This window comes from Rissa tridactyla, chromosome 15, assembly GCF_028500815.1.
Source record: "Rissa tridactyla isolate bRisTri1 chromosome 15, bRisTri1.patW.cur.20221130, whole genome shotgun sequence".
NCBI lineage: Eukaryota > Metazoa > Chordata > Aves > Charadriiformes > Laridae > Rissa > Rissa tridactyla.
The window spans coordinates 3,696,271-3,761,847 of NC_071480.1; the positions used below are offsets into that span (position 1 = coordinate 3,696,271).

The window sequence follows — 65,577 nt, forward strand, 5'->3', positions numbered from 1 at the left end:
GGTCATCCAGGAGAAACTGTGACGCCGCCTGTCCTGGGACCCTGCAGGGACAGGTTGGTGTCTCCCTGCTCCCAACAAAATTCCCTTTGCAGAAACCAGCTAGGAAATAAGAAGCAGGTACAGCCTGAAGGCTCGGATAGTGAGGATCCCCTGTTTATTTTTACACTGAACTGATGATTATTTGAACGCTTGTGGTTAGCGAGACCACCCTGGCAAGAGTGAGTCCTGGATACCCCATGCCTGAGCCTCCTCTGAGCTCTCCTGCTGTTGTGGTGGCCACCAGCCAGGAGCTATTGAAAGCCTTCTGCTGCTTGGCCACCCATGAACCATGGACCCTGTCTCCCTGACTGAGACTTGTGGGCTGTACGTGGCTCCCAGGATGGGACCCCGCAATGGGAACCTGAGCTTCGTCTGGCCAAGCCGGCTTCGACCTGTCCCAGACTCTCAGCTGATGGTCAAGATCTCCAGCCAGGAACATCTCATGCTCTGGTGAGATTGTTGGCCGCCTCCTGGCCAGGCTTCAGCAGGCTATTGCAGAGCAGACATTTCTCAGCAGTCTGACGGTCCCACTGTGGCTGTCAATGCTTCTCTCTCCCTCCCATGCTGTTCCCCACCTTGGTGGCTCGACATTCCCCGCCTTGGTTTACAGCCATGAGGGGTCGTCTTCTTCCCAAGAACCACAGTTTGCAGCCAAGTCTGAAATGTGAATCACTCGTCAGACAAGCCACGGGTGACTGAGCAGGGCTGATTTCATTTGCAGGCCTTGAAACAGGCTCTTGAGCTTTCCCAGCTCTGGCAGCCAGGAGTCCGAGTCACCGGGATCGCGTAGGGCGAGGACAGCAGAGGAGAGTGGTTTGCTCCAGCATCCCTAAGATCCGACCTCTGCAGCTGCCCACGTGCTCTGGAAGATGCCTGCTTGATGGACATCCACAGAGGGGAAGCCAGGATCCCTGGATGGGGGTATCTTCACCTGGATGTGGTTATTTTCACCTTCCCTTCTTTGCCCTGTTACTCACCATGGGCATGTACCCTCCGGTTGTGCTGTGTCTCCAATTTCCAGAGCAAAGCAAAAGCTTTTCCACTGGAAATAGTTTTGACCTTTTTTTTTTCCCTTTGGTTCCTTTTACAGAAAATGTTGTGGGTTTCAGATTTTTGTAAAAAACCCACCAAGAAGTGAAATAATCCCTCTGGTTGAAACAGAAACCCTCCTGAGCTACTCAGCTTCTGGCTCAGGTCTCCCATGCCTCTGTGTGCATCCTGCACCAGGCCTTTGAGAGCGTCCTCGTTCAGCATCGGGAGGTGTTTGGTGTGCCACTGGCCTCCTGCACCTCCTGCTAACCCCAGGGACACCCAGTGGCTCAGTGGGGGGACCCTGCAAAGAGCTGGAAGAGCATCTAGTGCCATCAGCATAAGAGCGACAAGTTAGAACAGGAAAGGGAGGCTGAGTTCCTGCATCTTGGTGCGGTATTGGGTGCAAGAGAAACAGCCTTGTGGGAATGAGAGCAGGGAGGCGGTCTTTTGCTGAAACTGGGGACGTTTGCCCTCATTTTCTGCTGAATGGGAAATAAAAGACAGATTAAAACTTGGTTTCATGGCTGTGTTTGCTTGTCCTGTGGCTGTCAGGCAGTGCAGGGGAAGCTCTGCAAACTCAAGGGTCGCATCATCCCTTCTCCACCTTTGCCGTCCCAAATCACTTTGCTCTTTTCCTCGCAGGGGGTGGGGATGAGTGGGTCCCACTTCCCGGCTGTGATGGCTGCAGGGGGCTGATTGTGTCCAGATGTGCATTTTTTTGCTATAATACGTTACAGGTCACAGCGCTGCCTCTTGAGTAGCCCCTCTAAAGATTAAAGGGGGAAGGAGTGGTTTTCATGGGTGGTTCCCGTTAGCCATGGTCACACACCAGCAAACGAAGCAAATAAGTTAGGGATGAAAGAGTCCACACCCAACACTCATGGGGCATATTGGCTCACGCTTGGGGACCCACTTTGGTGGACCTGCACTGCAGCAACCACCCAGCTGGAAGTCCCTGCCGCCACGCAGGAGGTTCTCAGAGCAGGACACAGTGGTTTGCTCCACCACCATGAGGGTGCTCTATGCCAAGCCCTTCATGGTCTAGCAGAGAAGTGGAGAGCCTCCAAAGCAGGGTACGTTTGGTGGCACCCACCTGGCAGGGGACGCTGCTGCTGGTGCCTGATCTGGTCTCCTTGCTCACCCACCTCCTTGGAAGACACATGCAGGTTGGGCAGGTTTTTTGGACATGATCTTGCTGTGTGTTTAGTTGAGAGAAGGCAGGTCCAAGATGTTTGGTTTAGACCAAATGTGTGGTTTGCCCATCTCTTCTCTCCAGCAGTGGCCCAGCTCCTCTAGAGTCTCTTGCTGAGGTTTTGGCAGCTCTTCTCACCTCTTTATATACACTTTCCCCATTGGAGGTCCCACCATACTGTGGGACCATCTTCTTTGATGGCCAAGCTGGCCATCCCTACAGGCAGGAGAACTGGGCTCAGGAGGGCAATCCCACTGACTGTGCAGCCTGTTTCCACCCCTCTCCCATCACATCTCCAGAGAGAGCCTTGGAGAGTGCTAGGTACTGTGGGGGCTGCTTGGCTTGGGGTCCCCCCACCCTGGGTCCCCAGTTTAAGTGTTTTGGTCATTTGACTTCTCGCTTTCTTTGTCATCCCGCATAATCGCATGATTTTCTCTTTCTGAAAGGGAAAGAGGAGAATTTCTCTTTCTTTAGGGAAGAGAGGAGGATTTCATGGTTGTTGGAGGGACTGACACCTAGCCCTTGGGAGAAATCCAATAAAAACAGTGGCCGTAAGTGACCGGGGAAGAGTGAGATTAGGATAAGCAGGTACAGTTTGTCCCCTAGATACTTTCCCAGCCTCCAACTTCTTTTGGCATGCAAGATTTTCTGAGCCTGATGTGGTTTGTTGGTTTAGCAAATCTCAACGGATCTCTTTTTCAAGCACTCATTCAGTGTCTCCTTGAATCCATGAAAACCTTCTGCAGCCACATCTTCCTTTGGCAAGGAGTTCTCTAGATCCAACAGGGCTTATGGGATGAACCACACCTTCATTTGACTTCTGTTTGGCTTCTGCTCGCTCCATCTGATGGCCCTTGGCTTTTGTTGTGGAGGAGGTGGTGAACAGCAGATCCTCTCCATTTTTAGGGGGATCTCTGAGTTCTCCAGACCCCTGAGCCATCTCCAGTCCAGGTTGAAGGGTTGCAGTGGCATTGTTCGTATTGCAGAAATCAGCTCAGAGAAGCTGAAGGAGCAAATAACTAAAGCCAAGTCATCATCCACCAAAACAGGAAGAGGTCTTCTAGCCAAGTGGTGCTTGAGCAGGCCCTGCAAGTAATGCCATCTATACCAACACATACAGGGTCTGTATGTGTCCCTCAGTCCTTGTCCAGCATGTAGGGGATTCCTGCTGTTCCTCATCCTGCAGCCCTACAAGCCAAACTCATTCCTCCATCACCTTTGAGACCCTGGAGTAACCACCATCTCAGGCAGTGGCAGCTCTCAGATGGAGAAACCTTGACTTTCTGTGTCTCCAGGAGCTGCAGCCAGCTCTGCTGGGGCTGTGACTGAGGGGTGACATGCTGTCCTCCTTGCCTGTAGCCGTTGCCTTCGAAAGTGACTTTTGGGTGTGCAAATGGAGGCACCTGGAAGGAGCTTGACGAGAGCTTCCTAAACCTGCCCATTGCCTTGCTCCCACCCCAGCCTAACCGGGGTGAGTGGTGCTACCTGACTGGTTTCTATCCAGCTTGGCTGGTTTGGCTGTTGCCTTGCTGGTTGCTGGCGAGACAACTGTATTTTCTGGTTTTACTTGCAGCAGCTTTAATGTGGGATGAGACTGCTGGCTGGTCTGCTTGTACGTTGTAGCTCCAACCCATCCTGGGACTGGGGGAGCTCCCGTGCACACACAGATCTGTGGTTGCACAGCCAGAGAGGACCAAGACCTTCTCAGCAGTAACAACCACTGCTTGGGCACTGGGAATGTCCTGGTCCAGGTGGCCATATATCCACAGTGTCCTCTACGTGTGGTAGCCCTGGAAGATCTCCAGTGGCTCAACATGCTTCCCATGGCTGGACATGGGATGCTCAACTGAAAGGCATCTGCACTGGACGTGGGGACTCAGCAGCAGGTCTCCTCAGGCAGCCAAGGGTTCTCTGTGCTGCCATGGCCAACATCTACTTGCCCTAATGCCAGGAAGGCAGAGCATTGGCCCCACCCCTGATAAGAGACATCACTCCAATCCTGGAAATGCTGCTGTGAGGGTTCAGGTTTAAGCAGGCGCCTTACTTGAAGTCACCCAGGGAATCTGCGACAAAGCCAGGAGCTAGATGCAGATCCCTAAATCTCATTTGATATCTTCACCACCAGGCCTGCCGCCTTCTGCCAAGTCATGTCTGGGGTCAGTGGCAGAGCTGAAGAGCAAGAAACCGAACCCAAGCATCCCGACTCCGCCTCCCCTCCGTTTGTTTCCACCCAGGTTGGCTCCTTATAAATAAAGGATTAATGGAGGCTGTTACAGTTAACTTGAAAGGACCCTGCAGCATAAATTCATGATCCTAAACATAACCAGTTCCAGGTTAGTAATTAGTGCATTTCACTGTGCAATTGCAGGTGCATCCTGGGAGCTCTGAAACAAGTAAAGGATCAGCAAGAAAAATATCTGGAAGCGATGGCAGGGATTTCAGATAACTCTCTGGCTTGAAAACCGAATTGGATTATTGCTGTTTGCCTTGTTAGAACTACTCCGTTACTGGAAAGCCTTTGGGAATTGTGGCAAAATCCTCAAATTTCATCCCATACCTCAGAAGTGAGGGCCCCCCATAATTCCCGTATTGCAGGGCTGGCTGGACCCATTCCAGCATGAGCATGGACAAGTCACTTCATCGTCCCGTGACTCATTTTCTCCTTCTCTAAAAGGGCAGCGGTGTTTCCGTGCCTTGGAGGGGTGATGAATATTTGCACAGAGCTTTGGTGTTCTTGGATGAAGGGATAAAATCCCCATGAAATGCTGTGGTCCTCCCCCTGCATGGTGAGTCACGCTCAGGTCAGCGACCATGGGGGAAAGGAGCATTTTTAGTGTCGTTTGGAGCCAGGACTTGACAGGGGATGGGAATCAGGCCCGGGGAAGTGCTACATGCAGAACGTGATAAATCACAGCTTTCGCTGAATCCCCCCAGGGGGAAACTTGAAGCTGCTTTGTCCAAGCTTGTTAAGTTGTAATACATTAAGAAGGCGCCGACTCATGTCTTCCAGGAGCTGAAACTCTTCCTTGAACAAAGAGACACCATGGGATATGATGGTCTTTCCTGGGCGCTAGGAGCTGGTGGCCTTTGGGCAGAGCTGGGGTCTGAAGGCTGTGCCGGGGTGAGATTAGCAACACTATTTTGGTGGGGAAGGTGGGTTCCTGGAAGCATTTTACTCTTTATCTCTGGGCTTTGCCCAGTGCTGTCTTTGTCCCTCTGCTCTCAGCCCCCTCTCACCTCTCCAGCATCCTGGCGGAGAGCATCCTGGCCAGGTCAGCCTTGGAGATGGACACTGGGGCTGAGCCTTTGCTGGTCAAACCCAACATCCTTCTGCTGCTGCTGTGACAATGGCCACAGGGTGCAGTGACCCCAGCTGTGTGAGGAGTCCCTGTGCTGCTGGGAGCAGTGCCAAGGCAGGCGTCACCTTGCCCTGGACCTTGCCAGGAGGGGATGCCCACGTAGTGGTGGACCAAATCTTATACCTCCTTTGCCCTCATTCTCCTCTCTTTCTCCCAGTCATCTTCCTGTGGTCTGTGATTTTCCAGCCATCCTCACCTGTGATTTCCCAGGAATTCCTCTCTCATTCCCCATCCTGCCCCTCCCCATCCCTTGACAACCTCCTGTTTCAGGTATGTTCAAAATTAGGCAAAGCAGGTTCTGCCTGTGGCCCTCAAAGTCCCTGCCTGGGAGGTGAATCTGGCACCTGCTGACCAGACACACGTGCTTATTTGATGGCCCAGGAGGCCGGGGCAGTGAGGACAGGTTTGGTTTCAGTGACTGCATCCTCCCAGCAGCGGGGGACGTGCATGGGAAGACGTGTTTATTTTCCCAGCTCCTTCCCCTGCAGCCCACGGCAGATGTCTGGCCGGCGGTGGGAGCACCGCTGCGCGCCTTTTGATGGGTGATTTCATCGCCAGGCGGGAAGGGTTTAGTCTGGGAATCTGGGCTGAGTCCCAGACAGATCCCGGTGTGGGGCATTTCTGGGAGCAAAGGCTGCTGGCGGGGGCAGCCCCGCTGGTGGCCGTGCTGCAGCCAAGGGGCAGAGATACTGCTGGGGAAGGTCCAGCCGACCTGCCGTGCTCCTGAGAGGTGCAGAGCAAGGTCTGGCCGTGCCGCGGACACCCGTTGCTCTGCGGCACTGGGCACGGGACACGGAGGTGTCAGGTCCAAGCCAGGTGACTGTATGAGAAAACCACAGTGTTGTGGGGTATCCAGGAGCTTTTGGATGAGCCATCTTGGCCCTGATGTTATGCCGTAGAGATGTCTGCATTGGTGACCACTTTCTCCAGGCAAGGCTTGATGGGGTGCCGCTCACAACAGGTCTGGGGTCTCACCCAGCCCCAGGCCAGCAGACCTGAGCCCCAGGGTGCTACCAGGCTGCTCCTGCTGTGGTTGTGGTGGAGAGGTGTCCACACGCTGCCCCCCTCCTCACCCGGGACTGCATGGTGGAGAAACAGTGTCCAGGAGCTGGAGAGGCTCTACATCAGACTGATGCATCAGGGCAGAGCCATCGGACCAAAACAGGTCTCCACCACAGCCCTGGGCTCTGAAGATGCTGAGCATCCCAAGGGATCAGAAGAAACTGAGCTAAGAAAATACACAGAGTGGAAGAGCAGAGCAGTTAAAGCTCTGGAGGAGAAACTCCGTGAGTGTGGAGAGAGGGTTTAACCACTCCCTCTCTCTGCGTATGGAGGTTATGGAGGCTAACAGGAAGGGAGAGGTGGAGGCAGCCTGATTTCAGCACTTAACACCCTTAATGGCTTTTGTGTAACACCATGAAAGCCAACAACAAAGCTGCTGGAGAAGTCTCTGGTATCCTGCACTCAGCAGGCAAATGAGACCGGAGAAGGTGCTTTTAAAGTGGAAGATGCAAGGAGGTGAAGACCAGACTGGCGCTGAGAGCCAGTCATGCGTGGTAAGGAGACAAACTGAGTCCCCAGCACAAAACCAAACTGCAACAGAGACCAGGGGCAAAAATCCCAGAGCCCCAGAGCTGGCCTTGGGCAAGCACACCTACCCGCTTCACACCAAACCCTCCGGATGGACGGGGCTGTGCCAGCCCGGGAGTGAGTGCGAACCCAAGGACTACAGGGAAGGAGACTCAAGGCAGAAAGCTCCACCATCTCTGACTTTGGGCTGCCCGGGACACCAGAAATGAAACTGGTGCAAATAACTAGGAGTTACTCTGGACCGTTTTGCTTTTCGGGGCTGTGTCAGCACAGGCAGCGGTTCCTTTAGCTCAGGAAATCCTTCATAGGGCTGAGGTCAGCGATCTCCTCCACACTGAGGAGTTGAGTAATCTGAGCATAAAGGTAGATACAAACAGAAAAATATACAATTAAGAGTATTGTAAGGGTGAACAGTACCTGTAAGCAGGCAAAAAGGACTAAGAGCAAAGATTTCATAGCAGCACGTTTGCTAGCTGGAGGGACAGAGCTGTAGAGGAGGAGTCTGAAGACACCTTTCCTCTACCAGAGAAACACCCAGCTCTGTGCAGAGGTAGAAGAGCCCAGTGGTGCCCCAGTCCGTCCCCGTAGGAAGGGCTGGGAGAAGAGCCAGGAGGCACATCGCCCTGGACGCCCACGCGAGGGTGGAGGTGTGCGGTGATCACCGCGGGAAAGCAGCTGACACAACCCTCCGCTCACACCCAGACCCAACGTACTACGTGTGTAGGAGGAACATTTCCACTGCTTTCCAGGGGAAAAAATCTGGGGGAGGTGACTCATGCCAAATATTTTTACGTTGTGTGCATTAGCAGGGCTCTGGCAGGTAGGCTTGGAAAAACAGGAGCAATCTCATGTGCAATGGGATTTAGGATACGTTGACCTCACTGCTGTTTGGGTGGTAGGCAGCACTGGGGGGTAGCACACAAAAAGAAAACCATTTATACTGGTGTTTTGGGCATTTCATATTAAACAGGTGATGTTTTGAGTTGGAAAGAGTAGAGGAACGTGATTCACAGGTCTGAGCCGCTCTTTAGCAGCCAGAGCTGATGGACTAAGGCTCAGTCAAAAAAACGAAGGCAACTGAATAAATCTTCTGTAATGGAAATCATGTGCCTAAGAAGTTATTGCAACAAGGTCTGAAAGATAAGGATGAGGGTATGGCAGCAGCCCCCTCCCATGACAGAGGAACACAACAAACCTTTGAGTGTGAGCGGCGATGGGAACCACGTCCCCAGTCTCGCAGCTCGAGTCACACGGACGTGCAACAGGCGTGAGGTTCGACCTGCCCACAAGGTGCATTAAGCGTGTCTCATCCCCCAGGAGGTACGAGACAAGGATAAAACTACAAAGGAATACAGACCGGGGTGGTGGGGGCACCTCCTGGGCCATGGAGACCTACTGAGCGTGAGAGAGCCTCTCTGTCCCGATAGCTGGGACCCCATTTAACTTTCCAGTGGGAATTTCTCCATGGCCAGTTCATCCCCTTTTGTTCTCCTGCAAGGGGGGCCTAAAGCCTCCAGGAGCCGTCAGTGATTGAGACCCCAGGAGGATGCCGAGACCCATCTTTGCAACAGCTCGGTTGAACCCAGAGACCAACTTGGTGCTGAGGCACCGAAATCCCCAGAGAAGGAGAAACCAACATGAGTATTTCATGTCTTTATTTACAGGAAGCCGATATTAGTGAAACCTGCTTGACAAACTGCCCTCGCAAGACTGCAGAAATACCTTTTCCATCCGCAAATGGGCTGCTAACGGGGGAAGATTTAGTGGTTTCAAATGCACTTCAAGAGCATTTGATAAAAGCGCGTGGGAGCAAAGTCCAGAGCTTGAACTAATACTTCACTGCTGGATCAAAAACGCTCGTCTAGACTCCGGCAGGATGCAGACCGAGTGCCAGAACTGCTGCCGGAGAGGAGAGGAGGCTGCAGGGAGTTGCTACGTTATTCCCCCGGCACTGTTTGTTGTTTAGCAGGAGCTCTTTATACCCAGTAGGATCTTGTTTAAAGGTTGGTGATTCATAAGACAAAAATAAGGCCTATATAGTATCGCTACAGCACTGGAAAATCTAAGATAAAGGCCAGAAATATTTTAAACTGGACTCCAGTGAACATAGAGATAGGGAAGGATGTTAGGGCTTATTCCATGTGCCAAAAATAGAGTACATCAAGGAAAATAGCCTCTAACAATGGTGCAGGAAAAGCTTATCTGCAGGAGCAAAGTAGAACGGGTTTCTTTATACTGCCTGGAAAAAAAACCAAACCAAAACAAAACAAAAAGATGACCTTGGTCTAGATCCTTATTCTCAGATGTCTAAAACAGCCTGCCCAGATCCACCACAGCTGCGAAGGATGCAAATGAAGCATGTCGCTGGCGGATGTGGCTCACCTGGCCGAGCCGGGGCTGGGCCACACGTCAGCGCTCGCACATTTAAGCAAATTGCAGTGAAAGGTGGAAGTAGAAACACAGCATCTAATCGTCATGAACGGATACAAAATGAGGAGCCAGGCTGCAGTTTGCACGGTGAAATCACACACTGGTGCCAGGGCTGGCAGCTCCCGTCTGCTGACGAAGGTTGTCAGAACCCGATGCTGCCTGGAGCATGGAGGTGCGTGAACTGTCAACGAAAGCAAACCAAGATAGATCTCGGTCTGATCTCAGTCGGGATTTGCCACTGGTTCATGAAAACATCTCTGGTCATATCTACCTGTGGCAATGGTGTCTGTCTGGAGGGTGTTGCAGGAGGCAGCCCATGTTCACTTCTCTGGAGAGAAGACCCAGAAGAGATGACCAAGCCCTTCTGCAGATCTGAAAGGAAGGGGCCACCGGATCAGGCATTTCATCCAGGAAGGTCTTTGGCAGCAAACACAACCAGGGGGAGTAGCTGAATGTTTGTGGAGGACAAGGTGGAGTGGACAGATAGCCGTTGGGTATGGTGGGGTATGTTGAGATGGACCATTGAGCCAGGCATTGGGCATGGCGGGATGAAGCAGGATGGACAGAAAGTTGCTGGACCGCAGGGGGGCTGGTGGCCTGTAAGGGCCAAGCAGGTCCCCTCGGGCATTACCCAATAGTCCAGGGTTGGTGTGACTTGTGTTCATCTGCTTGATGAGTGGTGTTCATGAGCGGGGACGCGGGGAGCGCTGCCTGTCAGCATCTCTGGCCGAGATATCACTCTTTTCATCACTCTCATCTCGCAGCGTGAACAAAGGTGGAAGAAACGCCCGTGCGCCTGCCCAAGGGATGCTGCAATGCGAAACTCCAACACCCAGCCAGCCGGCTGCCGGCTGCCAGGTGTCCGCACACCCTGCACAAGATGGGCAGGGGCTCAGCGGGGTAAGGGAGACTCAGGCGTCGGGATGCGCCAAAGCAGAGCCGCAGATGTCATGGGCAGCTCGGCCCCGTGCTGCCCGCGCTGGGATGGACAGACCACAGGCAGGGTTCGTCTGAGACGCTCTCTCCTGGCCGGTGCTGTGCAGAACTGCAGGTTTTAACGTGCTTTGCTTTTAATTGCTCCAGCCCAGCCAGATGAGCGAGTGAACACACTCCCCAGCCCCGCTCCCGCGGATGTGCGAGGCTTTCGGCTGCTTGACAGACGCGGCTCCTCGCGGCCGGTAGCGCAGGGTGGGATGGGGACAGGGAGCCCAGGAGAGCATCACGGGGGCAATGTGAGGTGCCCGTGGGCACTGGGGCTGCAGCGGCCAGCCCGGGATTTCCTCCTCCGAGCTGGGGCGATGCTCGAGGGGGACCTGCTGCAATCAGGGCACCGCAAAAAACCCTGGCGAGTGCAGTATCGTGGGGATTGTGTAAATATTTTGATTAGCTTCTCCTTGAATCTAGATGAAGGGGAGATTTTTATCGCATTTACTGACAAAATAGTGCTTTTTTTTTTTTTTTTTCTTTTCTTCTCCGGGCGGGAGGAGGAGGCTGACTAAACTGCTAGAGGAGGATTCCTGGAGTGATTTAATACCAGATGAAAGCAGCCAGATAGGAGCTGCTGCTCCCCAGGAGCAAGTGGACAGCCACCAACGGCAAGCGCGTGGAACGTGGACAAGCTTATGATTCCCGTTGGTTGGGACATATTTGATATACCCGCCTGTCCGCTCAGAGCTGACACACGGAGATGGGGCAGCACAAGGTGTCCTGCGCCACGGGCAGCTCGTGGGCTTGGCAGCCCTGCGGGGAGGGCCGGCTCCCTCCTCCCTCCGCGGCACTTCGCGCGGCCCATTTGAAGGGCTTTGGTTTAATCCCCGTGCGTTGGCTGGCGTGGTGTCCCTTGTGTTAACACAGCCTGTAAATAACTCTGCACTGGCCCGTGCCGGGGGCAGATGGGCTTTGCAGCGCGGTTCACACCAATGCAACTGCCCCGTGGGGAGGTGGTTCCTCTGCTGCGGTCTGGACACGTCCCAGCGCGAGCCCTCCACAGCCGCGGCCGGACGGGAGGACATCCTCTCCTTGCCAGATGTCCCTGGGGAAGTTCAGCCGAGCCTGCGAACAGCAGGTGCCCAAATCAGCAGAGAAAGGCTGTGACTAATGAAGATGGGATGGGTGGCATTTCCATCAGCGGAGTTTGCCCGAGTGAAAGCCAAGCGCAGGGAACCTCTGTGGAGGTGGAGGAGGCTGAAAATGGAGACGTTCACCCGCTGTCAGGGAGCAGGTCCAGAGCTGAGGCATCACCAGGGCCTGGATTGCTCCAGGGGTGTGGGAGGAGAGACAACCACAATGTTTCACACCTCTTCTGCATCCCCAGTTCTGGAGATTGCTAAATATTGCCTGGAGGGGGCTGCCGACAGCTCCTCACTCTGCAGTTAGCCACCTCCGCAGACAGTAGGGATGGGGCTGGGATGGCACCAGGTGTGCAAAGACCTGGGTGGGTGTCCTCCATCAGTCCACCCTGCCTCCATCCAGCTGCGTCCAGGGTGTTTCTGCCAGGTCTCAGCAGAGTGTGACACCCTATGAAACCGTGGGCACCTTCTGTAGCATCTCTTTCCTGTTACAAAATGCGCCATGGTCTTCCTCAGTTCATCTGACAGAGGCTTGTTGGTGCAGAGCACAGCACTAAGCACAACCAGGGACGGCTTTTGCTTCAAGGCTACAAAGAATTTTGTTCCCCACAAACAACTGACCCCCGCGGGCTCCTCGGTCATGGGGATTGTCCCAGCCCATGGGGCTGCTCAGGGGGAATTGCGCCTCCATGAAAAATCTCCTCTGATAGTTTAAACATCTGTGAATGCCGCACATAAAAGATTTTCAACATACCTTTTGCTTCGAATAGAATAATGGAAATGATGAAAATATGGTTCAGGGCATGAAAAGGTGTCGAGGGCAAAAATGTAAAAGATTTGGTAAGGGCCAAATAAAAAAGTTAATCCATTTCCCCCAAAGAGGCATTTTAAGGGGAAATTCACTTCCACCTCAATCCAACAAAACCACAGAGGCATCTTTTGGTGCATTTCATATGCAAAGGTGGAGCGGGGTGGTGGGGTGTGTGTGAGATGGGACCAGTGGTGGCTGGCTGGTGGGGGAGCTGGAGGCAGTCAGGGGTCGACTGTCCTCCAAGCAGCACGTGGTGTCTGCATCAGGGCAGCGGTGGCCTTATCTCTGCTGGAAGAATGCCCCAGAAAGTGATATCGGCACATGGAGTAGGTGGTGCATGGCCTACAGCCTTGCTGGTAAATTAAAAGGCTCCTGGGAAAGATCCTGGCCCACAAAATAGCCCCCAGCGCTGCTCTGGGGATCCTCTACCTGCCCTGCGGTGGGGTCCCTTCACGCTGCAACCCTCTGAGACACAGCACAGAGCTGAAAGGTGTCACAGAGAGGAAGGCACCTTGATGGCACCTGGTGGCACACGCAAAGCCCGCCTTGACCCTGCTGCTGCTGCAGGTCTGGAAAGTCACCGTGCAGTAGCTGGGCTGCCGTAAACACCGCGACAACAGTTTGCACAGGGCTATTATAGCCTCATGATGTGAAGTCCTGATTTATTACGCGAGCCTATGTTGTCAACAGATTGGTTATGATAGAGGGCAGCTAACAAGCTATTTTGCATGCTGATTAGACTTGCTTGTCAGTGAATGCCTGCACGATCACTATCACGAGAAGTGCGTCATGGCTGGGATTGCTTCTCATGTCTTTGAGTCCACAGCTCCCCCCGCAAACCCACAAAATGCAGAGCTGTGGCAAGAAAACAAATAGCATCGTGCTGGGGCAATCTGCAAAGCCATCGTTCACGTCAGGGGATGGGCACGGTGCCCCACCACCATGTGTTTTCCCCTCGACCTGGGAAAACATGGAAGGAGGGCGCAAATGAGATGTTAAAATAGCCCTGTCCAGTGAGGGACTTTAAATGGCACTGAGAAGTCCAGATCTTCTCCATACAACCCGCTATGCTGGAGGGAGGCCTGTTTTGTCCTCTGGGGTTGGCCCCTTGTAGTGTTCGCATGTTGGGCAGTGCTAATGGTGTTGCTTCATGTGAACAAATGTGGATTCCCACGCTGTACCGCTGCTCCACAGCCAGGCTCTCTTCCTGAATCGCCTCCGGTCAACAGGGGACCGTCGAATCATACAATGGTTCGGGTTGGAAGGGGCCTTAAAGCCCATCCAGTGCCACCCCCTGCCCTGGGCAGGGACACCTCCCACCAGCCCAGGTTGCTCCAAGCCCCGTCCAACCTGCCCTTGAACCCCTCCAGGGATGGGGCAGCCACAGCTTCTCTGGGCAGCCTGGGCCAGGGGCTCACCGCCCTCACAGCCAAGAATTTCTTCACAATATCTCACCTAGATCTCCCCTCTTTCAGTTTGAAACCATTACCCCTTGTCCTGTTGCTCCATTCCCTCATAAAAACTCCCTCCCCATCTCTCCTGTAGGCCCCCTTTAGGTACTGAAAGGCCGCTATAAAATCTCCCAGGAGCCTTCTCTTCTCCAGGTTGACCTTTTTCAGCTCCAGCCAGTACAGCCCCCTTATCCCAGTTCCAACTGACAAAGCACAGGAGTTGTTGAGAGATGGAGATGCTGATGATGCTGGGGTGGCTGGCTGATGGTCAGGTGCTCTCTGCTCTCTCATGCTCTGGATCCCTCCTTCACTCCTTGTCCCAGAGGGTCTCCAGCTCCATCAGCTCAGCAATCTCATGCCCCATGTGTTTGACAGTGCTCCAGAAAGCAGGGAGGGAAGGACAAGCTTCAGAGGGCTGCCCTGGCTCTCTGCTCTCCTGCCTGGGCCAGAGCGAGAGTTCCTCCCTCTGCACCGTGTCCTCAGGGTGCTGACAGCCCTGGGCTGGGGGCAGGTGGTTAGGATGGGACTTGGCTCCTGCTGCCAAGTGTCCTGAGGTCCTTTGCCACTCATTAGGGCTTCAGGACATGGCTGAAGGTAACCTGGGTCAGTGTGGGTTTGCTGCGGGATCAGCTGGTGGTATTTCAGGAGTTCAGAGCAAGACTTGCAGTAGGATGGGACTTCCTGAAGCCTGGATTGCCCAGGGGCCTTGGGCACCTCATTCCCATTAAAATTAATAATTCCTAACTATCCTGGAGGTCTGGACTGCAGTCACAGAGGTGCTTTGGAAAGCCCGTCATCCACAGTTCAAGCTCAGGTATATTTTAGGAGGTAATCAGTTTTGGCTGGCGTTTTCTCTCTGTTATATTGCATTTGCCTCTGGCTTGGCAGCCGACTCAAGAGTGAGGAGCTTGTTATCATTTTATACAGCAAGTTAATTTAGTGTAGTAATTTCTGCGAGAAAAACGTGCTTGGCTGTTGCCGTAAAGGTCAAATGCACTGCCAGGAGGGCTTGTGCTAATGTCTCTTGTGTTGTCCTTCAGGAGATCCCAACTCATGACCTGGGAGCATCCCCCAGCATGGAAATGCTCCCAGAGCCGCCACATGTGGGAAGCCTCTGCATAGAATCACGGAATAGTTTGGGTTGGAAGGGACCTTTAAAGCCCATCTAGTCCAACCTTCTCTGCCATAAGCAGGGACACCTTCAACTAGACCAGGTTGCTCTAAGCCCTATCCAACCTGGCCTGGAATGTTTCCAGGGATGAGGCATCTCCCACCTCTCTGGGCAACCTGGGCGAGGGTTTCACCACCCTCATCATAAAATAATTCTTCCTTATCTCTAGTCTGAATCTTCCCTCTTTTAGTTTAAAGCCCCTTGTCCTATCGCTACAGGCCCTACTGAAAAGTTTGTCCCCATCTTTTCTGTAGGCCCCCTTTATGTACTGAAAGGCTGCTCTAAGGTCTTCTTGGAGCCTTCTCTTCTCCAGGCTGAACCCCCCTAACTCTCTCAGCCTGTCCTTGCAGCAGAGGGGCTCCAGCCCTCTGATCATCTCCGTGGCCTCCTCTGGCCCCGCTCCAACAGGTCCGTGTCTCTCCTGTGCTGAGGGCTCCAGAGCTGGACACAGTGCTCCAGGTGGGGTCTCACCAGAGCGGAGCAGAGGGGCAGAATCACCTCCCTTGACCTGCTTGACCATGCTAGCCATGAGGATGATGCATCTTCATCCCACAGGTCCATCATCCTGTCCCACCAGCCCACCCCGGGGACACGGCGCTGGTGATGTGCTCGTGAGGGAAGGCGTACCATGAACCCGGGGGTGTGCAGATGAGTCCAGCGCTCGGCCGTGCTCCAGCCCTCTCCCTGCATGCCGCCAAGCCCCGGGCGCTTGCCCCGCTTCACCGCCTGCTCCGCAGCTCCTTCCCAGACCCACAGCCTTCGCTCTCCTCCCCCAGCCGCATCGTCCCGCGGGCGTCTTTCCTGTGGCTGCCCTGTCCCCTGCACCCCCCGAGAAAAGAATGCAGCTTTGCAAAAGCAAGGCAGGAACAAAGCAGAAAAGAGCAGTTTTGTATTATTTTCTTTTCTGGGCCATTTTGAATTAATTAAGGAATGTGATCTAAACTATAAATACCCTCCTTCACGTATGATTTATGGCCTGTTTGTTCTGGATTGGTATGTGCTTAATCTCTAATTGTAAGCCCACCATCTGTTTTTATTGATCTCTTTGCCAGGAGAGTTATTGCTCTCCTTGGCCTTATATGGGAAAATTAGGTATGTGGTGAGCAAGCCAGCTCCGGGGCTGCTCTTACGTCAGCCTTGGAGCTGCTCGGGAGCGCGCTCCCCAGCTCCGCTCCGGCCTCGTGCTTCTGCCAGCCTCTATTTACCGTGTGAAACTTCAACTTCTGGGTCCCACAAAGCCCCCCTTATTTGCAGGAGCATCTGCCCCTCTCAGCCTCCCTCTGTATCGATCCCCCTTCAGCCCCGAGAATGGTTTTTCTCTTAAAACAAAACAAAACAAAAAAAAAAACAAAAAAACCAAGGGGAGAAGAAGAGGGTGGCATGGCCTTGGTGTTTTTTGGCTATAAATCAGGCTGCTGCCAACTCAGCCTGGGTGCTTTCAATGGTGGGAGTGTCTCCATGAGAAAACAGGCCGGATTTATTCATTAAACCTAGGGGGATTCGGCTGCATTATTAACTGGCGAGATAATAGCGCCCGAGCCCAGCCTGCGTGTTCTGCACGGCCGGAGCAGAGAGGGAAGGATGAAAGCTCCCAGGAACATTTGGAAGCTTAAAGGAAGCCTGTGGATTTGAAGAAAAGAGCGCATTTTATTTGCAGAGCTGGGCAGCAGAGAAAGGCAGCCATGGTGCTGCGGGAGAGCCCCCCCACAAAGGGAAGGGGGTCTCTGTCCCCCACCACCAGCTGATCCCAGCTGGGCCAGATGATCCCTCCGGATCCCAGACCCTGCTGGACCATGGGGTGGGAGCCCCCCATGAAGGGTGGGATGAGTCACCCTCCCTTTGGAGGGCATTTTGGGCTTAAGGAAGGGTAAAAAGGGAAAAGTGGGACGGAGAGAGTGATTGAGGGATCTGGGGATGCATGGCTGCTGAGGAAGGGAGGTATTCACTTGGCTTGTTGGATAAAAAAGCAGAGCTTAATTTGGGGAAAGCAGGCCTGTCTTGGTGGCAAGGGCTTTGCTGGGGAAGGTGTGGCACAGGGAGATGGATTTGGGGAGATGATGGCTGCTGCGCTTTCTCATTTTCCTCGCAGCACTGGTGCTGGCTGCATGAGTTGAGGGCCAGGCTGGGTCCAGCCACTGGTTCACTACCTGGGCCACTGGGGGCACAAATAAACTTAACTCTGACCCCCTGCCCTGGGCACTGCCTGGGGGACCAGTGCTCTCCACACCGTTCTGGGGGACTTCGCTGCCCAGTGGACTTTGGAAACTGTGTCCCACCGAAAGAAAACCAACTTCCCTGGGGTGTCAGCTGCTTGTGACAGGGGGGTCTCAGTGGGTTGTAGCTCTGTCAGCACCCAACAGCACCCCTGTCTTTTACAGTCCAGGGATGTGCTGGCACACTTTGGGTTTTGCAGCTCCAAGCCTATGCGGGGCCACAGCCCCTTCCCTGGCTGTTCCTGGGCACCTCACATAGCTGCGATGCTGCTGTGTCCCATCACCATCCATGCCCTGCCCATCTCCCCCGCGCCCGGTGCTGCGTAATGTCTACGAGGGGAGGGAAGTGTTAGGGCCAGGCTCATCCCAGCCCCAGCGCACAGCTGCCAGGCAGGGTGCCCACCAGGGCATGCTGCGGCGGTGAGGGCTTGCCTCTGCTTCTGCCTTGCACCCCTGGGACCACCAAGCACCCAGGGGTGCACCACTGGGGGTCTCTCCCTGGTGTACCACAGGCACACAGAGCCGCTGTGCCACAGAGGAGGCCACAAAGATGCTCAGAGGGCTGGAGCCCCTCTGCTGTGAGGACAGGCTGAGAGAGCTGGGGGGGTTCAGCCTGGAGAAGAGAAGGCTCCGGGGAGACCTTAGAGCAGCTGTCCAGTATCTGAAGAGGGCCTACAGGAAAGCTGGGGAGGGACTTTTTCAAGGGCATGTAGTGATAGGACAAGGGGTAATGGCTTCAAACTGAAAGAGGGGAGATTTAGGTGAGATATTGTGAAGAAATTCTTTGCTGTGGGGGTGGTGAGCCCCTGGCCCAGGTTGCCCAGAGAAGCTGTGGCTGCCCCATCCCTGGAGGGGTTCAAGGGCAGGTTGGACGGGGCTTGGAGCAACCTGGGCTGGTGGGAGGTGTCCCTGCCCAGGGCAGGGGGTGGCACTGGGTAGGCTTTAAGGGTCCTTCTAACCCGAACCATTCTGTGATTCTAAGTGGCAGGAATGTGGTGATATCCAGGATCCAGACCGCAGTCCCCTGCCCTGTTTCTGCAAGCAGACTCAATGGGCTGGAAGGGGTTAGTTAGACACCTCGCCGGGCCAGTGCCACTGGGACAGGGGCAGCGCAGGGGCCACTTTGCCCAGAGTCATCCCTCCCCATCCCACGGCGAGCGTGGGCTGAGCCCCTTCCTCCCCATGGGGAACCCACTGAGACAGGAGTTGCACCAAGCCTCTGGCTCTACATCTATATGTCAACCATGAAATGCCCCCTAAAATACTTTTGCAGTTGGGAAGGAACTCTTGTAATTTGCTCAGTCTCCTGCATCCTCCCGTGGTTATTATTTTAAGCCATTCCCCCGATTTCAGGGCCCTGGTCTGGAGATCCCCATTCCCAGACTGACTGATGCGTGCGATGACAGAATTTCTGCTGTTGGGCAAATTAATTTCCCATGGGATTGTGGCCTAATATATAAATATAAAACTGACACATTTTTACTCAGCTGAAAATAAAATAGCTCCAGCTCAAGTTTGCATGAGATAATGCTTCCAGGAGATAAGGCGGCAGCGGGAGTGCGAGTTGCCATGTGGATCCCATTTTTCCCACAGATCCCCAGCAATGTTTGTTGGCCGGGCTGTGCAACAGCAGCTTTTGATTAGCGCCAGGCGGCATTAACGCGATGTTTGTGTTCTGCTTCGTCTCACCCCACACCTGCTTCTTCCCGGGCAGAGCAAATGTCCGGGCAAGCGAGAGCAGGGAGTCTCTCTGCTCGGTGCACTCAGGATTTGCCGAGGGGATGCGCCCGGAGCTGCCGTGGTGCTGGGGGAGGGTGGTTCAGACCCCAACCCCAATGCCTCCAAGCTGGGATTGCAGGAGCCTGGTCTGGAGGAGGGCAGTGAGAGTCCTTCACGTGGGGGAGGTGATGGATACCTACTCCTCAACGAATGGCCAAGGCCCAACTAGGTTGAAAGGATGGTGGATCTCCTTTCCCCTCCCTCCGGGAAAGGAACCATCGAGAAAATTTGGGGAATGGGATTTCCATCCCCGCAGGCAGGATCGTGCCGGTGCTGAGAACAGGGCAGCTGGGGCCGAGGTCCTGGCTCCTGTCCCACTGCCCTGTGAGCTGGTCTAATCCTGCGCTGTCTCTAAGGCCTCTTTGTGTACGAGCCCTGGCAAGCAGGCCATGGTGAGCCCAGGCTGGCAGGGTGGCTCGGTGCCGCCGGGGACCAGGCTGTATTTGGAAGTTGATCTCAGGGCCCTGGAGCCCTGGATCCATTAGCGCATGCAGCAGACATGAGTGTGTTCGATCCAGAGATCCTGACCTCAGCCCTTATAAATAACCCAACCGGGGCCATGCAGAGTGCCTAAAGCAGCTTGGCTCCTCTGCTCCCATAGCAGTCATCTTCTCTTCTTCCCTTCCCTTCCCTTCCCTTCCCTTCCCTTCCCTTCCCTTCCCTTCCCTTCCCTTCCCTTCCCTTCCCTTCCCTTCCCTTCCCTCCTCCCTCCTCCCTCCTCCCTCCTCCTTCTCTTCCCTCTTCCCTATTCCCTCTCCCCTCTCCTCTCCTCTCCTCCCCTCCCCTCCCCTTCACTGCCCTGGGAACCTGCCCCCTCCCCCCCCCTCAGGATGATTAAACCCTGAAGAATGTGCTTGGGGCTCTGCAGGAGGAGACGGCTGATGGGGCACACATGGTGTGAGGGTTCGGAAGAGCGCGCATACCAGTGGGGGCTTATCTCCAGGCTGAGTAACCCAGGCACCACCGGAGCCCCTTGGCTTGTTCCTGTGTCCGGGCTGAGCCCATCCCATCCTGTCCCATCCCTGCACTCACTGTGGCACCAGGAGCATGGGCTGCATCCCCTACCTGGTGGCAGTGGAGACAGGCAGGGACACTGGCCCTGGAGCTGTGGGGTGTTGGGGGTTACCCCCTTCCAAGCTTTCCTCCATGTCTGGAGAGAAATCTGCTTCGGTGGAGCCTGGCAATGCCCACAGCCTCCCGAGCCCTGTGGGGAATCAAACGGGACATAAGCCCTTTGGTGCCCCAGGAACCAAAGCTTTACTGACCCTGTTTCCAGCCCCTCTGCTCTCCTGGCCAGGTCTAAGCTGTCATCTGCAAGGAGCCAAGGACCTTCACAGCCCTGGTCCCTCCAGTGATATTGTCAGAGCAGGAGCCCACACTGGAAAGCAGGGACCTGGACCAGGTAGACACACGAAGCAGATGAGATCCTGATGGATCAGGCATTGGTGACCTTCAGAAAGAGAGACTGGGACCAGCGGTGAAGAGGGAGAAGTATGTCATGGAGCTGCCTGCCTTTGGGAGAGCCCAGGGAGCCCTGGGGAGACAAGAGGTCTCATGGACATCTAAGCTGGCAGGACGCTTGGGGTCAATATCTTTGGATAATCCCAGGGCAAATTGCCTTGTATTTGTAGCTGAAGGTGTCCAGACAAGAGCAGGGTGTCTCAGGTGCCTGGGTGAGGTGCCACTCCAACCAGAAATGCAGGTGAGAGAGCCTGGGGCGAAGTAAGAGAAAGAGCCTGCTCAGGAGCGATTCACACTGGAAGGATGGAGCCGGTGGGTCTCCAGCACGGTGCAAATCTGCTGTGGGAAGAATTCACCCGAGATTCACCTCTGGGTCTCTCTGTTGTATCAGTCGAGGTGGCGCAAGCTCCTGAGTCACCGGGTGTCATCAGGCAGACACCCACCTGCCTGGGTCTCGCCCGTCCCGGCTGGATGCTCCTCATACCTCCAGCTGGGCCGGACCCGTGGTGGCCCGAGGAGGATGAAGGGCTGGGGGCAGTACCCAGAGGTACTGGGTATTGATGATGAGCTTTAATACTTGGGGCAGGTCTTTTCCCCAGGTCACAGGGCAGCAGGGCCCTAGAGAAGGGCACCCCTTGGAGAAATGGGCTGAGTTGAAGCCCCAGTAGAAAGGGGACACGGGGTTTGGGTGGCTAAAGTGAGGCACAGCCAGCTGGAGGAAGGACAGATGCTCCATCTCCTGGTGTCCCCGCCTCTGAATACCTTGCTGAGGGTGTGATTTAGACATTAGAGGAGCTGCAAGCTCAATACAGGACCAAAATAATTATATAAAGAGGTCAAAGAAAGGGATTTATTGGCTTTTCCTGGTCCTAAACTCCCTGAATAAGAAACACGCTCTGCCCCAAGGAGCTTAGAGTCTAAATCAATAATAAATCCATATTTATTGTCATAAAGGGCCCAAATTATTATTTTTTTTATGGTATAAAGATACAAGATCCAGGAAAAACTTGAGTAAGGGAGAATTACTTGTAGGTGGCTGCAAAAGACATTTTTATCACAGAGGCTTAAACTATTCTGCTGCCTCTGTGTCTGCCTGTTTGCTGCCTCTAGTCATCTGGAATATGCTGACCACTTCCTACCGGCCTCAACAGAGACATTAAAATGTCAAAAATGTTTTATTCTTGCAAGAAAATCTGGGAAAGGAGAGAGAGAGAGAGACCCACACTTGGGCTGCCATCACGAGAAAGTCTTCAGTGTGAGCTCAGCCCCATTGCCAGACGTTGAAGAGCCATAAAAAAAAAATATATATATATAAAAAAATATCACGTATTGCGGGTTATTTGAGGTATGAGCACGGTCCTGAAATGCAGCACTGGAGGGCTCTTTGCAGGCATGAGGCCCTTGAGATCAGCAGGGCCGTGAGCGGTGCGGCTGGTGGGATGGCAGGAGTCGAAGTGCTCTGTACATGGGGGTGGGACATGCGGGTCCCCACGGCCCAGGAGAGAGGAGAAGGGATTCCAGCCCGGAGCAGCAGTCCCTGGCATAGAGAGGAGCCCCAAGCCCCGGGCCAGGCTCTAACACCACGGGGACATGGGGAAAGTATTGTTTTTGAGGGGAATTTCCTCGTGTGTGTGCATGCATAAACCCCTCAGCTGTGTCACCAGCAGGTCTCCACCAGTCTAGGATCCTCCCTAGGCTTAAGGCATGTCAAAACTGCAGGGAAAGATGTGCTGGGCCAAGTCTTGATCAAGACTTGACTTGCTCATTTCCAGTCCGGGAGCACTTCAGGGCAAAAGGAGGAGACCTGGAGGTCTGGGGCTATCAAAGCACAGGAGCTGAGATGTCTCTAGCGCTTCGTGAAGGATAACAGTAATTTTCAGACCGGGGTGCTCCGGTCTTCGTGGCTTCCCCATTGCATAGCCAAATCCCTTCTGGGTTCAGCTATTGTGAGCACCTGAGGTAGCACCAACCAAGGAGGTGAGTGCTGGGGAAGTGGTGTGACGGGCGAGCAACTCTTGAAAAGTCAATCTGAGCAAATAATGCCAAACCTAGAAGGATTTGTCCTTTTTCAGAGCCCTCTGCTTGCAGAGCACGTGCATACTTAGAAAGAGCTCTAGGGAGCATTGCAAAACCTACCACATTTGGTGTAGGGTTTGGACACTTCAATCCCACTTTAATGATACTGTCCAGGAAATGACAAAGCTTTTGCAAAACAGGCGGGCTGGATTCTGGCTTGGTCCATTTCAAATCGTTGCGCGGATTTTTTTCATGCGGCTTGCTGAATCACAGCGAAAACATACAACATCCTGCCACAGCTTTTCTTGTTTCTCTGACACTTCTGGCACGAAAATTGGACACTGCAGCAGATTCCAAGGCTCAATTACATCCAGGTTTGCCCCACGCTAGAGGAATCTGGTTTTGATGGCACTTCTTCCAAGTGACAGCCATTTTCACTGTGGGAAGCTTTGTCTAAATGCCTTAGCCCCATCCAGCACCCGCTGTTTATGGGGTACCCGGTAGGAATAGATGGGTTTCGGATACTCCGTATGCTCCATCTTGGGTGTAAGCACAAGGCAGGGACTTCTCAGAACTAAGCAAACTGCACTAGGGAAAAGAAAATAAAACAAAACATTGGTGTTCTTCCAGGGGTTAATGAGTAAATATTAATCTGTTTTGAATTTTTGGGTACAGGAGACGTTTTATGTGGTTATAGCTTTTCAAACAGAACATTGGGAGCCTTTCTGCTAAATCAAGGGCGTACACAAGAGGAGGTTACACTTGAAGAAAAGCCACATTAGATTTATTAGCATTTACTTTAGGCCATAGTGAGAAGGGAGGCCCGGGGAAAGAATCAGAGGCATCTCTAGAAATCCCTTGGTTCTAACCTGGGCCTGCAAACAGCAAAATGCAAGGTTTGGGATGATACGGCGTTTGTGTGAAAGCAAATCTTGCAGCTCCAGGACACGCAGGGAGCCACGCTGGCACCTGCATAGCATCGCGACCGCATGTTTGAGCCCAGAGCAAAATGCCAGGACTTGGGTCAGGGACAGGAGCCCTCCAGAGTTGAGGCACGTTTGGAGGTAGGATTCGGTTCAGAGGAGCTCTACCTCCAAGGGACGCAGAGGGAAACAGCGACGGCCTTCAGGGGGGCGGCACAGGGCCCCTGATGGGAAGCAGAGATAGCGCAGGCAGGGAAATGCAGCATGGGAGCAATGAACTGCAGAACCAAGCGGGGGAGGACGAGCCAAACATCTGGGCCAGCATCCGCTTAAGCTGCTCTGCAGCCTGCATGTGGATTTAGCCTACCCACAGAGCAACGCCAGGGCTGCATGGGCTTGTGAATTCCCCGAAACAAGGCGATGCTGTGGCACCAGCTCCTCGCAGGAAGGAGGAATGTCAGAGGTGGTTGCAGCCTGCGGATGTGATGTCCCACCTGGGAGGGCGGCAGGACAGCCTGGCATCCCCCAGCAATCCCAAACCATTGAGAGTCCCCTAATGTTTGCAAGTGCTTTGCATTCCTCTTGCTGGGGCACAGCAGAGGCACGGGGATGGGAACAAGGGCAATAGGTAGGAGCGTGTCTTCTGCAGGGCTGTCCATATAGAGCCAACAATGCCTGCTATGTCTCCATACCTTCGGGATCAAGGCTGCTGGTTTGTTTCAGTAACACAAACTTGGCTGGCTGGCGGAGGGGACAGAGACCACAGGGCAGAATGGTATGGGACGTCCTGGGGAAGCCAACCCACCTTAGCAGGAGCTAAGGGCCAAGAGCTGCTGGGGTGCAGCCAGCAAGGATCCCAGGAGGCTGAAGGATGGGCTGGAGAAGTCCCAGCCTCTGCTGCAGGGTCTCTGCTAGCTCTTTAGAAGTTAAAATGAGGGATCATAGAATCATAGAATGGTTTGGGTTGGAAGGGACCTTGAAGACCATCCAGTGCCACCCCCTGCCCTGGGCTGGGACACTAGGCCAGGTTGCTCCAAGCCCCGTCCAACCTGGCCTTGAACACCTCCAGGGATGGGGCAGCCACAGCTTCCCTGGAATGAGAAAAGCAGTGGCAGACGCTGCTGTGCCGTGGGGCAGGGAGCCAGCTCCGAGCCAGCCCATGACAGGGCCCACCAGGGGCTACCGTCCTCTTCCTTCAAAGTCCCTTGGAGGGTCACCGTACTGGGTCCTGTGGGGCTGGGTCCTCTCTGGAGTGCCTGACCCTCCCTAGATGTGCTCAGCACCGCAGCAGAGCCAGGGAGCCATTGCACATCTCTGGGGATACGCAGCTCCAACACTATTTCTTTGCTCTTTTCCTGGGGATTGGACATTAAAAGGTTGTTATGCTTTGTCCTTCCCCAACATCTGTTGAAAATGTCTGTCTTTCCTGTTCTCCTGAAAATCACTGGCACACCAGAAAAGCATTGGGCTCAGGAGCCTTCGTCTAAGCACTTGGGCTCATGAACCTGCGCGCAGAAAACTGGAGCCACAAATGTGGGAATTTCTCACTGGGAAGTGGCTGGGAGGTGTCTGCCAGTTCCTGTCAGCCATCAGCTGTCGGGGGCATGTGCAGTAGATACTGATTTCCTCCAGGACCTTCACACATCAGCCTGGGTGAAGCAGCTCATTAAAAGCAACTAATTGCTGCAGTCAGTTGTGACATGAATTTTTCAAGGTTAATTTAGTTTGGCACCGAGAGTCCTCCATGTATCTCCAACGAAGGTGAACCGCACGTGCCGCACAGGCGCTCCTCTGCTGCCCTGCTCCTCTGGGGACAGACTGCCCAAGCTCGGGAGTTTAGATTTGGAGCGTGTTCAGGGATTGCTAAAAGGGAATGCACTGAGCTGTGATGGGGAAACCCAGCCCAGAGGATGCAAAGCGTGGGTACCACGCTGCAGGGTGACCAACAGGCCAGCTCGGTTTATGCTTGATTCAGGCATCAGCTTTGCTTTGCCTTGAGATGAACATTTCCTGCAAAAGTCCTTTTAACCATTTACCTGAGCTTGCAGGAACGCTGAGGAAAGCAGAGTCCGAAACGTGATGTGTTCAGTAAAACTTTCCTGTTCACCTCCCTTATCCCGTTTCCCCTTCGCCATGAAATTTCCAAATGCTCCCTGTCTGACTGACTCCCAGATGGTATTAAAGATAGCAGGAAGTGTCTTTGGGGGGGAAAAGAGACATTTGCTGGAACTGTGACGGTGCTTCGTGTTGGAATAATTTTCCGCTCCCTTGCAGAGTAAAAGCAAGACCAAGGAAGAAAGCAAGCGCAATGCCTTTTTCCGGCATTTCAGGTCCAGCTGTGGGGGTTTGTTCCAGCATCTGCTGTCTCTTTTGTGAACGACAGCACAAAACAGCCTGTGCAGGGGTTTGGGTATTGTGGGACACCAAAGGTGCAGCCTCTGCCCTCTGGCCACGCACGAGCAGTGGGGACCTCTGTCCATCTGTCGGCTCACCGTTCGTTGGCAACCATGTCCCCCATGGAAGGAATCAGATGCAAAGCCCAACTTTGCCCAATTTTGGGTGTTCCAGGGTTGAGAGTTGGTGCACCAGGAGCACCCTGGGGCCCAGCATCCCCGCGCCCTGCGGCAGCATGGTGTGGTGTTGGTCCCAGCATGGGGCTGCCCCCCACCAGACCCCCTTGGCCGAGGCATGCATGGCCCCAGGGTGCAAGGCTAGAGGAGATCCTGCAGAGCTTCGCTGGTCCCACCTGAGCAAGGGCTGACTTGGCACCCACCGTCAGGCGGGGAAGGGAAATCGGCTGTTTAATAAATGTATCCTGTGTTTACGGAGGACCCGCCAGCTATGACAATGCAGATGTTTCCTGTCTCCCTACATCTGCAACAGCCATTTACTGGCTGAAAGCTGTTCCTACCACGAATCTGTGCAATTGGGCTTTGCTTTTGTGATCGCAGACAGCAACTGACCTCCAGCGAGCGGGGACGTGTCCGGGCAGTGACCGTCTCACCCTCTCCAGGGGCTAGTGGCCATCTGCGGCCGGTCTGGTGCTGTGCCTCCAGGGAGGAAAGCCGAGCTCAAAGGCTGGTGCGAGCTTGGCTGCCCTGTGGCATGACGCGAGCCCTCCCGGGGAGGGATGGGGCGCTGCAGAGCGGCCGGCCCTGTGCAGGACGTGGTGCTCTGCAGGTAGGCAGGAAGATCCCACGTGTGAGCAGGATGGGAGGACGTGACCGCATTTACTGCCCACCCTTGTTGAGTCTCTCTTGTTTCCTTGTCTGCCCCACAGCCCTCTGTCCCCCATGACTTGGACCCCTGGAGTTGAGTGTTGCCATGTCTTCTGGCTAAAGACCGTGATTAGGAAGCAGATCAAAGCCAGGTTCAACCCCTTTTCTGTCTGGAGGACAACATCCTGGCAAGGCTGGCTGGAAACACTCCCTTTCTTTGCCTGAACAAGCCACTGTGCAGCAAAGACACCAAAGAGCAGCTGTAAACGCACAAGGCAAAGCTGTTGGGAAACTGAGGAAGGGCTTGGCTGTAGCTCAGCATCAAGGACACTTTGCTAAATGGGACTTCTGGGCGCTGGTCCCTTTTCTCTAGAGTGAGTCATGTGAACAAATGCAACTGTTTTTCTAGTCCCAACACCAGGATCTGGTCTGAGGCTGTGGCTATGATTAGCCAGATACAAGTCATGACCCAAATCTCCAGGCAAGGTGGCTTCAGTTTGGACTCTTCCACCCAAAAGCTCTTGGTGGGAAGCTCCCAGAGAGGGGTCCGTGCTGTGCCACCTGCAAGTCCTGGCTTCTGGGATTTTCACAGGCCATGGAAGTCAGTAGGAGAGGCAAGTCCTTTTAGCACTCCCCTGAGCAAGGCTGGTGCTCTCAAAACAAAAGATCTGAGGTTTAGAGGCACTTCTGGGGGTCTCTGGTCCAACCCCTGCTCTGAGTGGGGCCAACATGGATTGGTTAGCTGAGGACTGTGGTCAGTGTACCTCCAAGGATGGAGATCCCTCCGCCTCACTGGGTACGTCCGCCTTCATGATGAAGGGGCTTTTTTGTTAAATCTCATCAGAATTTCTCCGTTTGTGACTGGTGTCTGTTGCCTCTTGTCCTTTCACTCTGCACCTCTGAAAAGAACCATCGCTGCTGTGTCTATACCCTCCCATTAGGGATTTGAAGACAGATGGCTACCAGGCCCCCCCTTCACCTTCTCCAGACTGAAGAAACCCAGCTTTCTCAGCCTCTCCTCATACGTCCTGCGCTCCATGTCCCTAAACATCTCAGAGCCTCACCACTGGGCTCTCTCCAGTTTGTCAGTGTCGTTCTTGTGCTGGGGCCCCTGAAATTGGACACGGTTAATTCAGAAGTGGCCCCACCAGTGCCATATAGAAGGGGAACAATTACTTCCCTCTCTTGATGATCTCCAGTCTTCCTCAATTACATGTGTGGAGTCTCTTGGGAACGACAAGAGTGCAGAGCACCATGGTGGGACCAAGGCACACATCACTCAGAAGCCACCTTCTCTGAGGAAGGGCATCAGGGATGGTTTGCTTTTAACCAGTTCAGCATCACGAGTCTCGACACTTTAAATGGAAAAGAGTGAGAAGTCTTGCAGCAAAGGAGTTATATTTTCATCCTAGTTTGCGATGAAAAGCCAGGCCTAATGAGCAGGACACCGAGTGGAATGGAAACACTGACTGTTTTGCTTTGCTTTGCTATTTAATAGCAAAAAATCCAGCACTCCCTATTTGCCTGCATCTCCTTTTCCTTTCCCATCTTGCCAGCTTTCCAAGAATATGAAGCTGTTTTGGAGCCTGCGGTGGGTTTTTCCCCTCTCTGCTGTAGGGTCTCAGTGCCGTGTCCACCAACGCATTGCGCAGGGCCTCTCGTGTTGTGTCTCCCTCGAGGTGTCTGAGTTTCTTGGGCTGTTGCCACCTGGGCTTCATTCAAATTGCAGAGCTGGAGCAAGGGAGAGGCCCTGGGCAGGGTGAGGGGGGTCCTTTTTTGTCAGCTACCTCAGAAATGCTGATGGGCGAGCACCCTGCAGCCCCAGGGGAAGGGAAGGGGGTGCCAGATCCACTCATGGACACGTTGACTGCTGCAGTGTGATCTGGGTCAGACTGCCCAGGTTGAGTTGACCCACTGCAAGAGGGGAAGGCATGCAAGCCCAGGGGACATGCGAGTCACCTCCCCAGCTGGGATATTAATGGTCCATGGGACGGGAGAGCCAAATCCTTCCCTCCACTGAGAGCGGTGCCTATTTGCAGGTGTGGAGCTGGGGCAGAGGGAGCAACGGGCCTGCTCCCACCCACCTGTGCAGGACTCAGGACTGCTCTGCTTTCTGTCACGCTGTGCCAGAGCCCTTCCTAAGGGATGAAAACAAAGCGCAATGCCAAGAGACGTTTCTCTCCCGTCCCTCAGGTGGGAGGAACCTTGAACAGCAGATTGTTTTGCTTCTATCGTGGTTTCTTTGTCTCCTCTCATCACAAACCCAGGGAGATATTGGGAACGGCTCCTGATCGGAGCAAAGCACAGCTGGTGGAGCCCTCACGGCCAACCTTTGCTTTGCAAAGCTGCTGTCCTCCTGAGAAACTTCTGGGGCTGACCATCTTTTCTTATCTGCACTGCTTCGCTCCTAACAAAGCTCGGCTTTTGGAGGGGCGTGTTAGGCTCTGAGCTGATGGGAGGCTTTTAGCTCCGAGTTTTACTCTTGTGCCCCCTGAGCTACAATGATCCTCTTCCTGACTCGTTGGTTTCTCTCTCCAGTGACAAACCTCTGGAGCAGGGAGTGTCTGGGCATGACCAAGTCCTCACCTGGGTTGACCTGTATACTTTCCCTAATGCAATGTGCCAGGAGCAAATATTTCCTGTGATGGCTCATGCACCGCAGTGCTGGGGCAGGTTCTGGGTAAGGATGATAGAATCATAGAATCACAGAATGGTTTGGGTTAGAAGGAACCTTAGAGATCATCTCGTTCCACCCCCCTGCCCTGGGCAGGGACACCTCCCACCAGCCCAGGTTGCTCCAAGCCCCGTCCAACATGGCCTTGAACCCCTCCAGGGATGGGGCAGCCACAGCTTCTCTGGGCAACCTGGGCCAGGGGCTCACCGCCCTCACAGCAAAGAATTTCTTCCTCAGATCTCATCTAAATCTCCCCTCTTTCAGTTTGAAGCCATTACCCCTCCTCCTATCACTACATGCCTTTGTGAAAAGTCCCTCCCCATCCTTCCTGTAGGCCCCCTTTAGGGACTGGAAGGGGCTTTAAGGTCTCCCTGGAGCCTTCCCTTCTCCAGAGAAGTTGGGTTGCCTCAAGGATGACACTCTGGGTAAGGATTACTACCTGCACTATTTCAGATGAACTCTCTTCCTACCAGCATAGAAACAAGGAGGTAAATTCCCTCCCCGCAGACTGAATGGGTGAATTTGTGTGCATGGAGCAGAAATGCCCTCTCAGCCCCGTCCAGCCCCAGCCAGGGGCAGATAACCAGCAGGACAGGCTGGTCGGGGGGCCACAGGGAAGGCTGGCTTGACACCAGTGGACTCACGAGTCACCTGGGACAGACCCATCACTTCTCCATGACCAGCTTCTCTCAACCCAAGGAGGACACAGCGCTCAGAGCAGGGTGAATCCCGCCAGCACTCCCAAAGGAGGCATGTTGGGTGCTTGGTGGACAGTTTTAAGCTGTGGTTGAGCCCCGAGAAGCCTGTCCTTGTGGCCCCCTCTCTCTGCAGGGCATCCGAGACCCTGGCTGGGGTTGCAGGACAGGGGTGCTGCAGCACAGGCTGCTCTGTCCCTTGGTGTCCTGGGCTGACACACACCCCTCGGGGTCCTTCCCATCGGGGAGGGGACCACTGGCTCCAGGGCAGCTGTGGACCTGTGCTGTGCACCTGGAGCTGTGGAGCCGCAAACTCTGCTTGGATGCTGCCTGGGTGAAGAGGGAGTGGGGCAGGGATTGTACCCCAAATCGTTCATTTGCCTGTGGGACAGCCTCGACGACCCCCAGCCTTCCCTGCCTGCCATCCTGCCTGGGGGGGCACTGCCTGGCAGTGGGAGCAGAGCCCCGGCACCCTGCCCGGGTGCTGTTGGGCACGGCGGGCTGGATGTGGAGGATGCCCCGAGTGCCTCAAAACCAGAGGAGGTGAAAAACTCATGAGGATTGAAGCCAAAACTGGACAATTTAGCCACTGTTCCTGGAAATGCCTACTTGGAGCCAGGCCTCTGTGCCAGTGGGCACAACTTCGGCCCCCACCTGCATTTCCCACCCTCAGCCGTGCAAACCCACACGCAGTGATGGGAGACGTGGGGACCAGGGCTCTGAGAGAGCGCTGCTGACGCATCCCCGAGAAAAAGCAGGGGTTAACTCCAGAGCAAAGGCCACAGCAAAGCAAACAGGAGGGAATAATCGGGAACGAGAGACAAACGCGCAAGCGGAGCACTGTGGTCTGGCAGCGGGAGTGCTGTGCTGGGAAAATCCTCTGATTTACTGCGAGAGGTCTGGCAGCTTCAGGAAAGAGGGGAACAAGGCCCTGAGCAGCGTTTCTAAGAAGCGGCCGCTCCTCCAGTCTTTTCCCCAGGAGATTTTCTGCGTGGTGGGGCAGAGGGGGTGCGGGGACGCGTGGTGTGAGGGCCTGGGGGCTGCCCTGCTCCCGGGGCTGCAGCCTGAGCGGGGATCCAGCACCCCGCCGTGGGTGTCCCTCGGGAAAAGCCGGCTGCAAAAGCAAACCTGCCATTTGTGGTGGGGAATTTCGGAGACGGGCAGGTGGTTCAGCAGCCACGCGTTCCTTGGCTGTGGCAGCCCCTGCGCCCTGACCGTGCCTGCCTATCCCAACCTGAGGAGCACAGCGGGTGTGAATATCTGACCCTCTCCAAAATGGACTAGGGACTGTAGGCAGTTGAGTGTCCCAGCCGAGGTAGGTGTCCTGGCCTCCTGGGTGTCCCTATTCGGGGTGGCTTGGCTAAAGCAGCTCGTGTGACCCTGGAGACTCCTCTGGAGAAATGCGCAGTTCCCATTCCGGGGGAAGCCCCTGCCCTCTTGTGAGAAACGCTCCTTATCCAATAACAATGGCTCAGGCAGGGAACGTTACGAAGCACATTTTATTTAAACGTTCTTGCAAGAACGGGCGACCTAGCAAATAGGCACGCTTTTGGTTCTTGAAACACACCTATTTGTTTCCTAATCCCAGCTGAATTTTCCCTCCCCTGTTTCCCATAGGTTAGGTACTCCAGGGTTCACGGGCTGTCCAGAGCGCCTAAAATCCTTCCCGCATGTCCTGCCTCTGTTTACTTCTCCTTATGCTACACCTAAAGGGATTATCTGGCTAGTGGATTTCTTTTCTTTTTGGTAAAATTGCTCAATGTCATTAGCCCTGGTTAAATGTTTGACTACCCTTCTAGTCGCTAATCCGGTACGAATCAGTTTGTCCTTTTGTCTGTGTGACAAGAGATGTTCCACAACCCGTTCTGGAGCCTCTTTGTCTTAGTCATTCCCTTATCATGTCACCTCCGATGGAAACGGCTTTTCTGCGTTGCAAAAACAATACCTGCCTTTCTTACACTCTCCATCTCTCAGGTCTCCTTGCAACCCACCGTGAACTCACAGCTGCTGTGCAGGGAGGACCACAGGAGCCCCATCCCGAACCCGGGTCACCTCCTCCCCGCTCCATCATGTCACACAGCCCCGTTGAGGCTGAGATGTGCTGGGATGAAGCCATGGATGCATGGAGACTCTCCGTGCCCTGCAGAGGAACCTCTTGGCAGCAAAGGGAGGTTGGTTCTCTTTGGCTGTCCCGCCAGGACACTAGCAATGGGATGGTGGTGCCATGTGCCCCTGGCTGTGGGAGAAGGCTGTGGGACAATGCTAGGAAGGGCTGTCCTCCTCCCTGGGGCCCTGCGGCACATGGCCGGGGCCATCCCAGCAGCCTGGCCACCTTCCTGCATGGGCCTGGCGCTGGCTCCCGTCCTCCTGGCTTCTTGGGACTCTTCCAAAAAACAGGCAGTGCAAATGTCACTACTGGGGTCCCCAGGGAAATTAGAGTGTTGATTTAGGCTTATAAGTGACATCCCCACTTAAAAACATATTAGTCTTCTGCCTCCTCCTGCTCACACTCGCCTGGGAGCAGCAGGGCACCTGGTGCAGGATCCCAGCCCCAGCAGGGCTGGTTTTGCAGGTGTTTTGGCTCAGCACCCTCTGAAAATTGGGAAGGGAGTTCCCGTGCCCCCAGACAGCCTCCCAAAATCAGTGGGAGTTTGCTGGAAGTGTGATCTCAGGAGCTTAGGCTCCGGCGTGCTTTCCCCCATCCCAGGGGCGATGCTGGGGAGATTCTCCGGTGAGAATGGGCTCTGCTCCTGCTGTGGGTCTGTTCCCCAGCCGGCAAGGGGACCTGCTGGGACCGCATGCCCTGGGGCTCCTGGGTCCATTCCCAGTCCCACTGCATGTCCCTGGAGCCATCCCCTTCGGAGCTGGGGGAGCCAGCGCTGCCAGGCAGAAGGGGCACAGAGGAGCCAGCGACGCGCTGTGTGGGTTTTCCCCTGCCTGCCTCCATGCGCGGGCTGCTCCCGGCTCTTGCACCAGGCTCAGCACTTGGCAAACAGGATTTAGCCACAACCCAGAACGTATTACTGAAAAAACAAACAACAAACACATTCTTCTCCTGAATTCCTGGGCTCCTTCTGCTTCTGACCTCTCGGATGGACCCTGGCAGCCCGCGTGGTCGGGGAAGGGTTGGCTTGCTTTCCTGCAGCTCTGTGCGTGTGAGGTCGCACCCCGGTATGTGCAGAGCCTCCCGGGGTGGCTGGAGGTTGCTGGGCAGAGCTGCACGCCGGGTGACCCGCGAGCCCGGCCGTGCTGCCGGCGGGCAGGCAGCCCGGAGCATGCACCGGCTGCCAGGAAACCACGGGCAGCAGCACCAGGCAGGTCCCACTTCTCCATTTAAAGGCAGGGTGAGGCATGAACCGCACTCATCTGCCCTTCGTTCATAGGCAAGTCCTTTCTTGGCTGGCTTTGCAGGCTCACTTGAAGGATTCTGGGGCCCCCAACATCAGAAGGACATGGACCTGTTGGAGAGAGTCCAGAGGTGGCCACGAAGATGATCAGAGGGCTGGAGCCCCTCTGCTGGGAGGACAGGCTGAGAGAGTTGGGGGGGTTCAGCCTGGAGAAGAGAAGGCTCCGGGGAGAACTTGGAGGCCCTTCCAGTCCCTAAAGGGGCTCCAGGAAAGCTGGGGAGGGACTCTGGATCAGGGAGGGGAGCCATAGGACGAGGGGGAACAATTTTACACTGAAAAAGGGAGACTTAGATTAGATATAAGGAAGGAATTCTTTACTCTGAGGATGGTGACTCTGAAGGACAAGTTGCCCAGAGAAGCTGTGGCGGCCCCATCCCTGGAGGGGTTCAAGGCCAGGTTGGACGGGGCTTGGAGCAACCTGGGCTGGTGGGAGGTGTCCCTGCCCAGAGCAGGGGGTGGCACTGGGTGGGCTTTAAGATCTCTTCCAACTCTAACTATTCTGTGATTCTATGGTTCAGTGGGCTTGGGGGGGATCTCGTGCTGGGTTGTTGAGCTCCTCAGCTTGGGAATAGGGGTCTGCTAAGCTCTTTGCATTGCCTTTTGCTCCTCATGAGAGCCTTCATCCCCCAGGAGGGACACAGACTCAAACTGGAGTGTGGAGCGGACCCAGTGGACACAGCTGACCCATGGATGCGCAGAGCTGTGCCTCCTGCTCCACCATTGAAGCTCTGGCTTCAAATACGCCCCAGATCCTGGTGCCTGTGGCCAGGCAGGAGCTTGGGGAGCGGATGGACGGTCAGTGACCATCCAGCCCAGGGCTCCTGTGGCCAAGGCAGAGTCCTTCTCTCCTGCTGCTCTGGGTGTCGAGCCAGGGAGCGAATAAGCCTTGGAGAAACAAGCATTTGCCTCGCTGCAAGCCCATCGTGGCAAGTTTTCACACGCTTTTCCACTCTGAAAAGCTGCTGGAGGTTTCCATTCCGGGAAGCAGCATTTGTGAGGAGCAGCTGTATGTAAATAAGAAGGGGAATTGGTGGGTGGCAGGGAGTTCCCACGAGGATCAGGATCACAGGTCCTGGGGAAGGGTCAGACACGGCATCGGGGCTCTGCCGGTGCCGCTCCACCCAGGCACCTGCTGCTGCGGGTCGCGCACAACTGTACAGTTTTAATGGAAGGGAGATTCCCCCAGCCGCGGGCAATCCCGAACAGCTAGAAGGGATCTCAATAGCAAGAAAGGCAGAGAGGCAGGGAGAAAGGCATCAGGGAGAGACAGGATGGGGAGCAAACCACTCAGCGGGCAGCAGGATGGTGAGAAGCACGGGGCACCTCGTGCTGCCCACTCTCTGCCCCGAAGCCGACTCCAGGCAACTCCCCTGCTCGTGCTCTCCTGGACACTTTCCCTGGACAACCTCTGTTCCTGTATCCTGAGAATATATCCCTTACAGCCCCTCCAGCAACCCTGTGGATTGAAAGCCAAAGGAACATACAGGCAGTATCAGACCAGGTCGCTCCATACGTCCTGTTCTTGGTAAAGGCTGGAGGGGAAAATGCTGTCTGCGTCTCAGCCTCTGGCTCCTCCAGAGCTCTCCGACCCATCCCTTGGCTTTAGCCGAGCCTTGACCAGCTGATGCTGTGGGGTGCAGAGGCTTCTCAACTGCCTGCACCACCCCAGGAGCTGAAGTTCCCATACAGGACCTTATAGAGACCCATCACGGGATGCTCCCAGACTGCAGCTCGCTGGGGAAGCAGGAGCGAGCTGACGCTGGCTCCAAGAACAGCTGTGCTCCTTGGGATCCATTGCTTGGCTGAATGTTTAGTTTTTGTGTTGCCTCATCTTGGCCAGACTTTTATGGCTGGCGGGGGACTTGGGCTTGTTCTGAACTCACATGCCCTGTGCATAGTTTGAATTTCCTTGCTGTGATTCAGGGGACATGCTGAACTCCGTGGAAGCTGGGGCATGGCACCTCCTTGCACTCCTTCCTTCCCCGAGCAGCACAGACACCTCCACGGGTGCCTGAAGGGCTTCCCCAGGGCCCCTCGCAGTGGGAGGGTGGCACGGTGGGCAGCTGGTCCCACAGAAAAGCACCTGCATAAAGTGACTCAGGGCCATATATCCCCCCACACTTCTTGTAGCCTTCAGATGCCACCCCAGAGAGACCATAGCAAAACTTTGGGGGGTGGCAGGCACATCGCTGCCTGCTGTCCACTCACTGGCAGGAGGACGGCACCCCCTCCTCCAGGGTGGTGGCATCAGCACATCCATCCCCCACTGCTGCCCTCACCTACCCCTGCTGCAGCCTGACCTATTTGCCCTTCCCCAGTACAGGCAGCGGTTGGGTTACCACCTCACCCCTTGCTTTTCATGGGATGGGAGTCACAGGTGCCCCAAACCCCACTGTCTACAGACCAGCTCAGACCAGAGCAGCTCCTGCACCAAGTGGTTGTGATGGGAGAGGATGTTCCTGGAGGGCACAGCCCACAGGATGGTTCCCCCTCCCAGCCTCCCCCAGCCCACCTCCATCCACGTGGCCTCTAGCACGCCGCCCATGCTGGGTTTCTCCCCCAGCTTTGCCTTTTCTCTCCATCTCAGGACTAGCGCTCAGAGCTGGCTGGTCCCAGGACAGCACTGGCCATTTCACCCCGTTTGGCTCCCTAACATGGGAAACGTTTTGGTTTTGGGCAGGATTTCAAGTGCTCTCATCTCACAGACACGTCCATCCTCCCAGTGGAGAGCTGCTGAGGAGGAAAGGAGCCGAGGAGACGTGGTGAGCCCCTGAGCTTGGAGCACGGCCCCTGGTTTATTTATGTGTGCAGTGATCAGAAACACAGAGGCCAGTGAAGGCCCTGCATCCTCACAGCTTTAGCCCCATGGGACCCCGATCCCTGATGGAGCTGAGAAGAGCATGAAACACACCACATTGCTCAGACAAGCTCTACAAAGTCATCCAGCAGCCCAAGGTGATGGGCAGGGGGTTTGCGAGTCACCAGGGCAGTCGCCAAAGACTCGCTGAAGTTTTTCTCTCTGACCGGGGGATGCTCAGCAGGGACGGGCACCTTTCCTAAGCATCCCTCCTTCCCTGCCCTCCTGTCCCCAGGATTCACGCTTGGACACCTTCACCCCCTCCCTGGGAGCCTGGGGACTGCTTATTTCAGAGGCCCCAGGCCTTGGCGGCCACGGGGAAGGAGAGTAAGGGGGGCTGTGCACCAGCCAGCATCAGACATGCCACATTGCTTCTGGGGCTTTATCAGTTTTCCCAGGGCAGCAGCACAAAGCGGTTGGCCCAAATTAAACTTGTCTTTTTTCCAAAATACCTTTATGATGAGAAGGTGGCCCTTGGGGAGAAGTGGTGCTCTGCTAACCAGAGGGCAAGTATGAATTCGGAGGCAAGACAGGAGCAGCCTGCGAACCTCAGACCAGTGATGCTATTAAACCTAAGTCAGCCGAGTATTTACCCCAGGATTTGATGGTGTCCTTGGCCCCAGACACGGAGACGTGGGCTGGAAATGGGGAGCAAATGAGATGTGTGAAGTGCTTGGAGACTGCCAGCTGTTTGGTGACACTGTCCCCTTTTTGGGGAGTTGCTGCTTTTTGTGGCCCGCAGGCTCTCCAGGGTGACATCCCGGTGTCACAAACCCACAATCCGGCACAGGCAGGGGCAAACCAAGGCATGATGGTCACTCCCTACTTCTACCCTGCCAAGTCCTTGTTCAGTTTGGACTATCCTGGAAACCCCTGGTCTTGCTGGTGGCACCGCAGGGCCAGGAACAGGGAAGGTCCCATCCAGACTGTCTGGGGACTGGAGCCACTTGCTGCAGGGTCTAAAGAGATGGGTGGGGTGGAGAAGAGACAAATAGGAGGGTCCTGGCGGAGCCTGGGAGAGCCAGATACATCTGCAGCTCTCCAGGTGGAGGGAGCAGCTATGTCTGTGCACGGGGAGACAGCCTGTCTGGAGAGGGACCACGCCATCAGACCTGCTTCCCCAAAGCCCTCGGAGCTGTGCGTTTCCCAGCACAACTCATTGCAGCGGAGATCGTTAGCAATACTGCCAGCTAATTAATCTGAGTGCTCAGTGTGAGCTCCCATAAAACTGCCTTAATAGACTTCCAGCTGTACACTAGCTCTGCAAAAAAGACTGGTCCACGTGTCTTTAAACAGGAGGAAAACCCCACACCACCCCTGTCCTGGAGGTCCTTCCCCCTTTAAACACTCCAGTAGGGTCTTTAACAGCTGATGAAAGGATATTGTGGTGGGAGTTTTGGCTGTACCTGCCAATAACTGGAGCGATCACCTGCCAATACGGGTTCAGGACCTCAAGACAAAGGGGAATGAGATAAAAGATGCCTAAACCCCAGGAGAGGAAAGAGTACCTGTGGAGAACAGTCCTGTTTAGTGGAGTTGGTCTCAGCCAACTCTTCCCAAATCCCAGGGGCAGCCTTGCTACCTCACTGCCAACATCCCTGGGTGGGGGTTGTAAGGTCTGGGGACTTGAGAAGCGGAGCAAGGGAAGGAAGGGGATGGAAGGGTAGGGGTGGTGGCTGCAACCCTGCATCAAACCAGTGTCCTGCTCTGCCAGCAGTTTCCTCAGCTCCATCAAAGGAAGGTGGAGACACCCATGCCCAGTGACACCCTCAGCTGAGCTCCATCCATCAGGCTCAGAGCCCTGTTCACACCAGTTATAAACTTCCAAATTGTCTGATCTGGGACACATTCTTCCCTGATGGGCTCTGACACCTCAGATCTGCGTGCAAAATCCCATCCTCTGGCTCAGCCTGGGCAGCCATGTTTCTCCTGGTCTCCATGGACTGCAGTGCATCAGCCCACCTTCCCTCTCCATCATCAGGGAGGAAAAAGTCATCCAGGTCACACATCAACCTGAAACTTGAACTCAAGACCTGTCCTCAGAGGCTCTGCACTGTCTCACAGACCTATGGAGGGTTTTGGGGGACTTCCAGTGACACACCAGTGTCTGCTGGGAGAACACAGGCCTGGAGCAGCCAGTGCAAGAGGAGCTGTATGTCCCTGCAGATCAGCACTGCTCTGCCAGGTCTTCCTGAAGGGCACTTCGCAGCTCTGCAGAGAGCGTGCGAGACGCCAGGGGATGCTGAGACCCAGGTCTGTATGATGGAGAAGACAGCCATGGAAAATAGTGCTGGTTCCTCACCCCCAGGTGCCCACCATCCCTGGCTGTGTGTCCCTGCTGCCGGTCTCCTTCTCGCTGTTCACACCCTCTGCTATTTTTCCCAGAGCCTGGGGATGGCATCACCTCCTCATTTTTCTGGATGCGTGGCAAGGAGCTGGAGGCACACACGGCTTTCCCTCGTCCTCTGTACCAGACGTGCTGTGTCCTGCAGAGACCGAGAGTGTGTGGATGAGGCTTGTTTCAGTGGAAAACAAAGAGATGCCACATTACATTTAAATCAGAGCTCTTCACTCATTTTCAGCTTCAAGTAAGGGCCGACAAGGGAAAAGGTACAAATGTAAATCTCAGGGGTAGTGCAGCTGGAACATGAGGATTCAAAGCACAACAAAAAAAGCAGATATCAGCTGGCGGGGACCTTCCTGGCTGGGGATCAGTGAGGGCAAGAAGGGCAGGAAAGCTGGCAGCTCCCAAGCAGGACTCTATCTCCGCTCCACGGGAAATGTTCGCAGCACAGAGGAGCACAGGACCTGCCAGGAGAGGAGCAGGAAGGCCGCACAAGCCCTCGAACACCGGAGCATTGAAGAGAAGAAGAGCATATGAGCAAGGCTGAATGAACCTGGAGGGATAACACAAGTGAGCGGGATGCTGATGGGAAAGCAGAAGCTGCTGCGTGCAGGGGCACCACAGGCAGAATGAAGAGCATCTGCAGGGAGGAAGATGAAGAAGAGCCTCAGCTCGCTGCTCAGCGGGAAAGAAGAACAAACAGAGGAGGATGCAGGGAAGGCAGAGGAGTTTGATGGTTTCTTTTTTTAGCTTTAATCTTCATAAAAATCCAGACGTGACCAGACAGTTGATGAAAAGGGGGGTGTGAGGAAACAGGCCAGGACAGGAGAGGTGGGATAAAGGAGGGTGTAGATGCATGGGATGTGTTTGTGGAGGTGGGGGGGGGTCTGGGAGAGCTCGTGGGGATGCTGGAGAGAACAGGAAGATGGGGTGGAAAGAAGCAAACCTGCCCAGAAAAAGGGGAGGGATTATAAACCCATAATCAGAGTAATATCGGACCAAATCGGGCTGAATTATTAAATGGTTTATAAACACTAATACGCTCAATTCCCACCAAATAAGCCCCTTTCCACAGGACTGAAGGCCTGATGGGAAGGAAGAAGCAGTGCTATGAGGTGTACCAACACTTTGGGCTGCCCTGTGTCTCCAAAGGGGACTGCAGCCCCAGCATCAGCCCTGCTCAGGGGAGACCTTCTTCAGGCTGGGGGCATCAGTGTAAAGCTTTGCCATCCGGAAGCCATGCCCTCCCATTCCCCACACACTGCCCCACTTCTCAAGCACCTTTCCTTTCCTGGGCACAAGTTTTCATCCACACAAGTGTTCTGTAGGCCCTTGAACGGGTCTTTGATGTCGGTCATCTTTTCCAGGCAGTCGGTTCCCTGAGCTGATCCAAGGCAGGGCTACCCAAACACTTGCGCCAGCGCAGGGGGTGTGAAGGGCTGGGAATGAGCAGCTGGGGACGAGGGACCAGGCTGCGTCTCCAGGAGTCACGGACGGATTATGGCAGCTTAACACATTCATCAAAATCCAGCCCCCGCCCCCGAGTGGCTGTCAGGCTGCAGGAGTGGTTCAAGGGAGGTGGTTGGGGCTCTCTCCTGGATTCCCGGACTGTATTTTCCCTGCTGATGAAGGTGGTGTGGCTCTAACACACGAGTAGCATCCACGGATTGGGGCTTTACGGGGTTGCAGGCACTCAGGGTGTGGGATGCAGGTCTGGAGGAGACATCGGCTGTGTGGATACAGCGTGGGGATGGTGGCAGAGGCGAAGCGGGTCCAGGCTGTGGGTGTGTGTTGGGGGTGATGTGGGGGTCACAGGCTGAAGAGGAGTCTGCAGTGCCCAAAAGCAAAACTGGGCAGGTCTAATCCTGAAATCTTCCTGTTGTTCACCCGGCACTGATTTCGGCAGGATTTGTTTGTGTCTAGGATCGAGGCAGGATCTGGTGCACCGCTACGCAGCGGAGGAAAGGACTTGAGAAGGCTTCTGCACTGTCACCAGGGCTTCGTAGGGAAAAGCTTGGTCTCCCAGAGGGTAAAAGACACCTGAGCATCCCCTTCCCAGAGGTGATCCCAATCTGCGAGCAGCCTCCGGCTCATTCCATCAGCCCTCCCCTGAGGTTGTATCCTGCGCGGTGGGATGGAGTCAGACCTGTGTTGGGCTGCAACTAAGGATGAGGCAACACCACAGAAATGGCATTGCTGGCTGATCATGATGCCTGCTGTGTCAGCACTCAGAAAAGCCCCGGCTGCACTCAAAAAATGTTCCCTCCTCAGCAACTGGGAGAGCCGCAACGGAGCCTCTCGGCTTGTGGAAATATCCTGGCCGGCACATCTGTGATTAGGCAACGTGATTCAAGCCAAAGGCCAGAGCTGATCTCACTTCTGAGCCTGATCCTTGCTGCAGCACTGAGGGTTGGGAGGCTCTGCTGCGCCTCCAGACTGGGATGGTCTCTGCCTGGTACAAGGAGCATGAGTCATGGACTTCACCCATGCTCTTTGGCCTCGCTGATTTGAGCCTCCCCACAGGGACTTCACATTTCTCAGGTCTGGTCCTCTTCAGGATCCATGGACACAGCTGAGACGTCCTGACACCTCTCTGTTATGGTCCCTGGGCTCTGACCACACCAGGATCTTGTTTCTCCTCCTGCTCAGCAGCTCTGCCATCTGCCTGGCGTTCACCACCATGGTTCCACCTCTGTTAGGTCTCCTCTGATGGGCTCAGTGGAGTCACATATGGGGTCTGGTGCCACCAGGACTGACGGGAGGGGTTTCAAAGCCCAAGGGCAAGAACTAACCCAGGACTGAGTGCTTGGAAAAGGGCTTTGAGCTCCTCTTAGTTACCAGAAAGATGAATCCAGCCCAAGAAATCTGAAGACCTCCAGCTTTGCAATTATCCTGCTGTGCATTTGAGCTCCTGTGGAGCTGAAATCAAACCTTTGATGGGGAAGAAAAGGAGGGCAAGACCTTTCCAGCAGCTGTGGCAGATGAGGCAGCTTCAACTGATGTAAGTGCAGGAAGCTCATTATCTCCAAATTCTGATGCTCTGGAAACCAGCTGAGTGCTGGAGCTGGGGGGGTGTATTGATGGCAGGTCTCTCTGGAGATGTGACTCCACCCAGATGCACCTTGGGGATCAGGTCACCATCTCTGTCCCCAGGCTGGGCAGTATGAGAACAGCTTCAGACTGGTGCCACATCCAACCACCACCTCACACCACCGAAAAAAAAGATAAATAATCTAAGATGAAAAAGGAAGCATTTTCTTTTCACCTTGATGGCCCAGCGCCCTCCTGATGTTGACACAAGGCTGGCTGTGCTTGTCAGAGCTTCCCTGGCAAACAAGCGTTCATTTGATGCTTCTGCGTTTGAGAGCATTTGCACCACAAAAGATGAACTCAGACAATTTTCGGCTTATGGCACCCCTGGGTGTCCCTCTCAGATAAAAATCCAGAGCCATGAGAGAACTATTGCTAAAACCCATCCAGGAGTGATGTCCTGTGTGTACAGCAGGTGCTGCATTGCTGTCATTGATCAACTCTGGCTGCCAGGGCTAGTGCCACATCCCCAGCCCCATAGCCTAAATGTCCCCACCAAGGACCAAGCCTCCGTCGGCTCGTGGAGAGGACACTAAGCTGGCGTCAGGCCAGCTTTAGGCCAGCTTGTAGGAGTTCGCTGAGGGCTGTTCAGAGGCAGTGGGCTGGGTTAAACCACAGTGCCCAAACTGAGGGGCCGGTTGCCTCCAGGAGCCTGCTCCATGCACGCAGGCTTTCAGGTGGCTTCTTGGAAAGGGTAATTCAGGTGGCTTCTTGGAAAGGGTAATTTTCTTAAGGCTGAGGAAGTCCAACTGGTGCATGAAAATCTATTCTCACATCCTTAGCAGAGCTCATTCATAACCAAAATTAGAGTGTCAGCATCTACTTCTGGCAAGGACTGAGGTCTGGGCACATGTAGTGACCTGCGTCCAGAAAGGCTAGCCATGAAGTCTACCCACACCGTCAGGGTATCCTTCTCCCCTGCAGCCCACAGCTCCAGCCAGCCAGCCCTCCTCTCCTTAGACCTCTTGGTTACAGGTCAGTCCCAGGGTGAGCTTGGGGGACTGGGCTCAATCCAGTGATTAGACAGGTCCCAGGCCAAGAGAGGGGCTACAGGGCCTGAAAAGGATGATCAAGGTGGCCAAATTCTATGTCACTATGCGAGGTGGTCATAGCAGGTGGCCTGGGTAGTCCATGGAGAGAAGCAGGAGCTTCCAGAAGTTCATTTAGCCTTAAGGGATCAGATGTGTTGTGCCCTGGGAGTCCTTATTCCTCTCATCAGCTACAATGGGAGCTTGGGCTGGCTTAACCATGGAGATGTCTCCATTCAAGACATTTGCCATGAACTTGGATAAACAATCCTTAAATGTGCTCTTTGTAGCCACAATCCAGATCCCAACTTGAATTGAAACAGGGTGAGGGCAGTTTGCCGCCTTGAAACCCTTGGGAAGGGGTAGTTGCACCTGCCTTGGGGCAGACCTGTGAGCCTTCACTGTTGTCTGGTGGGAATGCAATTTTTGAGCAGTTTAGGTTGTAAAAAAAGGAGAAGCAAACTATTCCTGAGAAAAATAACTGTTTGCTGCTGTTTTGCTTTTGTGTTCAGGTGTGTGGGCCTGGGGACCAGCTCTCAAAGCTGGAGAATAGGCAACATCTGAAGGCCGGAACCAGTCCCTTCCACCCACCCCTCCTCCTCCAGCTCTTGCATCTTCCCCATCGCACAGCAAATGAATGAGCCCATCTTAACACGGTCCAATGATTGCTGCTGCCATGGGGGTGTCTGGACACTGAGTCATAGTTTGCTTCTCATTCCTGCTGCATCATCCTTATGTTTTGATTCACGGACCACTCTGTGCATGAAAGAGCAAATTGTCCTTTTTGATCTCTTTCACTTGCTATAGAGATTTGCTCAGCAAATGAGGTCTTAAAATGGAAACATCCCTGGATACCTGTGTTGAATTGATCTTCTCCAATTGGAAAGAGCGTTCCCTTTTTCTCTTATTCACCCAGATATCCAGGCTGCTTTTCTCTTTCACTGAAAGCTGGCAGCAAATACTCACCGTATCCTTGCTTCACTGCCATGCACATCCCTCTTCTAAAGAGGCTGAGCCACACCAGCACGGGAACGAGCAGCTGAAGCACCAGGGATGGCAGGGAGGTGTGGAATAACCCTTTCCAACGAAGCCTACCCACTTATTTCATTACTGGGCTCACCAGTCTATTTTCTTTTTGCAACCCAGCTAAGTGAGAACAGAGAGAGCTTCTTGCAAGACAGAAACTGGACAATTTGCTGCCCTGGTAGTAGAGCCTGATGCACGCAAAACCCCACCATAGCAGCCAGGGAAGCCAAAACCAACCTCTCCCACTGACACAGGCGGGAAGAGCGGGCAGCTCTGCTCAAAGCCACACGGTGAAGTGGGATTTCAGGAGGCACCACCACAGAACAGATGGTGTAACCGTAGCGTTTGGGGGTGGCTAACCCCGAAGCTTGTGTGCTTCAGGTCTTACAGAATGAAAAAAACTGGGCAAAAAGTCAAACACAAAATATTGCATCCTGACTACATACCCACTCGCCTTTGGGGTTGTGAGTTTTCAGGTGATTGTTCATTAACTGGAAACTTCTCTTTAATGGAGACTGGGGAGCCTCGCTCAATCCCACAACTCCAGGCTTTAGAAGTCCCTATATAGAGGGAAATTTCCTGAAATGACAACACCATGCTGGTAAGGTCACTGCTCCCAACTCACTCTTGTGTGCAGCGCGTCACCTGCACTTGGAGAAAGCAAGGGGCACTGACAGCCCTGCAGGAGCCCCAGGGGCAGGTCTGGGGCCAGGGCTAACGCTGGGAGCTGAGGCCCCATGGCAAAAGGTTCACCCTGACCTGAACGGCAGAGACAGAGGCAGGCGAGGATTTCCGTGGCCGCACGGCTGGCTGGTGGCAGAGCAGAGCTGCCCTCTGCTTTCCCCCTCACCTGTGCAATCTCTCAGGTGCCTGGGAATGACTAAGTGAATTTAAGGGTGCGCTGCTTTGCAAATAGGTGGAGAGTCTGGTGTTTGGAAACTGCTTCTTAGCTCCATCTCCTGCAGCTTCTTGCATCAGCCCCCAGTCCTGAGCCTCCTCCCCCAAGCCACAACCCTGAGGTGCCCTTTGGGTTGGGGTGCAGGTACAGAGGTTGGGACAAATCTGTGTCAGGGAACCCCGGGAGAGGGAAAACATCTGCTCGGAGGAGCAGAGCCCAGCCTGCCCAAGAGGCGTTGAGGTTCTTGGAGGAGATGGGCGTCTCCGACAGCCTTGGCTTTCTGGGGGTTAAGCTGAGATCCTGCTGTGCCAGATGACTCAGAGAGAAGTTATCAGGGGAGCAGTGGCATGGGGGGAGAGGCACCGAGCAGTGACTCAGGCTCTCCAGCCCCTTTCCCTTACCGATCAGCACATTTATCCTGCCTTGCCATACGCATCAACTGCTTTTGCATCGCAGGGGCGGGCAGGGATGGGAACAGGGCAGAGGAAGGTGTGCTGTGTGGAAGGGTCAGACCCTTACCCACCACCAGAAAGGCTGCCTGGAGTTATCCCAGGGCAAGGAAACAGGGCAGGACCGGGACTGCATCTGGGACTGCACACTTGTTTAATAAGTGCTCCCTCTCCTGGGCCACGGCCACGCTGTCCCAGAGAAAATTCAAGTTCTTTGGCAAATTGGGAGGAATCTCAGGCTTGACAGACTCCTGGAGTGGGGCAGGGATCTTTCTTCAGCTCCAGACGGTCCCAGTTCCACATGGGAACCGCTCCACAACCTCAAAAATCCCTGGGCGCTCAAGGAAGATACCGTATTTGAATGTCCCCATGCTGTCTATTCCCACCAAGATACAGTGCCATGGTGTCCCTGGATAGACGCTCATCTTTCCCCTTAAGCCTGTCCCTTGGGACCTAAGAACTGGGGAAAGCCCTCAGCACAAGAAGGACATGGACCTGTTGGAACAGGTCCAGCAGAGGGCCGCAAAGATGATCCGAGGGCTGGAGCCCCTCTGCTGTGAGGACAGGCTGAGAGAGTTGGGGGGGTTCAACCTGGAGAAGAGAAGGCTCTGGGGAGACCTTAGAGCCCCTTCCAGTCCCTAAAGGGGCTCCAGAAAAGCTGGGGAGGGACTCTGGATCAGGGAGTGGAGCCATAGGACGAGGGGGAACGGTTTTAAACTGAAAGAGGGGAGATTTAGATGAGATCTGAGGAAGAAATTGTTTGCTGTGAGGGTGGTGAGCCCCTGGCCCAGGTTGCCCAGAGAAGCTGTGGCGGCCCCATCCCTGGAGGGGTTCAAGGCCAGGTTGGACGGGGCTTGGAGCAACCTGGGCTGGTGGGAGGTGTCCCTGCCCAGGGCAGGGGGTGGCACTGGGTGGGCTTTATGGTCCCTTCCAACCCGAACCATTCTGTGATTCTGTGATTCTATCAAAGATGCTGGGAAGAGATTTGGCCATTCAAAATCACGCCAATACAGAGCCCAGCGAGATTCAGAGGAGTCAGCTATCACCAAAGGTGTTTTGTACTGCGCTGGGAGCTTCTGAAGGCCAGAAGGAAAAGTCTGTGTCAGTTTTCTATCAGCTTTCAACTCCAGGGGCTTCAAAAGCAGAGGAGATGATTTAAAGAAAAATAAATAAATAATGCAGTTTCCTTCAAAGAGTAAAAAGGTGGGGGATGCACCTAAAGGATGAACAGAAAAGGTTTCTCCTGGGTAGCTATGACTCAGAAATGGCATTTTCTGTATTCTAATAAGGGATGTCAAGTCAGAGGTAATTTATTCATGGCAAGCTGATGCAGTTGCTATGGAGAGCATAATAGGAAGAAACTCTTTTAATGCATAGTGTATTGAGGAGGAAAGCGTTTTTCGGAGATAAAACCTGGGTGTGAGGATAAAAGAAGAAAATGGTGATTAGGAATGTTTTTAAAAAAAAAAAAAAAAAAAAAGCTGTCTGCAAACACTTTCACCATAGCTGTGAAATGCAGGGTCTGGTCTCATCCTGCTCGGCTTCCCTCCAGGCGGGCAGAGGTCCGACCCCAGCTCAGGGTCTCCCACCCACCAGCACCCCGGGAAGCAGATCCGCTAACAGGGTCTGTTGCTTTCGGAGTAGGCAAGAGCCAGGACAACATGTGGTTTTGGGTGCTTCATGATCTGGGTTTGCCTGCCCTGCAGGGAGGAGGGTGCTACAAGACAGTGGAGGGAGTCGGTGCAGAGGCCCAGAGCACCGTGGTGCTGCATGGAGGGTACCTGGGTATCACTGGGTACTTAAAATTCAGGTGTCTCTGTGTCAGGCCAGCCAGCAGCCTTTTCATCTTCAGGGGAAAATACACACAAAGTGTATTTTCAGACCCAGTTGGTCACCCGTGTCTTTCCCTCTCCAACAATCACAGCGTTTCCTCTCCCTCCATCCCGAACATCCCTCCTCCGAGCACTGCTTTGTCTTCCTCCTCCTCTCCCAACCATGAGACCTGAGATCACCATTCCTAGTTCAGGTTGTCCCCATTTCCCCAGGATAATGGCTGTTTGGCACTAATCCCCCTCTTGATTCCTTACTAATTTTTTCAATACAGTTGCTGGACTCGGGTGTCCTCTCCACAGCAGCCAGCGGTTCTGCGCAGAGCTGGTGGCGGGGCAATGCAAGCACAAAGGGGTCCAGTAGACCCTGGATGCGCTGGAGGTGGCTGTTGGGCAATCATAGAATCATAGGGTTGGAAGGGACCTCTGGAGATCATCTAGTCCAACCCCCTGCCAGAGCAGGATCACCCAGAGCAGGTGGCACAGGAACGCCTCCAGGCGGGTTTGGAATGTCTCCAGAGACGGAGACTCCCCCACCTCTCGGGGCAGCCTGGGCCAGGGCTCTGCCACCCGCACAGCAAAGAAGTTCCTCCTCATGTTTAGGTGGAACTTCCCATGGTCAAGTTTAGCAATGTGTGAGAGGGTGTACAAACACAAACGAGCCCAGAGGAACACTGGCAGGGGGGACCCCTGAGTGATTCCCTGGTCCAGCCATGCTGGAAACCACCACAGAAAGCCATGAGCACATACAAGCTTCATCAGTGCAATCACTGAGGAACTCAGAAAATAACGGCAGAGGGGGGAATCCCAATAATGTACCCAGACAGACCCAACTGCCCTGTCCAGGATTCTCCTGGGATTGTCCCTGGAGAAGCTCAGCCCTGTGGGCCAGGTGGGAAACCCATCAAGGGGAGTCCATGGGACCTGCCCTCCAGAGCACCTTCCCAACACCCTAGCAGACACCACTGGTACCCTGGTAACCACAGGGCAGCTCACACCACATCCCAAATCTTCTAGACTTAACAGTCCTTTTCTCAGCCAGTTCACTGTCTCACACAGAAGATGACACCCCTGAATAGAGTTTGGGGGATCCTGTTTGCTGCAGTGCACGTATTTTATGCTAGTCATTTTGGCATTGGGGTGATGACAAGGAGCAAACGTCACAAGGTGCTGTACAGACGGGGCACACAAAGATCCCCAGTGCAAGCAGCTTTGCTGTCTGCCGAAACAGGGGAGGTGGAGGCAAGAGCAGAGGGAGTCCTTGAGATGATGTTGGTGATGGTCTGTGGGATGCCGCACAAGAAAGGCTGAGAGGAACACAAGCGATCTGAGCTTGGCTCTCTGCTGTGCTAAGCCAGCAGGCACTGCAGCTCCCCACTGCCAACACGGGATGAAAAGGATGCACAGCGAGGGGCTTTCCCTGGGCACAAGAGTGTTGGGAGGCCTCCAAAACCCCATCGAGCCCTGATTGACCCCCCTTGGACTCAGCTCCAACTTCTACTGATCAATAAGAATAAAACCCCGTGGTGACTTCTCCTTCATTCGGAAGCCTGCTGGCAGCAGCAGCTTCGCTGGGAGGGTTCAGTGTGGAAAGCGAGAACCCCACAGCTACCTACGGGGGAAGGTAAAACCCCAGGGATTTCATTATGGGCTGCACTTTCAATCCTTGCTGCGGAAGGGCAGCACCTCCTCAGGAAGAAGGAAACAGGGACAGGGGCAGCCCCTCGTTTTTATGCATGCCTAACGAGCAGGAAGGTGACTGATGATGTCACTTGCTCCCTGGAGCCCATCTGTCATTTGCATGACAAAATGTCATACACGGGGGAATTCTCAGTTAGACTGGCAAGTCAGCCAGTGCTTCCCCTTGGAAATGTCTGTCTCCAATTATTCATAATGAAAATGAACTGTAATTGCTTGAAGTGCTGATCCTGGTGCCCAGCAGCTGCCTCAGACTGCTCTCCCCGAAGCTGTAGGGTTTTTCTTAATTTCAGACAGCACAGTTCAGCCACCAGAGGACAAGGACACACGTGGCTCCGCAGCTTGGCTTGTTCGACAGAACACGCCACTGTCGCTTCCCAGACAGGCTCTGCCCCAGCTCCCAGCTCGGCAGCAAGCACGTGACGTTCAGACATTCTGAGACCTTCCTGGTCGCTTGTCTGGTGGGTTCCCATGCTCTGCTGGGGACCAGCAGCTCCTCCAGCCCAGGGGATGCAAGAGTGGGAAGGACTTTTCAGAGGGGATCCCTGCCTGCTGGAGGAAGGGCTGAGCCCCCTCACCTTGCAGGCTGGCACAGGCCCTGCTCCCAGGCGAGCCTTGTCCATGCCAAGGTCCAGAAACTGCTGCAGAAGACCAGGTTTAATCTGCCTGACCTGTCAGGATGGGAACAGCCCCATGATGACCTCGGGATGGACAGAGGGGAAATCACCTGTTGCTGACGGGACCAATTTGAACCTCAGTAATAAAAGCCAGGCGTATTCACTGCTTTGCCTTGGGTCATTTGTCTCTAAATGAAGCGTCTCTCATGTAACGAATGGTCCCTTCCTGGGCCATACATCTTCTTGCTGTTTCAAGCAGTGACGGATCTGGCAGACCTTCCCCAGCTCTTGTTGGTTTATAATGAGCAAGGGGTGACGTTTGCCTGAAAACAATTTCCCTGATGCAAGTCAGGGTTTTAACAGAAATTAAGACTTCTCCCCTCCAAGCCAGGGGTGTTTCAGCTTCAGTAGCTCACAGAAATGTTCTTGCCTGTTAAGCCAGTGAGGAAGTGAGATGGACAGAAGCAAAACTCGGAGGGTGAAATCTCTCATGGAAGGAGCAGACCCCGAGGTCACCATCATCTGTAGGTTTTCCCCCACCCAGCCCATGAATACCACCCCTTATTTTGGGCAATGGACCTTGCTCAAATGCCTTGTTCTGGGGGGAAAAAAAAAAAATTAAAAAATTTTAAAATCTGTAACATTTTAGAGAATGGTATACCTCAGTCCCACACAGAGAGGAAACCATGGGTGATACAGTGATCAAGCATCCCTGAGGATGTGCCCTCAATTTAACTGTCTTTCCATCTGGTGTTTTGGGAGAGAAGGGGGGAGCTCCTGCCCTGAACTCTGAGACAGTGAAATGGATGTTGGGGCGCTGAAACACCTGCCCAACACAGCAGAGGTCACAGGACACAGGGGCTGATTTTTAGCAGAGAAGGAACCAGAGAAAGTGGGAGGAAGGGAAAGAAATCCGCATTTGTTCAGCTTTCCTTTAGTGCTGGAGGGTCCTGGTGCTGGACACAGTGGTCAGCCCCCCTTGCTGGCGTGGGGGCATCACCCTGCTTTGGTTGCCAAGTAACCACCTGAGCATCTTCCAACTGCCCACAGCAACCATTCCACGCCAATTGGCCACGAAGAGCTGGCGGCCAAAGGCACGACTGGGGCAAGGAAGGTCCTGGGAAAGTGGAGGCAAGAGGCACCCAGGGGCTTGTCCCCTGCCCAGCTGCCTCTCCTGTGCAACACCGAGCCCTCAGGATTGCAGGAGAGCTCCTGGGCTGGCTTGGGAGGGGAGCAGTGCTAGGAGAACCTGGGCTTTCTGGGCCCTGCTGGTGGCTGGAGCGATGGCCAACATGGGCGATGAGGACCTGTCGGCCTATTTTCGCATGCAGTACAAGCAGAACTGCCTGCCCTTGCTCAGGTGAGGGGGCTTCTCCATCCACCTCCATCCCCTCCATCCTCCTCTCCTGTCTCCTCTATCCCTCCTCCCCACACCGTGACAAACTCCCATCCCTTATCTCCACCACTTCAGTCTCCTCCTGTACCTCCCTTCTCCAGCCCTGTCCCACCCCCTTGCTCTGTCAGTGGGATCCCCACTGGGGAGAGGTGGGGATGCCATGCTGCCAAATGGGATCTGAGATGGTGTTGGGTTGTTCTGCCCTGTCACCCCACCTGGGACACAGTGGGGTGATGGGGCAGAGCAAGCCAACACCCTGCCAAGGTACTGGACCCAGCGTGTAACCTTAAGGAAAACTTGTGCGACAGAAAACTCAGACTGACAGAGGACGACACCCCGTCTCCATTTCTTCGCTTCCAGGCAAAGAAGAAACAAGTTGAACAGATGCAAAAGGGTCTGGAGGTGAAGGAAGAGGTGAGAAAGATGGAAGGGTGCTGGGGCGTGGTCGGCAGGGCTTGTGGTTTTGTGGAGGGGAGCAGTGAGCCGGTGACTGGCTCCAGGTGCGGGCAGCCATGTCACACTCACTCTGGTGTTGCCAGGACTTCAGGGAGCGGATGAAAGTCATAACCTGTCAGTGGAGGGACCTCCATGCTAAGGAGGCGCAGCTGAAAACCCACATGGAGGAATCTGGGAAGACTTTAAAGGTACACCTGCTCGACTGACATGACCCTGAACCACACCACCACCTCCTTCCCTCTCTTGGGAGACAATCTTGGGCCAAGCCCTGTCCAAGCCTCCCTTGAGCCTGGAGGCATGAGGAACAGGACTGGCAGGGCACAGGGTTTTGTACCACAGCTGTGGAAAGCCCTGGTAGGGCTTGGGCAGGAGAGAGCTTGTCCTGTACCAGAGTGATCTCCTGGAGACCCCAAGCATCCCCCCAGAAGGGTCACAGCCTGTCCCCACCGTTGACACCTGGGTGTCTTCCAGGGACAGATACCAGTAGACCTGAAAATCAGAGAGTCATCCCAGATGCCTGTCTCCAAGACCAAAGGGTCAATGCAAGAGCAATGGCCCTGTCAAACAGGGAGTGAAAATGCTCCCGGGGTGCTCCAGTGCTGGTCTCTCCTTTGTGATGGCACCTCCTCCCACTGCTGCTGAATGACCCAGCTCCATCTTCCCTTGTTTTCTTTTCGCTCTGTGTGTGTGAATGTATGTGTGTTGGTGGGACAAACACCACCAGGAAAATGATAAGATGCGAATGCAAGCTCTGAAGAAAGCCATCAGAGAGAGAGAGAATAAGATGCAAAAGGAGAGTGAGCTTTTGAGAGCTAAGGGGAAACTGGAGGCCCTGAGAAATAAGCACCAGAAACTCTGCAACAGAGTGCAGAAGTACTCGATCTTCAACAAATACCTGGAGGATGTAGTGAAGATCTCACAGGTGAGTTTGGACATGACAGAGACAGATCATGGCCTCGAGGAGAACTTTATGTGGGTGTTAAACCTAGAGGAGATAGGCAATTCCAGGGAAATCATAACACTTGATCAAACCCAGAGACCTCAGATGGGATGGAAGGAGGTTCCCTGCAACCAAGGTGTGCCAAAGGGACCAGAGTTAGGGGAGAAGAACCAGAAAAGGAGGTGAAGCCTTGACAAAACCAAAGAAAAACTGTTCGAAGGGGGAAAAACACGGGGCTGAGGGGAATGGGAACCATTTTTTTTGTCATTCTTTCATGTCACATTGGTAGGTTGGGAGAATTGAAAAGCTGCCTGTGAATGGGAACCCAGGCAGTTGTCAAAAAAGCTGTGCCCTCTCTCAAAGATGCCCAGGCATCACTCCATGGATTGCTCATGCTCCTGCAGTCCCAGCTGCCCCCCTCCCATTTCTAGCTGACTCGGCCCTGTCAGTTGTAGCTGTGCTTTGTGTTTTGCCAGAGCACTGCTCACCTGGGGAAGACGTGCAATATCTCCCCTTGCTTATGGCAGTGACAGCTCTGGAACTGTACAGTGGGATGTCATCATACAGGGGATGTGATGAAGCTCACAAACCAATTGGGGCAGTAGTCTCGTCAAGAAGAGAAGACCTTTCACAGAATCACAAAATCACACAGAATCACAGAACGGTGGGGGTTGGAAGGGACCTCTGGAGATCACCCAGTCCAACCCCCTGCCAGAGCAGGGTCACCCAGAGCAGATGGCACAGGAACACCTCCAGGCGGGTTTGGGATGTCTCCAGAGACAGAGACTCCACCACCTCTCGGGGCAGCCTGTGCCAGGGCTCTGCCACCCTCACAGCAAAGAAGTTCCTCCTCGTGTTTAGGTGGAACTCCCTATGGTCAAGTTTGTGCCCGTTACCCCTTGTCCTGTCCCCGGGCACCACTGAAAAGAGCCTGGCCCCATCCTCCTGACACCCACCCTTTAAGTATTTATAAGTGTTGATAAGTGTTTCATCTGGGGAAGGTGTTGTCCCTGGTCAGGGCAGGGTGCCAAACAGCATGAGACTTGCAATCATGATGAGGGGAGGGCAGGAGGCTTACTAACACCAGGAGCCCTGTGCTGCAGTTTGAGGAGATCCGGGAAGTCATTTCGCGCTACAAGACGCTGGTGAGGATGCACAAGGACCTGCTGCAGTCACAACAGAGGCACAAGGAAATGTCTGAGCAAGCCAAGGTGCTCCTGGACCAGTACATGGAAGAGAAAGAAGCTGAGATCCTGCAGTACAAAAATGAGCTGGTGCAGCTCCAACTACGTTTTGACCAGGCTCAAAGTGACATCCTCTCCTGGGTGAGGAAATGTGGGGCGGGCAGGGGAAAATCTCCAAGGCTTGGCTGTGACAGGACCAGCTGGTGGCTCATCCGTAAGCCATAGGGTCATGGTAAGGCCCAATAGCAGTCCTTTTAATTGGAGGAGTTGTCTAATTTCGTCCCTCCAAGGAATTATAGAAAAGAATGACAGACCAAGTCTGGAGCAGGTTACAGGTTACATCACGGGTTAAAACAAGGCCCTCGCAAAGCCATTGTGATCTTTCAGTTCTTGCTTGAACCCATAGTCAAAGGAGATCAGCTAACCAGGCTTTGGGAGGTCTGCCTTGGCGAAAAAAACTAAGAATATTCCACCACATGCCCATTGGGTTTGTCTAGCTGGATCATACTCATTTCCATTCACCATTCCTTGCAGCATCATCCCTGTAATGGGGCCTCAGTGTGACATGTCTTGTGGTCTTCACGGTCCATGGCTCAGGCCTCAGAGTGAAGCTGGTTTTGCTTATTTTCATTATTTGCTATCACCCTTTGCACAGCATCTGCCCACCAGGGCTCACCTCTTCTCCTCCCTCCTTACCAGTCCAAAAGCGACCACACTGGTGGTAAACTGGGCTGTGATGAGGCACATCAATGTGTAGCCAGTGCTCAGCATGCAGAATCACAGAGTCACAGAACGGTGGGGGTTGGCAGGGACCTCTGGAGATCACCCAGTCCAACCCCCTGCCAGAGCAGGGTCACCCACAGCAGGTGGCACAGGAACGCCTCCAGGCGGGTTTGGGATGTCTCCAGAGACGGAGACTCCCCCACCTCTCGGGGCAGCCTGTGCCAGGGCTCTGCCACCCTCACAGCAAAGAAGTTCCTCCTCCTGTTGAGGTGGAACTCCCTATGGTCAAGTTTGTGCCCGTTACCCCTTGTCCTGTCCCCTTGTCCTGAAAAGAGCCTGGCCCCACCCTCCTGACACCCCCCCTTTCAGTATTGATAAGCGTTGATAAGATCCCCCCTCAGGCATCTTTTTTCCAGCCTGAAGAGACCCAAATCCCTCAGCCTTTCTTCACAAGAGAGGTGTTCCAGTCCCCTCATCATCTTGGTAGCCCTTGAAAATACCCTCAGCTCTGCTGGCCTCCGCTCCCTTCCCATCATTCTGAGGGGTCCTTTCCAAATTGCCTTCTTGGATACTCCACGCTCCAGGAGTTGGGTGCCATCAGGCAAAGCTGGAAAGCACCTGGTCTGGGAGGGTGGCAGTGGGATGTGCTGCTCCCAGGGTATCAGCTAGCCCTGCTGTGGGGAGTGCAAATGGGGCCTGAAGGGACGACCCGACGTAGTGAGGACTGCAGGAACTGTCAGAGAGATGGAGAGGTTCCTGGGGCAAGCAGCAGCTGTGGTGGTTCCTGGATGTGATTCCACTACACCAAGCCTGCAGCACAGCTCTGGGCAAGGACAGGTTCTTTCTAGCAAAACAGATGAGTGCAGAAGTTAGTGTCTCCAAGCCAGGGTTTCCAGTGCTGAAGCAGCATGTTTGCTGGGGCACCTCCCCATGTTGCATGTCTCCTCTCCTCTCAGGAGACTCGCTGGGCTGACATCCAGAACACGACTGCCAAGAAGACCCAGGAGCTGGGCACCATCAAGCTGGCCATCCTCAACCTCTTCCAGTGTGTGAGCACGCAGCTGAAAGCAAACCTGAACGTGCCGATGGATGACAGCCACAGACAGCTGACCATGGTAGAGCCAAGCCAGACCCCTTCTCCCTGCCCAGAGAGAGGAGCAGCAATGACCCTCAGCTGCCCAAAAGGAGGGGAGAGCCCAGAGAAATCCATGTGTTCAGCAGACACCCTCCTTTTCACCTGGGCTCTCTCTTGGGCAAGGGGAATGGGTAGAAGACACCAGGCAAACCTGTCTCATCCCAGGAGGCGGAGCAGGATGTGGGTCCCTCTGGGGGAAGAAGGAGTGGGAACTAGGCAGGCTGGGGCGGGGGATGCCGGGGATGCAGATGAACCCATGGCCAAGGTTTGGTTTCATTCACCCTTGCCCTGAACTCAGACTCACTCACAAAAGGCCATTCTGGTGGTGCAGATCCAGCCGGGCAAACGCCTTATTGTCCTGCTCAGTTTGGTTGGTGAAATTTGCCCTCCAAAAGGGCCAACAAGCTCCCCTCTGCCTCCTGTCCCCATCCCCGCTCTGAGCTCTGCCACTCTCTCCCCCACCCTAGATTCAGCAGTTTATCCGAGACCTCACAGACATCTCAATGGAGGTGAAACAGAAGGACATGCAGAACCACCACCGAGCATCTATACTTCCAGAGCTATAAGGGACACGCCAACATGACCCGCTCTGCCAGCAAAGACTCAGCAGGGTGGGAAGGAAAAGAGGAGGACAGAGGGCCCTACAGATATTGTAGACTCCACCATAGATTACACGAGCGAAGTTTCACACCTTTCTGTCTCTTCTGTCCTGCACAAGTTGCTAACACCTTTTATGCTATTAAAAATAACCAAATATTTTAAGGTGTCTCTTCATTTCCTGGGAGGACTGGAAAGACCAGAGCAGCTCCATCTCACAGCTTCACCCAGACGCCGTTGGGGTGCCTTCTCTAGCAGGTGGGATTCTGGTTGCAGGAGACAGTGTCCCAGCAAGGCATGCAAGATAGGGAGAGCAGGCTGGGACAGGAATGTGGTCCCAAATAGGGATTAGTAGTAGTGGTCACATTTGGACCTCCCACTCACCCTCCCAGAAGCTCTGAGATATTTGAGAGGGACATCGCAACGGAGTGTGGGGGACTGTGCTTCAGGAGAGCTTCAGAGGTTTTCCACCACCACACTGAGCACATCCAAGGATGCGGATTTCTCTGCATAGCCATGTGCTATACACCAAAACTCACCTTCCCCCTGTAAGCTGTTAAGAAAAATGTGGAGAACGGGTATCGGTGAAGGATGAACCGGCCAAAGGTATTGCACCGAGCATTTAGCTGTTCATTGTGAGAGCCGACATGATGAATACAAAACAAGAGGACTAAAAATGGCTCTGGAGACACACTAATGGAGTTCAGACCAGGCTCAGAGTCTTTTGGGGAGGACCTTTGAATGGACCAAGGACTCAATGACATAAGCTTACAGGTTTTGAGGCAAGACACCATTGATTACATGCTCTTGCTCCCTTTTCTCCAGTATTCGCTTCCTGTCCTGAGCCGGCGGCTTCAGCTAATGCATCCTCTGGAAAAGCCTGAGTCCAGTTGGTCCATGTTTATAACGCCTGGGGGTTCCTCAGCACCTGACCCCTTCCTTCCAGAGGGAGGAAGGCACAGATTAACCCCCTTCATTCTCCATATCTGTGCTTTCATGAGTGGCAAGGCAAACAGATGACTCCAGGGCTGGTGCTGGCTGCTGTTTGGAAAGCAGAGGAAGGATGAGTTTGGGGCGGGAACAGTTGATGCAGAGTCCAAACAGAGGATGCTCCCTCTGTGCGTTTGCTGTTGCTTTCTCTGCAGGCTTGGATTCAAAGGAGTAAACTCAATTAGAAACACAGTACTTTAGGTCAGGTCTCAGCAAGAACTCATCCTGGAAACCCAATTTCCCTCAAGCCTCTTGAGCTCAGACACATGTTGGGCCATTGAAGCTCAGGGAGTTACCATCCATCATCAGAAAATGACCCTGTGCAGTGCCCTCAGTGTGACACCAGTGCAGAAGAAAACACACTAGTGAAAGCCTCCATAGCAGAGGCAAGGGCAGTAATTGCTTTTCAGCTGCTATACGTGGAAGAAGAGCTCATTTCTTTCTGAAACCTTGACATGTAAATGCAGTGTGGGCCACGACATGCCCCGTGTTCTTCTCAATAGATCCCCAGAGCGGTGGGAGGTGAGTGGCAGTTTGCATTTCAGCTGGCAAGGAAAAGTAAAAGCTGTTGCAACTTTATGCAGCCACCATGTGCCCACACTTTAATGATTATATTATGTTCATTCTGTAAAGTGGGGATAATAACTGTCAGGGAGGGGCAAGAGTGGGTTGCTCCTCAAGGGAACGAGCTAAGGTGACAGCAAAGCAGGCAGGAGGATATCCCCACCGACAGGATGATGTGGCCCCGTGGTATGTGAGCGAGAGCAGAGAGGTTCATGGCTGTGTCCAGTGAATCCCACACCAGTCTGCAGTGATGAGCCAAGTCCAAGGTCAAGCTAGAACGTCAAGTCAGCAAGGCAAGGCGAGAATCAGCCAGGTACAGGGCTGGGCACAGGCTTACCTGCAAGGCAAGACCAAGGGCAAGGACCTAAACATAAATGCAGCTCCCAAGCACAGCAGGGGAAGTCCCCACTCCAGTGAAGGCTCCACACAGCTCCTTCTCATGCTTTGTCTGTTTTCCCAGCAGTCTGATCCCAGATTACACGGCTGTCCTACATCAGAGCTGGTCTTGAACATGAGCAGGTGGAGAAGGGGTCGCAGAGCCCTTGGGTGCACTGAGAGCCCTGGCATTAACACCTTGCAGTGGGCTGGGAGCCCCATGGAGCTGACATTTGCCAAGAGACATATTGCTTCTTGTGGCAGGAGTCCAGATTAATGTCCTGTTGAAGTCACCATCAAACCAGTCCTGTGGTCTGGGCTCTTGGTGTGTACGTGCAATCTTTGGTCTAAGGACCTGCAGGGTGCAAGGAGGAAACTGATGCCCAGTCTGGGAGCAGAAGAAGTAGAGGAGCCCAGGGTCACCCAGGGGGTGAATGACAGAGTTGGGAAGAGGTTGGTTTCTTACCCGTTGGCCATCCAGGAGGAGGGGGCATTTAGCTGCCACATCAACAGAGTGGACCATGGGTTAGGGACAGGAGCTGAGGGTTGTGGGGGGAGGCTAGGGAGATAAGAAGGATGAAGAAGAGATGGGGTAAGGGTAAATGGGAGACTTTCCCTTGCCTTTGGTAAAGACCCTACATGGGGGCTGTGGGTCTGCAGTGATTCCTTAATGGGAAGAACTTCCCACAAATCCCGAAAGTCGTACCCTTCCTGCTGCCATGCCGGGGCCTCCTTCCCCAGCAAGCAGACACCTTCAGCCTGTCTGCGCTCTCGGCCATGGCTGGGACCGTGGAGGTGGCCTTGAGACGCAGGTGGTGCAGAGCACTTACAGACAGTGAAAAGCTATTTCTCAATGGGAAGCAAATATATTTCTTTTTGTTTGCATGGAGTGATTCAGTGCTCAGTCCCGGGACTGGGCCTCATGGGGAGCATGTCACCACCTTGGAGACAGCAGCTCCCTGTGCCAGGGCTGGATGTGAGAGCCTTCACCCAACAGTCAGCAGCATCCGCAGATGCTAGCCTTCCTTGGTATTCTGTGAGATTAAAAACACAGCAGCAGAAGAGAAAGGAAAAAAAAAACAAGCATGAGAGAGTGAACCTTGCCGAGGCCCTCAGGGGTCCCAGAGGCTGGTAGATGTCTCACAGAGGCACTGGTGATGATACCAAGAGCTGCTGCCTGCACTGGAAAAGTCAACTCATGACTCATCTGAGCAGAGACGATGTTGCGCATTTGTGCCCTTGCATCTCGTCTCGGCAGTGACATATCCAAAGGGACCAGGAGCATTTACACCCATCCTGAGAGGTGACTCAGCTGTCCCTTCTCCTTCCACCCACGGCCACCCCCTCACCCACTTTGATGCCTCTCACTGGTGGCAGCTGACGGGAGCTATTGGGAGCTAATGGGAGAGGAGCAGCTCTGCCCGGGCGCTGAAGACAGGGGGCTGCAGCTCTGAGCCTACCACTCTGTGGGTGATGGTTTGAAGGCATGGCTGTCTCCAGGCTGGGCTTATGGAGAGGACAGCCTGGTAGGACAGGTTTCCTGAAGTCCTTTGGACACCGAGTGCTGGCCAGTTCAGAGACTTGTCTCTTACCTGGATGCCTGAGCTGAGCTCTTCTGAGGAACCCTCAGCACGGGACAGAAAGATGAGACACATTGGCCCAACCAGGCACTTTCTGGTCTGTTTCAATGTATTTTCTTACGTTCATTCAGCAGACTGGACCTGGCAGTGTCCATCTGTCAGCCGGTCCCTCACACTCAGCATGTGCTCCTGACCGGTCCTGATGGTCTGCTCCTGCTCAGCCCCTGCAGCCCCCACCACCCTGAACATGAAGCCACAGCACGTGTGGATCTGCAGCTCTGCAGCATCACTTGCTGGAACTGCTTGGTTCTGTGGCCCCCTCCATGCCCCCACACAGTAGAATGCCTGGTTTTAGAAAGTCAGAGACCAGCAACTGAAACTCGAGGGCAGATTTTGCCTTTTCTTATGTGCCGTTTGTGCTGCACCAGCAGAGCAAAGATAGCAGCTCCCCACCTGCCTATGCAAAGTCCTTACCGAGGCATGAGTAAGCCGTACTCAAGTCCCAGACTGACAGAAGGCATTGCATCTAACTCTTCTTCATAGAGCTGGACAGATGGCATTGCTCCTCAGATGTAGCACTGACCTTCTGACCAGCTGGGCGAGCTCTTTAAAACGACAACACCAGGCTGTCCACCACTGGGGTCGCAGCCAGTGGAGGGAGAAACTAGGAGCCCAGGGATGTCTATCTGTGGGCACATCAGGGGAAGGGAGTTATCCCCAGAGACCTACCAGATGTCTTTGTCATGAGCAGGGTGGTGGGACAAAGCTGTGTCTAGCACCAGCCTGGATTAGACCCAGTCAAGCTGCTGGAAGGACAGAGAGGGATGACACGGAGGAGATGCTGTCTCTGGCCTTCTCCCAGGTGGGAAGGCACGACAAGAAGGTATTACCCTGACTGCTCCAGAGGAGATTTGATGCCTGTCTGAGCCATACCTCATGATCTTCATAGCCAGCAGCACACTCAGAGAGATGTGAGCACCACGACAGCACCTTTTAAGTTTCCAGCCCAAATGATTCAGTCTCTTTGTACGTGTGGGTCTGCTGGAGAGGCTCTAGCCAGCTTATGGAGCACAGGTTGTGCCCTGGATGGCTACAAGATGTCTAAATAACGTTTCTCACCTCTCCTCACAAGACAAGGAGCTCCTAAAGATGCCTCCTCAAGAAGCCTTGGCAAGAGATGATGCCCATGGGGTAAAGAGGCCCCATGTGTGCACTGACACTGTCATGACTGGGGTGAAAGGATCCTTGGTCAGGGTTGCCTGGAAGAAGAACCAGGGGTTATAGGGGTGTAAGGGACAGGCACTGGCTGCTCCAGCCTATGAAGCTCATTTCATCCTTCCTTTGCCCTTTCCCTGGGGAGCTGGAAAGGAAGGAAACCCTCTCATCTAAGCTAAGGCAAAGCCAGCTGAGGCATCCCCAGCCTAGCAGAAAGACAAGTTCTGCTCTCACCACTTGTGAGATGCCAGAACATGCCAAGCCGGAGCTGTGCTGGTCCTGAAGTCCTGCTCCAGAGAGTGGACTATCGGGGTTGCCAGGGTTTCCTGGACCATCCACCACACTCCTCTTCTCCTGCCTGCTGGAGCCATCCTGCTGGCCCAGGGACCTTGGCACCAGCAGAGGAGGTGGCAGGACCCACTGCCCGAACACACCGTGCCGAGCGTCACAAAGACGCAGTTCCGACCAGCTCTATTCGCTCTCTTGGGCAAAGCGAAACCAATGTGACTCATGATGCCGTGGGATATGGAAGCAAAGACTAAAATCACCTAATGAGGTATCAGGGTTTCTGTGATGCTGTGTATAATAACCAAGTGTTTTGTGTTAATAGCCTGCCTTCTTGGGGAATTGCAGGGTTTGGATTTGTTTGCGTTGTGTTTTTTGGGTTTGGGTGGGGTTTTTTGTAAGGTTCCTTTCTCTTGGCTCAGAGAAGAGATGATTAAAGTATTGGCTAACTCTGCAGTCTGTTTTGCCTCGTTGATGGAAAATCCCCAACATATTGTGATGGTGTTATTGTTTAATCTGGACTCTGTCAACATTTCCTCTGGAGCAGCCTGCTATTCCATCAGTGTAGGCAAGAGCTATCAACGTCAGTGCGCACTGCTGCGCTCCCTGCTCTGCGGGGCAGCTCTGCCCCAGCACCGATGGTGGGATTCCCACTGGAGGGGCTGGTGCCCCAGAGCAGCCAGTTGAAGAGCAGCCACCGTGCAGCCCGAGTGACAGGGACAGGCTGTGACACGGAGCACGGCTGTACAGAAAGGGGCTGTCAGCTCCAGATCTCTCAGGATGCTCTCACCTCGAGACCGGCCTCCTCTCTTAGGCTCTCTGCAAGGAGGCACAGGACAACCCTGGCCACGTGTAAGGGACGGACTGTAAATTCCCTGACGAGGGCAGGAGCCCCTCCAATGGAACGCCTCAAACACTCGCAAGGAAATAAATAATGCAGGCCTGGCCTTCAAAGAACTGATAAGGCTCACACTTCTGGCGCCTGAAAGTGTGGGAGAACTGTCTTGTGAAGCCAGGATAGTTCTGCCACTCATGTGGCGAGCTTGCTAGTTCTCAGTTCTCAAGGCCATTGTGTGCGACGAGTGACCTTTGCTTCATTATCCGTGACATGCATATGAAAGCGCACACCCTGCATATGCTAACGAAGGTTATAGAGATCATGCTGAACATGTATGACTATGGCACTCGTCTCTCCACCCAAATCACGCTACACGTCACCTGGGAGAAGGGAGAAACCCGAGACGAGGCTGTCCTGGGCAAGGGGGGTGGACCCTGCTGATTCAGCAAACATAAAAGGGGAAAATAAGTGCCCCCGGGGGGGAACAAAGAAGAAACCATAGAAGAAGGTAGTGCCTGGGAAGATTCTTCCCAAGAAAGACGACCGTACCTGGGAAGATTTTTCCAAGAAAGAAGAAGATTGTGCCTGGGAAGATTCCCTGAAAAAGACGCTGGAACCAGGACCGGTGATCTCTTTATCTCTGTCTTTTTCTCCGTCTTTTCCTTTCTCTATCCCTCAGTTTCTCTTTTCTCTTAGAATTGTTAAGTAACAGTTAGAGTTGTTAAGTAACGACCTTAAGTACAACCTTAAGTACCACTTGCCATAAGTTGTCCTATCCCTGTTGTTCAGGAACACGACACACACCTCACCGTTTGCCATCATTTGTTATACACCTAACCAATTACCGTGGACTTGTTAAGACCTACACTAACCATTTTGGGAAGCTAATAAATGTTTGTATATGGACCTTGAGATTTATCTCACCTTGGTCCACGCCGTTGAGAATTTACGAATCTGAAGTCACTTACTCCCCCTCTTTACTGGGAGTGGGACGTGACACCATGGTCTTCAGCGGTGACTTCAGAAGACATTGCTGGCTTCTTAACCCCATGATTAGCACTTATGTGGGACTTGGCATGCTAAGAACCATCGGGTGACAGATGGCAAAGACATGGAAGTCATTAAAGTGGAATTAGAGTATTGATTTTCTACATGCAGTTTCCAGCCACCTGATCCAAGAGAGGATGTGGGCGCCAGAGCCAGAGGGGTCCCCTCTCAGCAGTTGCTGTCGTAAGAGCACATCGTATCTGTGAGTGACTGGGAGCTTCCCTGGTCCTACACAACTGATGAGACCCTCAAAGCACAGACTCTCTCCTGCCTCTCTGCTCCTACCTGGCCCATCTCCCACCTCCTTGCCTTCTCCAGCATGTCCACCATGCGATGCTCCTCATATGTTCTTTAATCACCCATCCCAAGGTCAGCCAACTCCCAAACCCAGGAGACCCTACAGTTTGCAGGCCAGTCACTCCTGCTTCTTCTCCTGAGAGCACCTGGGGGGTGGGATAAAGGAGGGGCAGAGTCGTGGGACCAAGAGAAGAGATGGTGCAGCCAGGTCCCCTTCAGTGCTCCATTAAGCAAAGTGCCACATACAGAAGACATTTGATGTTCCACAACCCCTCTATTAACCCTGTCATTGAGGCTTGGTGACGACAGAAGGCTATTATCAGTGAACAAATATATCAAAAGAGTTCAGGGCTCTGATCATTAAAGGATATTAACCCAGGGAGGCAGTTTCTTGCCTTTCCAAAGATTTTTCAGCCTGTCCCAAAAGTGAAATGTTAGGTCAAGAGCCAGAAATGGAAGAGTTGGATATCTTGCTGCAGCAGCAGGAGCTGCTTTCTTCTCCTGCAATACCAGGGAACTCCAAAGTCCGGTCTGACTTTTTAGGATCTTGTTTCTGTTCCACTCCAGCCACCCGGCTGTGACACAGCCTGAGACATCTCTCTGCAAAGGTCCCAGGCAAGGAAAATATCTATGAACCAAACTTCCAACAGACATTTATTGGTTTGGGTTGAAATCAATGCACATGAAACAGTGTCACTCCCGTGTGCTGCGCACCTTGGCCATCAGGCCAAACAGTATCGTATGACCAGGACAGCAGCCTGTCTCCTTCTCCATGACCAGCCACACAAACACAGACAGCAAACACAGAACAAAACAAGCCGGGACCTTGCCCGTTTGCCCTCGGCCATCCTCCCTGCCTGCTCAAGCACTCCTCAGAGCTGAAGTCTGGGTCTTGGGGCCTTGTGGGGTGGAGGTAGGGATGAATTAGGAGAGCAAGTTTTGAATCAAGGGCTCTTTCTTGCCTTTGGCTCCCTCTCGGTCGAACCAACCAAACTCTGTTACTCACCCTTCCCAAGAAGACCCTGGGGAAGGCAAGGACAGTGAGAGGGGCCCTCTAGGTCTCGAGCCTTCAGTCTGTGTGGATCAAAGCAAACATCAGTATTGTACCATGTGCACAACTGCAGAGTGACCAAGCAAAGCAGCCGCTGGACAGTTTCTGGAAGAGCATGGAGTGAGTGGCCCACCCTGTCCCATCAACTCTAGGATGGATGCTATTGACGATGGCCTGTCACCCCTGTTTGGACAACAGCCCCAACTCTGTACTGCACCTCACTCCGTTACACAGGGTTGGCAAAGCAGACTGTGACTTAATTTGCCCCTGCGATCTACAGGGTGCTCCCTCCAGCCCACACTGAAACCTCCCCCAAGTGAGAAGAGCACCAGGAACCGGCAGCTGGTGTTTGTAGGATGCTGTAGGTCATTCACAATAAGCAGCACAAAATGTAAGCAGGCTTCAGACTGAGACCACTGAAGTCAACTCAGAGGTGACATGAACAAAAGCAGGGTCAAGTTTTCCAGAGACGACCAGGTGCCCAGGTGCAACAGATGACCATGATGGCCCACTCGGGCCTTGCACCCTGGTCTGCGAGTGTGCAGAGGGACTGGTTTAGTTTATGGGCTTTTCTGGCTGCTGGGAAGACCCTTATGGGGAGGAGATTGTTCAGGAAGAACGAGTGAGGGGAAAACCCCTTGCAAAGGTTAGAGAATAGGTTTCCACACACTGGGTTTTCTGGCAGTGTTGATAAAGAAATGCAGGAGGGACTTGAGCCTGCTTATGGTATTGCACCAGGAAGGTTCCCACCTGCGTTGTGTTTTATAAGGATGAACGTGCTAACAGATGCAATGGAAAGCACCAGACAGCTTGTGACCATCTCAGTGGCACGGGCGTGCTGGTCAGTGACCCAGGCAGGAACATCATCTCAAGACTCTACAGAAAGATGCAGCAGGACTGAGCTGGAGGAGTCAACATTTTGGCCAGACCAGACCTCTTGGGCAGCCACCCAAATGGGAGGCTACCGCAGGACACCTAGTAAAGCCATAGCATCGTACAGGGCAGAAGTGCAGGGCAGGAGATGTGACAGGCCTTCACTGCCAGCGAAAGAGAGCCCCTGGCCTGCTGCGATGGGCATAATCAGCTCTGGCTGTGCCATCTCAACACAGAAGGATGCTTAGAAGGGACAACAGGAACTGAGACAGTGGGTGACCGCAGGGTGCCATGAGTCTTTTGCACAGGACTTCATGTCCAGCTCATGGTGCCAAGCCCAGAGGTGCTGGCTGGGGCACTGGAGGGCAGGACTGAATGCCCTCTTGGTAGCGAGAATGTCTCTACCTTCCCCTGCCACTTTTCCAGACTCCTGTTTGGTCTTCATTTCCTTCTGCATGCTGCCCTGTTCTGAATTTTTCTCCTTTTCTCTTTTGGTCTAATTTCCTCTTTTTTCTCGGAGCTGAAAACTGAATCCAGTAATAGTGAGATAGGGAAAGCAACTCATCTGCCCATAGTTCAATGCATCAGGTTTGTGCTCAGGTGGTAATTTCACCAGAATTAGCCCTTCATTCAGCTGTCTCTGGGGACTGCCCTTCACGCTTTGC

The 65,577-nt window shown here is 54.0% G+C and overlaps 1 protein-coding gene across 1 annotated transcript; it reads left to right on the forward strand.

Annotated features, from left to right (window-relative positions):
- The first annotated feature begins 328 nt into the window (after positions 1-328).
- Positions 329-55,766, forward strand: CCDC42 (coiled-coil domain containing 42). Its single transcript, XM_054221960.1, has 8 exons — positions 329-489; positions 50,532-50,726; positions 51,071-51,176; positions 51,302-51,406; positions 51,943-52,140; positions 53,262-53,483; positions 55,022-55,180; positions 55,668-55,766. The coding sequence occupies exons 1-8, from the start codon at positions 329-331 to the stop codon at positions 55,764-55,766; spliced, it is 1,245 nt and encodes a 414-aa protein (XP_054077935.1).
- The last annotated feature ends 9,811 nt before the right edge of the window (positions 55,767-65,577 follow it).

Excerpts from the sequence above, each read along its gene's own strand:
- CCDC42 (XM_054221960.1), top strand. The coding sequence starts at position 329 with ATGGACCCTGTCTCCCTGACTGAGACTTGTGGGCTGTACGTGGCTCCC. Across the intron at positions 490-50,531 it reads CAGGAACATCTCATGCTCTG|CTGCCTCTCCTGTGCAACAC; the intron begins GTGAGATTGTTG and ends TCCCCTGCCCAG. Across the intron at positions 51,177-51,301 it reads GTCTGGAGGTGAAGGAAGAG|GACTTCAGGGAGCGGATGAA; the intron begins GTGAGAAAGATG and ends TGGTGTTGCCAG.